The sequence below is a fragment of the Arachis hypogaea genome, chromosome 19 (assembly GCF_003086295.3).
Source record: "Arachis hypogaea cultivar Tifrunner chromosome 19, arahy.Tifrunner.gnm2.J5K5, whole genome shotgun sequence".
NCBI lineage: Eukaryota > Viridiplantae > Streptophyta > Magnoliopsida > Fabales > Fabaceae > Arachis > Arachis hypogaea.
The window spans coordinates 109,123,335-109,195,423 of NC_092054.1; the positions used below are offsets into that span (position 1 = coordinate 109,123,335).

General features: G+C 38.1%; 1 protein-coding gene and 2 non-coding genes across 3 annotated transcripts; 2 read left to right on the forward strand and 1 right to left on the reverse strand.

Moving 5' to 3' along the window:
• Window positions 1-2,174: 2,174 nt before the first annotated feature.
• Window positions 2,175-2,282, reverse strand: LOC112780481 (small nucleolar RNA R71). Its single transcript, XR_003191315.1, has one exon. It is a non-coding gene; the product is annotated as a small nucleolar RNA R71 (small nucleolar RNA).
• A 38,024-nt stretch (window positions 2,283-40,306) lies between these two features.
• LOC112780413 (small nucleolar RNA R71) lies at window positions 40,307-40,414 on the forward strand. The gene has a single exon (XR_003191253.1). It is a non-coding gene; the product is annotated as a small nucleolar RNA R71 (small nucleolar RNA).
• Window positions 40,415-47,322: 6,908 nt separating this feature from the next.
• LOC112778594 (uncharacterized) lies at window positions 47,323-47,933 on the forward strand. Its single transcript, XM_025822899.1, has 2 exons — window positions 47,323-47,326; window positions 47,452-47,933. The coding sequence occupies exons 1-2, from the start codon at window positions 47,323-47,325 to the stop codon at window positions 47,931-47,933; spliced, it is 486 nt and encodes a 161-aa protein (XP_025678684.1).
• The last annotated feature ends 24,156 nt before the right edge of the window (window positions 47,934-72,089 follow it).

Here is a 72,089-nt window from a genome sequence, read left to right on the forward strand (position 1 = left end):
TTTTTTCAGAATTTTTAAGAATGAATTCTAGTGTTTCATAAAGCATGTTGAAGCCTGGTTGGCTATAAAGCCACGACTGTAGGGCATGTTAGACGTGTCATGTCTGAGTACATACTAAAGCTTAGCTGGCTATTAACCCATGCCTGACCCTTTGATTGGAGCTTTAGACTAAAGAGCATAAGATTCCTGGAATTCATATTAAAAATTTTGGAATCCTTATTTTTCTTTTTCAAAATGATTTTCAAAAAAATTAAAAGAAAATACAAAAAAATTCATAAAATCATAAAAATAAAAAATATTTCATGTTTCTTGTCTGAGTCTTGAGTCAAGTTGAAAGTTTGGTGTCAATTGCATCTTCATATTGCATTTTTTCGAAAATTTTCTTGCATTCATAGTGTTCTTCATGATCTTCAAGTTGTTCTTGGTAAGTCTTCTTGTTTGATCTTTGCACTTGCATGTTTTGTGTCTTTTCTTGTTTTTCATATGCATTCTTGAATTCTTAGTGTCTAAGCATTAAAGAATTCTAAGTTTGGTGTCTTGCATGTTTTCGTTGCATTAAAAATTTTTCAAAAAAATGTGTTCTTAATGTTCATCATGATCTTCATAGTGTTCTTGGTGTTCATCTTGACATTCATAGCATTCTTGCATGCATTCATTGTTTTGATCCATAACTATTCATGCATTGCATCATTTTTCTTGTTTTCTCTCTCATCATAAAAATTCAAAAATAAAAAAAATATCTTCACCTTTTTCTCTTAAAATTTCGAAAATTAGATTTGACTTTTTCAAAAAAATTTTCAAGTTGTTTTCATGAGTCAAATCAAATTTTCAATTTAAAAATCTTATCTTTTTCAAAATCTTTTTCAAAAATCAAATATTTTTCATTTTTCTTAGTTATTTTCAAAAATTTCAAAAACATTTTTCAAAAATCTTTTTCCTAATTTTAAATCATATTTTCGAAAATAACAATAACAATTAATGTTTTGATTCAAAAATTTCAAGTTTGTTACTTACTTGTGAAGAAAGATTCAAACTTTAAGTTCTAGAATCATATCTTATGATTTCTTGTGAATCAAGTCATTAATTGTAATTTTAAAATTCAAATCTTTTTCAAAAACTAATTTCTATCATATCTTTTAAAAAATATCTTCTTATCTTATCTTTTTCAAAAATTTGATTTCAAAATATCTTTTCTAACTTCCTAACTTCTTATCTTTTCAAAATTTGTTTCAACTAACTAACTAACTTTTGTTTGTTTCTTATCTTTTTCAAAACTACCTAACTAACTCTCTCTCTCTCCAATTTTCGAAAATATCTCCCTCTTTTTCAAAATTTCTTTTTAATTAACTAATTATTTCAATTTTTAAATCTTAATTTTTGAAAACTACTAACCTTTTTCAAAAACTATTTTCGAAAATCACTAACTCTATTTCAAAAATTATTTTCGAAAATTCTCCTTCTCTCTCATATCCTTCTATTTATTTATTCATCTACTAACACTTCATCTCACCCAAATTCGAACCCTCTCTTCCATCTGTGTTCGAATTTCTTCTTCTTCTTTTCTTCTACTCACACTGGGACCTCTATACTGTGGTAAAAAGGACCCCTATTATTATTATTTTCCTGTTCTCTCTTTTTCATATGAGTAAGAGCAAAGACAAGAATATTCTTGTTGAAGCAGATCCAGAACCTGAAAGGACTCTGAAAAGGAAACTAAGAGAAGCTAAAATACAACAATCCAGAGATAACCTTTTAGAAATTTTTGAACAAGAAGAGGAGATGGCAGCCAAAAATAATAATAATGCAAGGAGAATGCTTGGTGACTTTATTGCACCTAATTCCAATTTACATGGAAGAAGCATCTCCATTCCTACCATTAGAGCAAACAACTTTGAGCTGAAACCTCACTAGTTTCTCTGATGCAGCAGAACTGCAAGTTTCATGGACTTCCATCTGAAGATCCTTTTCAGTTCTTAACTGAATTTTTGCAGATCTGTGATACTGTTAAGACTAATAGAGTAGATCCTGAAGTCTACAGGCTCATGCTTTTCCCTTTTGCTGTAAGAGACAGAGCTAGAGTGTGGTTGGACTCTCAACCCAAAGACAGCCTGAACTCTTGGGATAAGCTGGTCACGGCTTTCTTAGCCAATTTTTTTCCTCCTCAAAAGCTGAGCAAGCTTAGAGTGGATGTTCAAACCTTCAAACAAAAAGATGGTGAATCCCTCTATGAAGCTTGGGAAAGATACAAACAGTTGACCAAAAAGTGTCCTTCTGACATGCTTTCAGAATGGACCATCCTGGATATATTCTATGATGGTTTATCTGAGTCATCAAAGATGTCATTGGATAATTCTGTAGGTGGATCCATTCACCTAAAGAAAACGCCTGCAGAAGCTCAAGAACTCATTGACATGGTTGCTAATAACCAGTTCATGTACACTTCTGAGAGGAATCTTGTGAGTAATGGGACGCCTATGAAGAAGGGAGTTCTTGAAGTTGATACTCTGAATGCCATATTGGCTCAAAACAAAATATTAACTCAGCAAGTCAATATGATTTCTCAGAGTCTGATTGGAATGCAAGCTACATCCAATAGTACTCAAGAGGCTTCTTATGTAGAAGAAGCTTATGATCCTGAAAACCCTGCAATAACAGAGGTGAATTACTTAGGTGAACCTTATGGAAACACCTATAATCCATCATGGAGAAATCATCCAAATCTCTCATGAAAGGATCAAAGGCCTCAACAAGGCTTTAATAATGGTGGAAGAAACAGGTTTAACAATAATAAACCTTTTCCATCATCCACTCAGCAACAGACAGAGAATTCTGAACAAAATACCTCTAATTTGGCAAACTTAGTCTCTGATCTGTCCAAGGCCACTGTAAGTTTCATGAATGAAACAAGGTCTTCCATTAGAAATTTGGAAGCACAAGTGGGCCAGCTGAGTAAAAGGATCACTGAAATCCCTCCTAGTACTCTCCCAAGCAATACAGAAGAGAATCCAAAAGGAGAGTGCAAGGCCATTGACATAAGCACCATGGCCGAACCTGTAAGGGAAGGAGAGGACGTGAATCCCAAGGAGAAAGACCTCCTGGGACGTCCAATGATCAATAAGGAGTTTCCCTCTGAAGAACCAAAGGAATCTGAGACTCATCTAGAGACCATAGAGATTCCATTGAACCTCCTTATGCCATTCATGAGCTCTGATGAGTATTCCTCTTCTGAAGAGAATGAGGATGTTACTGAAGAGCAAACTACCAAGTTTCTTGGTGCAATCATGAAGCTGAATGCCAAATTATTTGGTATTGAAACTTGGGAAGATGAACCTCCCTTGTTCACCAATGAACTAAGTGATCTGGATCAACTGACATTGCCTCAGAAGAGATAGGATCCTGGAAAGTTCATAATACCTTGTACTATAGGCACCATGATCTTTAAGGCTCTGTGTGACCTTGGTTCAGGGATAAACCTCATGCCCCTCTCTGTAATAGAGAAACTGGGAATCTATGGGGTGTAAGCTGCTAAAATCTCATTAGAGATGGCAGACAATTCAAGAAAACATGCTTATGGACAAGTAGAGGATGTGTTAGTAAAGGTTGAAGGCCTTTACATCCCTGCTGATTTTATAGTCCTGCACACTGGAAAGGAAGAGGATGAATCCATCATCCTAGGAAGACCTTTCCTAGCCACAGCAAGAGCTGTGATTGATGTGGACAGAGGAGAATTGATCCTTCAATTGAATGAGGACAACCTTGTATTTACAACTCAAGGATCTCTCTCTGCATCCATGGAGAGGAAGCATAAAAAGCTTCTCTCAAAGCAGAGTCAACCAAAGCCCCCACAATCAAACTCTAAGTTTGGTGTTGGGAGGCCACAACCAAACTCTAAGTTTGGTGTCAAACCCCCATATCCAAACTCTAAGTTTGGTGTTGGGAGGTCTCAACAAAGCTCTGCAAATCTGTGAGGCTCCATGAGAGCCCACTGTCAAGCTATTGACATTAAAGAAGCGCTTGTTGGGAGGCAACCCAATTTTTATTTATCTAACTATATTTTTCTTAGTTATATGTCTTTATAGGTTCATGATCATGTTGAGTCACAAAATAAATATAAAAATTGAAAACGGAATCAAAAACAGCAGAAGAAAAATCACACCCTGGAGGAAGCATCTGCCTGGCGTTCAACGCCAGAACAGAGCATGGTTCTGGCGCTGAACACCCAAAATGGGCATCATCTGGGCGCTGAACGCCAGAATTGCACCTTGGAGAGGAGCTGGCACTGAACGCCCAGAACAAGCATGGTTCTGGCGTTCAACGCCAGAAATGGGCAACAAATGGGCGTTGAACGCCCAAAATGGGCACCAACCTAGCGCTGAACGCCCAGAGTTGTGTGCAAGGGCATTTTATATGCCTAATTTGGTACAAGGATGTAAATCCTTGAACACCTAAGGATCTGTGGACCCCACAGGATCACCTCAGGATCAGTGGACCCCACAGGATCCCCACCTACCTCCACTCACTTCTTCTCACCCCTCTTTCACATAATCCCATAAACACTCTTCCCCAAAACCCTTCACCAATCACCTCAATCTCTCTTCCCCATCACCTCGTCACCACTCACATCCATCCACTCTTCCCCATAAACCTACCTCATAAACTCTACCTACCTTCAAAATTCAAAATCAATTTCCCATCCAAACCCACCCTAAATGGCCGAACCTTCACCCCCCTCCCTTCCCTATATATAGCCCTCCATTCTTCCTCATTTTCACACAACACAACCCTCTCTTCTCTTCTTGGCCGAAATACAACCCCTTCTTCCTCTCCTCCATTTCTTCTTCTTCTTCATCTATTCTTTCTTCTCTTGCTCGAGGGCGAGAAAAATTTTAAGTTTGGTGTGGTAAAAGCATAAGCTTTTTGTTTTTCCATTACCATTGATGACACCTAAGACCGGAGAATCATCTAGAAAAGGAAAAGGGAAGACAAAAGCTTCCACCTCTGAGTCAGGGGAGATGGAAAGGTTCATCTCCAAAGCCCATCAAGACCACTTCTATGATGTTGTGGCCAAGAAGAAGGTGATCCCCGAGGTCCCTTTCAAACTCAAAAGAAATGAGTATTCGGAGATCCGACATGAAATTCAAAGAAGAGGTTGGGAAGTTCTAACAAATCCCATCCAACAAGTCGGCATCCTAATGGTTCAAGAGTTCTATGCCAATGCATGGATCACCAAGAACCATGATCAAAGTAAGAACCCGGATCCAAAGAACTATGTTACAATGGTTCGGGGGAAATACTTAGATTTTAGTCCGGAAAATGCGAGGTTGGCGTTCAACTTGCCAAACATGGAAGAGAACGCACGCCCCTACACAAGGAGAGTCAACTTTGATCAAAGGTTGGACCAAGTCCTTATGGACATATGTGTAGAAGGAGCCCAATGGAAAATTGACTCAAAAGGCAATCCGGTTCAACTAAGAAGACTGGACCTTAAGCCTATAGCTAGAGGATGGTTGGAGTTCATTCAATGCTCAATCATTCCCACTAGCAACCGGTCTGAAGTTACTATAGACTGGGCCATCATGATCCATAGCATCATGATTGGAGAAGAGGTGGAAGTTCATGAGATTATACCTCAAGAACTCTACAAGGTGGCTGACAAGTCCTCCACTATGGCAAGGTTAGCCTTTCCTCACCTCATTTGCCACCTATGCAATTCGGTTGGGATTGACATAGATGGAGATATCCTCATTAAAGAGGACAAGCCCATCACTAAGAAAAAGATGGAGCAAGCAAGAGAGCCCATTCATGGAGCTCAAGAGGCGTATGAAGCTCATCACCATGAGATCCCGGAGATGCCTCAAATGCATTTTCCTCCACAAAACTATTGGGAGCAAATCAACACCTCCCTAGGAGAATTGAGTTCCAATATGGGACAACTAAGGGTGGAACATCAAGAGCACTCCATCATCCTTCATGAAATAAGAGAAGATCAAAAAGCAATGAGGGAGGAGCAACAAAGACAAGGAAGAGACATAGAAGAGCTCAAGGACATCATTGGTTCCTCAAGAAGGAAACGCCACCATCACTAAGGTGGATTCATTCCTTGTTCTTATTTCTTCTGTTTTTCGTTTTCTATGTTATGTGCTTATCTATGTTTGTGTCTTCATTACATGATCATTAGTAGTTAGTAACTTTGTCTTAAAGTTATGAATATCCTATGAATCCATCACCTCTCTTAAATAAAAAATGTTTTAATTCAAAAGAACAAGAAGTACATGAATTTTGAATTTATCCTTGAACTTAGTTTAATTGATGTGTTGACAATGCTTCTTGTTTTCTGAATGTATGCTTGAACAGTGCATATGTCTTTTGAAGTTGTTGTTCATGAATGTTAAATATGTTGGCTCTTGAAAGAATGATGACTAGGAGACATGTTATTTGATAATCTGAAAAATCATAAAAATGATTCTTGAAGTAAGAAAAAGCAGCAAAGAACCAAGCTTGCAGAAAAAAAAAATTAGCAAAAAGAAAATTTAGAAAGAAAAAGAAAAAGCAAGCAGAAAAAGCCAAAGCTCTTAAAACCAAGAGGCAAGAGCAAAAAGCCAATAACCCCTAAAACCAAAAGGCAAGGGCAAATAAAAAGGATCCCAAGGCTTTGAGCATCAGTGGATAGGAGGGCCTAAAGGAATAAAATCCTGGCCTAAGCGGCTAAACCAAGCTGTCCCTAACCATGTGCTTGTGGCGTGAAGGTGTCAAGTGAAAACTTGAGACTGAGCGGTTAAAGTCAAGGTCCAAAGCAAAAAAAAAGAGTGTGCTTAAGAACCCTGGACACCTCTAATTGGGGACTTTAGCAAAGCTAAGTCACAATCTGAAAAGGTTCACCCAATTATGTGTCTGTGGCATTTATGTATCCGGTGGTAATACTGGAAAACAAAGTGCTTAGGGCCACGGCCAAGACTCATAAAATAGCTGTGTTCAAGAATCATCAAACTGAACTAGGAGAATCAATAACACTATCTGAACTCTGAGTTCCTATAGATGCCAATCATTCTGAACCTCAATGGATAAAGTGAGATGCCAAAACTATTCAAGAGGCAAAAAGCTATAAGTCCCGCTCATATGATTGAAGCTATGTTTCATTGATAGTTTGGAATTTATAGTATATTCTCTTCTTTTTATCCTATTTGATTTTCAGTTGCTTGGGGGCAAGCAACAATTTAAGTTTGGTGTTGTGATGAGCGGATAATTTATACGCTTTTTGGCATTGTTTTTAGTATGATTTTAGTAGAATCTAGTTACTTTTAGGGATGTTTTCATTAGTTTTTATGTTAAATTCACATTTCTGGACTTTACTATCAGTTTGTGTGTTTTTCTGTGATTTCAGGTATTTTCTGGATGAAATTGAGGGACTTGAGCAAAAATCAGATTAAGAGGTTGAAGAAGGACTGCTGATGCTGTTGGATTCTAACCTCCCTGCGCTCAAAGTGGATTTTCTGGAGCTACAGACCTCGAAATGACGCGCTTCCAATTGCGTTGGAAAGTAGACATCCAGGGCTTTCCAGAAATGTATAATAGTCCATACTTTGCTCAAGTTTAAAAGACGCAAACTGGCGTTCAACGCCAGCTCTCTGCCCAATTCTGGCGTCCAGCGCCAGAAACAAGTTGCAAAGTGGAGTTCAACGCCCAATCTGGCACCAAAACTGGCGTTCAACTCCAGGAATGACCTCTACACGTGTAACACTCAAGCTCAGTCCAAGCACACACCAAGTGGGCCCCGAAAGTGGATTTATGCATCAATTACTTACTTCTGTAAACCCTAGTAGCTAGTTTATTATAAATAGGACTTTTTACTATTGTATTAGATATCTTTTGATCATTTTTAGATCTTTAGACCTCCATGGAAGGCTGGCCATTTGGCCATGCTTACCCTCTATTCACTTATGTATTTTTAACGGTAGAGTTTCTACACTCCATAGATTAAGGTGTGGAGCTCTGCTGTTCCTCAAAGATTAATGCAAAGTACTACTATTTTCTATTCAATTCATCTCATTTCGCTTCTAAGATATTCATTCGCACTTCAATCTGAATGTGATGAACGTGACAATCATCATCATTCCCTATGAATGCGTGCCTGACAACCACTTCCGTTCTACATTAGATTGAATGAGTATCTCTTAGATCTCTTAATCGGAATCTTCGTGGTGTAAGCTAGAATGATGGCGGCATTCAAGAGAATCCGGAAAGTCTAAACCTTATCTGTGGTATTCTGAGTAGGATTCAATGATTGAATGACTGTGACGAGCTTCAAACTCGCGATTGCTGGGCATAGTGACAGATGCAAAAGGATAGTAAATCCTATTCCAGCATGATCGAGAACTGACAGATGAATAGCCGTGCCGTGACAGGATGCGTTGACCACTTTCACCGAGAGGATAGGATGTAACCATTGATAAGGGTGATGCCTCCAGACAATTAGTCGTACCGTGACAGGGCATTTGGATCATTTTCCCGAGAGAAGACCGAAAGTAGCCATTGACAATGGTGATGCATTACATAAAGCCAGCCATGGAAAGGAGTAAGACTGATTGGTTGAAGATAGCAGGAAAGCAGAGGTTCAGAGGAACAAAAGCATCTCTATTCGCTTATCTGAAATTCTCACCAATGATTTACATAAGTATTTCTATCACTATTTTATTAATTAATTTCGAAAACCCCACTACTATTTTATATCTGCCTGACTGAGATTTACAAGGTGACCATAGCTTGCTTCATGCCAACAATCTCCGTGGGATTCGACCCTTACTCACGTAAGGTATTACTTGGACGACCTAGTGCACTTGCTGGTTAGTTGTGCGAAGTTGTGAACCATGGTATTGGCATCATGTTTTTGGCGCCATTACCAGGGAAAGAAAGAGCGATGAATTTTACATAATCAAAGTGAAATCACAATTTCTGCGCACCAGGAAGACAAAAGCTTCCACCTCTGAGTCTTGGGAGATGGAGAGATTTATCTCAAGGGTCCATAGCTCAGTAGTAGAGCATTTGACTACACAACAAGAGAGCCCACTCATGGACCTCAACAAGAGCATGAGGAATTCCCTCACCAAGAAATCCTTGAGATGCCTCAAGGGATGCACTTCCCTCCACAAAACTATTGGGAGCAAATCAACACTTCCCTAGGAGAATTAAGCTCCAACATGGGACAACTAAGAATGGAGTACCAAGAGCACTCCATCATCCTCCATGAGATTAGAGAAGATCAAAGAGCTATGAGGGAGGAGCAACAAAGACAAGGAAGAGACATAGAGGAGCTCAAGAGCACCATTGGTTCTTCAAGAAGAGGAAGGCACCACCCTCACTAAAGTGGACCCGTTCCTTAATCTCCTTGTTCTTATTTTCCTGTTTTTCATTTACTATGCTTCATGTTTATTTATGTTTGTGTCTTTATTACATGATCATTAGTGTTTAAGTGTCTATGTCTTAAAGCTATGAATGTCCTATGAATCCATCACCTCTCTTAATTAAAAACTGTTCTAAAAACAAAAGAACAAGAAGTACATGGTTTCGAATTCATCCTTGAAACTAGTTTAATTATTTTGATGTGGTGACAATACTTTTTGTTTTCTGAATGAATGCTTGAACAATGCATATGTCTTTTGATATTGTTTTCTATGAATGTTAAATATGTTGGCTCTTGAAAGAATAATGAAAAAGGAGAAATGTTATTGATAATTTGAAAAATAAAAAAAATTGATTCTTGAAGCAAGAAAAAGCAGTGAATACAAAAGCTTGCAGAAAAAAAAGAAAAGAAAAATGGAAAAAAAAGAGAAAGAAAAAGAAAAATCAAGTAGAAAAAGCCAAAAGTTCTTTAAACCAAAAGGCAAGAGCAAAAAGCCAATAGCCCCTTAAAACCAAAAGGCAAGGGTAATAAAAAGGATCCAAGGCTTTGAGCATCAGTGGATAGGAGAGCCTAAAGGAATAAAATCCTGGCCTAAGCGGCTAAACCAAGCTGTCCCTAACCATGTGCTAGTGGCATGAAGGCGTCAAGTGAAAACTTGAGACTGAGCAGTTAAAGTCAAAGTCCAAAGCAAAAAAGAAGAGTGTGCTTAAGAACCCTGGACACCTCTAATTGGGGACTCTAGCAAAGCTGAGTTACAATCTGAGAAGGTTCACCCAGTCATGTGTCTGTGGCATTTATGCATCCGGTGGTAATACTGGAAAACAAAGTGCTTAGGGCCACGGCCAAGACTCATAAAGTATCTGTGTTCAAGAATCAACATACTGAACTAGGAGAATCAATAACACTATCTAAAATCTAAGTTCCTATAGATGCCAATCATTCTGAACTTCAATGGATAAAGTGAGATGCCAAAACTATTCAAGAGGCAAAAAGCTACTAGTCCCGCTCATCTGATTGGAGCTAAGTTTCATTGATATTTTGGAATTTATAGTATATTCTCTTCTTTTTATCCTATTTGATTTTCAGTTGCTTGGGGATAAGCAACAATTTAAGTTTGGTGTTGTGATGAGCGGATAATTTATACGCTTTTTGGCAGTATTTTTACATAGTTTTTGGTATGATTTAGTTAGTTTTTAGTATATTTTTATTAGTTTTTAAAAAAAAATTCACATTTCTGGACTTTACTATGAGTTTGTGTGTTTTCTGTGATTTCAGATATTTTCTGGCTGAAATTGAGGGACTTGAGCAAAAATCAGATTCAGAGGCTGAAGAAGGACTGCAGATGCTGTTGGATTCTGACCTCCCTGCACTCAAAGTGGATTTTCTAGAGCTACAGAAGTCCAAATGATGCGCTCTTAATTGCGTTGGAAATTAGACATCCAGGGCTTTCCAACAATATATAATAGTCCATACTTTGCCCGCGTTTAGATGACGCAAACTGGCGTTCAATGCCAGCTTTCTACCCTATTCTGGAGTTAAATGTCAGAAACAGGTTACAAACTGGCGTTTAACTCCAAGGAAGACCTCTACACATGAAAGCTTCAATGCTCAGCCCAGGCACACACCAAGTGGGCCCCGGAAGTGGATTTTTCCATCATTTACTTATCTCTGTAAACCCTAGTAACTAGTTTAGTATAAATATGACCTTTTACTATTGTACTAGACAATCTTTGACCAGTCTTATGCTATCTTAGACCTTTATGGAGGCTAGCCATTCGGCCATGCCTGGACCCTCATCACTTATGTATTTTCAACGATAGAGTTTCTACACACCATAGATTAAGGTGTGGAACTCTGCTATTCCTCATGAATTAATGCAAAGTACTATTGTTTTTCTATTCAATTCAAGCCTATTTCTTCTCTAAGATATTCATTCGCACACAAGAACATGATGAATGTGATGATTATGTGACGCTCATCATCATTCTCACTTATGAACGCATGCCTAACAAACACTTCCGTTCTACATGAAAGCAAGCTTGAATGCATATCTCTTAGCCTCCTGATCGTAAGATCAGAGTCTTTGTGGTATAGGCTAGAATTATTGGCGGCCATTCTTGAGATCTGGAAAGTCTAAACCATGTCTGTGGTATTTCGAGTAGGATCTGGGAAGGGATGGTTGTGACGAGCTTCAAACTCACGAGTTTTGGGCGTAGTGACAGATGCAAAAGGATTACTGAATCCTATTCCAGTATAACAGCGCATCTTGGACCATTTTCACTGAGAGGACGGGAAGTAGCCATTGACAACGGTGATGCCCTACATAAAGCTTGCCATGAAAAGGAGTATGAAAGATTGGATGAAAGCAGTAGGAAAGCAGAGGTTCAGAAGGAACAAAAGCATCTCCATACGCTTATCTGAAATTTTCACCAATGAATTACATAAGTATCTCTATCTTTATTTTACGTGTTAATTATATTTTAATTATTAAAACTTTATAACCATTTGAATGCGCCTGATTGAGACTTACAAGGTGACCATAGCTTGCTTCAAGCCGACAATCTCCGTGGGATCGACCCTTACTCACGTAAGGTTTATTACTTGGACGACCCATTGCACTTGCTGGTTAGTTGTGCGAAGTTGTGACAAAGAATTAAGATTATGAACGTGCGTATTAAGTTTTTAGTGCCGTTACCAAGGAATGAACGATCACGATTTTGCATACCAAGCTACCATGTAACTGAGACTCTCATTATTTGGCATTAACTGACCCATATTATATTTGCTTTCTTATCTTTTTTTCTGGGTTACTTTTCTTTCCTTTTCTTTTCTTTCAGGATGGCCACCGGAAAAAGAAAAGGAAAAGAACTTCTAAAAGGGGCGACAGACAAGTCCATCTGTACATTCTTTGGAAAAGCATCAGTTGTAGAAACCCGTCCACTTCCACATCTCAGCATGCACCGAGGACGGTACAATCTTTAAGTGTGGGAAGGTCGATACCGACTTCCGTGGGTTAGTTATTTCCTTCTTAACACCAATGTTTAATTTTCTATGTTAATTTAATTGTTGCATTTGCATGTTTGGTTGCATATTTGTTTGATTTTGTGCATGTTCTTTTACCACTGCTTGGTTAAAGTAATGAGTTTCTTTTCAAGACTCTATTTTATAGTATTTCACTAATTTAAATTGAAAAATTTGTGTTAAACTTGTTTGAAGATTGTAAATTGGAACATGAATTATAGCTAAGAACACACAACCTGTGAGATTTTGAGCTTATTTATATGGTTACATTATTTAACCAAAAATTTTTATTCTTGTGTGTTTTCTTCCCTATGATTGCAATCTTTGCTTTGTTCCATTCTATATGTCCACTATTTAGTGTATTTACATGCTCGCATATGATTGAGGCCATTACTTGTTTTAGCTCACTTCTCCCAAATAAGCCTACCCTTTTATGTCACCCTTGTTAGCCACTTTGAGCCTTTTAATCCCCTTCTGTTCTATAACCACATCACTAGCCTTAAACAGAAAAACAAATTAAATACCCCAAAATGAATCTTTGGTTAGCTTAAGTTAGAGATTGTGTATAAATTAAGTGTGAGAAACTGTGGGAACTTGGGTTGAAGAAAGTGTATAGTGTTTCATTGACAAAATACTATGAATTTGGGTACCTACTCATGTGAAACCAGAAAAATCAAATATCCATGTGCATTGATATGTTATGTTTACTTTTATATAAAAAAAAGAAAAAAAATTAATAATAATAAATAAAAATTTATAGTTTAAATAAATAAATAAGGGGACAAAATTACCCCAATGTTAAGTTTAATAAAAGATCAATGCATATGGGATAAAATTAAAGAAAAATTTGGTACATGAGTATGTGATGCAAAAGTGGGAATTATGGGTAGCTAGGCATGAATTAGAATTACATAGAATGTGTGTGTGTTAGGTGAGAGCTTAGGTTAGTCAAATATTCATATTTTAGCTCACTTGGCCATACATATATCCTCACCCTTACCTTAGCCCCATTACAACCTTGAAAAGACCTCATGATGTTTGCATTGGTACACTAAATTTTTGTTGATTGGTTAGATGAAGAACAAAGTTTAGAAAGCATGACTAGGGAAGAGTAGAGTGATTAACCCTAGACACTTGAGAGATTAGAGTGATATACACTACAAGTAAGGGTTCAATGCTTGATTCTATGTTTCCTGCTTTTATGAGCTATCTTCTTACAAGTTTGCTTGTCTTCTATTGTATGATTTAAATTAGTGGAATCTGATTTTTGTTTGTCTTGAAGAGCTTATTTACTTTTAACCAAGTAGGTAGAAACATTTTGCATGTAGTTGCATTCACATAGATAGGTTGCATTTCATATTCTCTACCATTCCTCTTCACTCTTTTAGTTCTCTTGAGCTTAGCATGAGGACATGCTAATGTTTAAGTGTGGGGAGGTTGATAAACCCCATTTTTAGGGTTTATCCTGTGCTTAATCTAGTGAATTTTATCCATTATTCTCACACTTATTCATACAATTCGCATCTTTTACGTTTTCCTTCCTGATTTTGTGCTATGATTGAAAATATGCTTCTTTGGCTTTATATTTGCTAATATTAATCCTCTCTTATTACCATTTGATGTCGTGATATGTGCGTTAAGTGATTTCAGAGATTACATGGCAGGAATGGCTCAGAGGATGGAAAGGAAGCAAGCAAAAGTGGAAGGAATACAAGAAGTTGAAGAAATTGCTAAGCTGTCCACCCTTACCACTTCGCACTCAAACGGTCATAACTTGAGCTACAGAGGTCTAAATGAGGCGGTTTCAGTTGCGTTGGAAAGCTAACATCAGGGGCTTCAAAATGATATATAATTTTCCATAGTGGCCATATAGCTAGGTGACGCGCACGCGTGCTTCACGCGCACGTGTCGCATGTACGAAAATTCAGCGTGGCAGATTTTGTCCCCAGCGATTTCTGGGCTGTTTCTGGCCTAGTTCTCGGCCCAGAAAATACATATTAGAGGCTATAAAGTGAAGGAATGAATCCATTCATTAACACAACTTTTATATACATAATTTTAGGTTTTAGATGTATTTTTTTAAGAGAGAGAGGTTCTCTCCTCTCTCTTAGGTTTTAGGATTAGGATTTCTTCGTCTTCTTTATATCAGGTTCAATGTTCCTTTACTTTATGTTCTCTTCTACTTTTATTTATTCTATTATTTTAATTGATTACTTGATGTTGCCAATTCGATTTATGAATTCCTATGTTTAATTTGATTTTCTATTTAATATAATTTGAGGTATTTCAGAATTATGATTGCTTTCTTTTTATGATATAAATAATTTGGATTTTTCCCCTTTTGGCTTTGGTTGAGTAATTAGTGACACTTGAGTTGTCAAACTCAGCTGTTGATTAATGTTTGAAGCTTGCTGATTGATTTGGATCCCTCTAAAGCTAGTCTTTCCTTAGGAGTTGACTAGGACTTGAGGAATCAAATTGTTTAGTCCACTTGACTTTCCTTTATTTAGTAAGGGTTAACTAAGTGGGAGCAACGGACAATTCTCATCACACCTGATAAGGATAACTGGGATGGGATTTTCAGTTCTCATACCTTGCCAAGAGATTTTCTAATTATTAATTTATTTTTCTTTCCATTTAAATTACTTGTTCCCTATTTCAAAACCCAAAAATATACCTTTTTGCATAACCAATAATAAATACACCTCCCTGCAATTTCTTGAGAGACGACCCGAGGTTTGAATACTTCGGTTATAAATTTTATTGGATTTTGTTGTGACAAATAAATTTTTGTACGAAAGGATTTTCTATTAGTTTAGAAACTATACCTACACCGTGACTATTTTTATAAAATTCTTTACTAGAAAATTATATATATAATTGAGTAAATACTTATTTAGAAATTTACTTCTCATACAATTAGAAGCCAACTCTTATTGAGATTCATAGTTGAAAAAGTTCTTTCAATTAATGCAGTTGTTACAAAAAAATTAAAACTAATATAAAAAAAACATAAGAGTTATGCTATGTGTACACCAAAATTAGCCACCAAAGTCAGCCACCAGTATAAAATACATGCTGGAATAAAAATGTGTATTGAAAATAAATTAAACTACACATATATTTATATATAAATACATTGGTGGTTGATTTTTGTGGCTGATTTTAGTTTACAAATAGCATTTTTGTAATGATAAATAATACTCTTTCGAGTCGATTTCTAAAAAAAACATAAATTTCTTTTAAATTGAGAATTGTTCATTCTAATGACATCTAATATGAAATTTTTAAATTGATTATGAAGTACCAAAAATTGAATAAAAAATTATTGTGGGTAATTTAATAATTTAGTGGGGGAAAATAAATATTATTATCATATACTACTCAAAAAAATTTCAAATTGTAGTGGGGCGCTTGCCCCCACAAGCACAAACATACATCCGTCCCTGCTCGTGGGATCAACCCTCACTCACCTAAGGTATTACTTGGACGACCCGGTGCACTTGCCGGTTCAGTTGTGCGAATTTTATTTTCGCACACCAGTAGGCATCATGCCACTCTTAGTCTATGATAGGTTGAATCTTTCTTTGTTGAGGCGGTCAGCTGCTCGGTTTATATTAGCCGATAAGAGCATAATTTCTGTTGTGCCTATTGTTGAGGATGTTTTGGTAAGTATCAAGGTTTGGTCTTCCCAGTAGACTTCTATATCCTTGAAATGCTGTCAAATGATTCAGGGAGGCCATCTTCCATCTTTTTAGGGAGGCAATTCTCAAAGATATCAAGATTCAGGCTTGATGTATTTTCTGTTACCTACTCTTTAGAAATTGATAGAAGGGTAGTGAGGTTCAATAAAAAAGAAGCCATGAGACACCCGTTGGAAGAGCATTCTATTCTCTAGTGTGATATCATTGAAGAAGTTGTAGCCGAGGTCTAGCATGAAACTTTTGAAGAGATGACCTTGGGCAAATGCTTAAGTGTGGGAAAATATGATAAATATGATGAAGATGCCCTTCTATTGTATCAAGAGGACAAATTACCACATCAAGATTTAAGTGAGGAGTTGAAATTTCTTCCTCTTCACTTGAAATATGCATTGCTAGAAGAAGACAACAAACTCCCAGTGATTATTACAAGGGAGCTTTCTTCCATAGAGGAGGAAAAGTTGCTTGAGGTGTTACGAAAGTACAAGAAAGCAATAGGGTGGAGCTTGAATGATATTGTGAGAATAAGCCCACAGACATGCCTACATCGCATTGTCTTGGAAGATGGCGCCAAGCCAGTCTGACAATCTCAGTGGCATTTGAACCCAACAATCCTTGATGTAGTAAAAAAGAAGGTTGCTCGACTCTTGAAGGCGGACATTATCTATCCCATTTCTAATAGTGAATGGGTAAGTATGGTTCAAGTAGTATCTAAAACATATGGGGTGACCATGGATAGTGGAGAACTAGTAGAAACCAGAGTCTAGAATGCATGGAGGGCCTGTATTGATTACCAGATACTCAATCTAGCCACAAGAAAAGATCATTATTCTTTACCCTTTATTGATCAGATATTGAATCGTTTGTCTGGTAAACCTCATTAATGTTTTTTTGATGGTTTACTGGGTACTTTTAGATTCATATTACTCTAAAAGATTAGAAATAAAAACTACATTCACATGTCCCTTTTGAACTTATGCTTATAAGAAAATACCGTTTGGCTTGTGCAATGTACCGACAACGTTCCAAAGGTGTCTAATGAGTATTTTCTCCGATTTTATAGAATTGCATGGAGGTCTTTATGGATAATTTTATTATTTATGGAAATTCCTTTAATGTGTGCTTTGAGAACTTAACTAGGATGGTAGAGAAATATGTCAGTACTAACCTTATGTTGAATTTTGAAAAGTATCATTTCATGGTCAAACAAAGCATAATATTGGGCCATATTGTCTCTAATGACAGAATTTTAGTCAACCCAGCTAAGATTGAGGTTATTTCTTGCTCGCCTTACCCCTCCTCAGTGAGGGAAATATGTTCTTTTCTTGGCTCTGCAGGATTCTACAGGAGGTTAATCAAAGACTTTAGCAAAATTTTTTTACCACTTGCTAGATTGCTTCAAAAGGATGTGGATTTTGACTTTAATGATACTTGCAAAGAAGCTTTTGATAGGCTAAAAGGGGCTTTGACCATAGCTTCTATAGTGCGAGGCCCGAATTAGACCCTTCCATTCGAGCCTCTAACTATGCTGTAGGTGTGGCCCTTGCACAGCGTGAGGATAAGATTCCTTATGCTACAGCCTATGCTTTTAAGACTTTGGATGCTGCAAATCCAATTACACCATCACTGAAAAAGAACCCCTTGCCATTGTTTTTACATTAGACAAATTTAGAGCTTACTTGCTACGATATAAGATGGTGGTGTATTCAGATCACGCAGCTCTAAATTAACTTTTGGCAAAGAAAGAATCCAAACCTAGATTGATTATGTGGATATTGCTTCTCCAAGATTTGATTTAGAAATCAGAGATAGGAGTGGATCGTAAAACTTAGTGGTGGACCACTTGAGCCGACTTGAAAACCCCACATGGAATCTCACTCCTATTGATAATTCATCTCCTTTGGATGCCTTAGAAGCAATTACCCCTAACACTCCTTGGTTTGCACCAATAGAAAATTACATGGTAGCTCACACCTTCCCTCCAAATTTTTTTAAACATCAAAGGGATAAGTTGAAGAGTGATTCTAAATATTATATTTGTGATGACCCTTACTTGTGGAGATGTGGAGCTGACCAAGTAATCAGAAGATGTGTGCTGGAATCCAAATTCCAATCTATTCTCCAACCTTTCCACTAATTGGAGAGTGGAGGATATTTTGGCCATCAAAGAACTTCTCAAAAAGTTTTGGATTGAGAATTTGGTTGCAAATATTTTTTAAAGATGCAAATCAAGTTTGCCAAAGTTACCATCAATGCCAAAAGTCTGAAAATACATCCCAAAGGGATGAAATGCCCTAACAACGAATCTTGTTTTGCAAATTCAATCATACCAGAAAGACCCTTCCTAGCTACTGCTAGAACTCTTGTTGATGTTGAGAAGGGTGAACTAGTACCCAGGCTACATGATGATCAAATGGTTCTCAATGTCTTCAAGGCTATGCAATACACAGAGGAGATAGAAAATTGCATGAGGATTGATGAAGTAGACACCTTGTTTGAAGAGGTTCTTGAGGCTAGCAATTGTGAAGAATATGAGAAAGAAGTTTAAATCAGCCAAATGGAAGAGGAAGGAAAAACACAATCCAATGAAAAGCCACATAAATGCCAGGATAAGAGACCACCAAAACAAGAGCTAAAACCTCTACCTTCAAGCGTAAAATATGCTTTTCTTGGTGACGGGAAAATATTCCCAGTGATCATCAACTCTGTTCTCAATGCACAAGAGGAGGAAGAATTGCTTGAAGTGCTAAAAAACACAAGAGTGCAATAGGATGGACTATAGGGGACTTGAAGGGCATAAGCCCTACACTGTGCATGTACAAAATACTTCTGGAAGAGGACTCCAAACCTGTGGTGCAACTCCAAAGAAGACTTAACACCACCATGAAGGAGGTAGTCCAAAAGGAGGTCATGAAGCTATGGGATGCAGGGATCATATACCCCATCTCAGACAGCTCCTAAATTAGTCCAGTCTAAGTAGTGTCAAAGAAGGAGGGAATCACAGTTATCTCCAATGACAAGGATGAACTCATCCCCACAAGAACAGTGACTGGGTGGAGGATGTGTATTCACTATAGGAGGTTAAATAATGCCACGAGGAAGGATCATTTCCCTCTCCCTTTTAATGATTAAATGCTGGAAAGGTTGGTTGGCCATGCTTTCTATTGCTTTCTTGATGGCTATTCTGGCTACAATCAAATAGTTGTAAACCCCAAGGATCAAGAGAAGACCTCCTTCACTTGTCCCTTTGGATTTTTTCAATACAGAAGAATGCCTTTTGGACTCTGTAATACCCCAGCCACCTTCCAAAGATGCATGCTCTCCGTTTTTTCAGACATGGTGGAAAGGTTTATTGAAGTTTTCATAGATGATTTCTCTGTATTTGGTGACTCATTCAACACTTGCTTTCACCATTGATGACTCCACATTTGAGATAAATTTTGGTTAGAATTGAGTAGATTTCATCATATAAACCCACATTTATTCTCTAAAATAGCATGCTTTTGTGTTTTCCCCCTAAATTGCACCTAATTGTGAAAACATGCTCTTTTGTGCTTAATTTAATTAATTTTATTCCATTTGTATCCCATTCGATGCTTGATGTTTTTGATAAGTGATTTCAGGTGTAATAGGTAGGAATGGATTGATAAGAATGGAAGAGAAGCATGCTAGTGGGAGGAAACATAAAGAAACAAAGGAGAAGAGTATTTCAGAGTGTGCATATGCACAAGTACCAGCGCATGACTTCATTAAAAAGTCACATGGATCACGAATTGAAGGCTTTAGAGGCTCAAATCTGATGGCCTAGAGCTCATATGAAGGGGCAAACTTGAAGGAACCATAGCATATCATTAGTAGTAGTATTAGATAGTTTTAAGAAGCTTTAGTCTTAGGTTTTCTCAAGTTTTTCTCTCAACTTTCTTAGGGTTTTTATTAGGGTTTATATTACAAATGCATTGATATGGAATTTATAGAACAATAATTCCACTAGCTAGTATATCGGGTCATAGTCAAGTAATAACTCACTTTAAGTGAGATCGATCCCACGGAGATTGATTGATCAAACAACTTTAGTTAAGTGGATATTCTAGTTAAACAAACATTTAATGATTTTTGTGTATTCAATGAGTAAAATAACAAGAAAACTAAAGTGCATAAGAATAAAGAACAATGGGATTAAATGATTGAAAGAAAGAACTAAAGGTAAATAGCTGGAAAGGTAAAGAGCAGAAACTTAAATTGCAAGAAATTAAATGTGGAAAGATAAATGATGAGGAATTGTAAATTGCAAGAATATAAAGAGATCTGGGGTATTGGGTATCAAATTAAATTGACAATTTAAAAGAATTAAAGTGAAGAATGATAGTGGGTAAGATCATCAAGGATTAAAGGTGTTCAATCCTTCCTGAATCAATGGGTTTCAACTCCTTCTCAATCATGTGAAGTAGATCTATGGCAGATTGTAAGTAATTAAATCCCAATCTCTTGGTGATTCAATTTTTCTCAACACAAACAATTGTCAATCTCTTGATCTATTGTTCATGAGAAGAGATGAAGTGCATTTGCTAATCTTAAGCCACACAACTCTCAGGATATCAATTCAAAGTGGTTACATGTCACATACCGGACTAAGAATTATCAATCAAGAAAGTTATGAGAGACAAGCCTCAATCTGAATTACATAACTCCTTTCTTAAGTTCATCATGAAATTCAAGTAGATCCAATCCCTCTCTCGATAGTAATTGGATCTATGAAGCACAAAAACTTTCTCTTAGATAAACAACACTTGAATTGAGGAGAAGAATTATAGCATTAATTCATTGAAATTAAAACAGAGCTCCTCCCCCTAATGAATGAGGGGTTTAGTGAATCATTGCTCTCATTACAAAGGGAATTCAAAATTACAAAGTTGGAAAATAAACTAAGAACTTAGTACAAGTAAAGTATGGAAAGTGATCCCCCCACTATAGAGTCCCCTCCTTTTTATACTAGTCCTCTAGCTTCTCAAGTGTTCCTTCAAGTCTCTGGAAGTGGGCTTCTTAGATCTTAAGTTGGAGATATTTTTGGGGCACTTGGCATTGGTGAAGCAGAGTTGGCATTGCCAACGCCCAAAAAATTGCTTCCAAGCCCCTTCCTAGCGTTGTCATCCAAAGGTGGCGTTGGTGTCATTCTTCATCCGTGCATACGCATTTTCACACATGCGTACACACCATTACAGAATTTTCCTCTGTGCATACGCATGCCTGTGATATTTCCCATCATGCGTACGCACACTGGAGCGTGCGTACGCACAACTGATGCCAGGGAATTTTGGCCAGTTTCACTGACCTTTTCTTTATGGTTTTAGGGAAGTTTCATGCATTTTATTAGGAAATAAGCAAGTTTTGGGTAGAATTTCATTTACATCTTGATTCAAGCAAACATTGTGCACTTTACATAATTTCATGAGAATTATGCAAGAATTGAAAGACAAATTGGATGATGCATGTCTCATGATTTGGATTAGAACTTTGATGCACTCTATTGCTTGATTTCAGGACAAAGGAAGCAAGGAAGAACCACGTTAGCAGCCACGTTAGTCTAACTAACGTAACCACTAACGTGGGATGGGAGCTAGCTTGCAACATTAATGAGAAAAGTAATCACCAATAACGTCCTCGAAGCCATCATAGCCCATGTTAAGAGTCACGTTAACTAAGTTAACGTGAACTCTAACGTGGAAGAAGAAAATAAAGCCAACGTTAGTGACACTCACCTTTGTCACTAACGTTGGACCAAGCTCATATTGGCCACGTTACATGCCATGTTAACTCAGTTAACGTGGACTTTAACATGGGGAAGCAAAAGAATGGCCAACGATAGTGACACTCACCTTTGTCACTAATGTTGGACTAAGACACTTTGAGCAACGTTAACTCCCAAGTTAACTTAGTTAACGTGGAAGCTAATGTGGAGGGAGCAAGAATCACCAACGTTAGTGACATTCACCTTTGTCACTAACGTTGGAATGAGCCACTATGAGCAACTTTAACTCCCATGTTAACTTAGTTAACGTGGAAGCTAACGTGGATGAAAGAATGATGAGCCAACGTTAGTGACACTCACCTTTGTCACTAACGTTGGAGATGGCTATCACCACCACGTTAGAAGTTACGTTAACCTAGTTAACGTGAAATCTAACGTGGGAAGTAGGGGCGTTTTGAAAAGTTAGTGACAAAGTTAAGTGTCACTAACGTTTTCGAAGATTTGGCAAGCCTACGTTAAAGGTTACGTTAGCCACACTAACGTGAACTCTAACGTAGGGAAGGGGGATTCTCAACGTTATTGGAAAAGGTAAGTCCCAATAACGTGTGCGAAGGATCAAGAGGCAACGTTAGTGATCACGTCAGTGCCACTAACGTTGAAGTTAACGTGGATCATCCTTGGGTTAGGAACATTAGTGAAAAAGGTGACTGCCACTAACGTTCTCGAACCCACACTTTCACTTAACGTTAACGCCAATAACGTCCTAAGCCAAAAGTCCCTGCCTACTTCACACTTTCTCTCTGCAAGTAAAGCTAAGCCCACTGAAGAGGATAACTGCTTCAAACTCAAGATCCAAAGGCCCATATCCAAGATTTGAAGAACCAACTAGAAGATCAGGAGAGTAGTATATATAGGGGTAGTTTTGAATCAGAAAAGGGGTTGGAAAATTTGAGAACTACTCTCTGTATAATTTTACTTTTTCTGCACTTCTAGTTTACTTTTCATAATGTATTCTCCATCTATGCTTTTCATTCCCAGAGCTATGAACAACTAAACCCCTTTCATTGGGTTAGGGAGCTCTGTTGTAATTTGATGGATCAATATTAGTTTTCATTATTCTTCTTCTAACTTTTCTCTTGATTTTACTAGAAAGCTTTCAATCTTCATTCAATTGGGTAGTTATCTTGGAAAAGAAGCTATTCATACTTGGATCTCTTCGAAACTTTGGAAGAGAAATGAAGAGATCATGCTAGAAATGCTTTCTCATGTTGGACCAAATTGGGGTTTGGATGGATATAGTGACATATAATCCTACCAACACTTTGATTTAGAAATACATGTGGTATAATCAGTCACCATACTTCATCTCTTCTCATGAGCAATTGACCAAGGAATTGGCTTCTGATCATGATTTGAGAGATTGAATTAGCAAGAAATTGGAATTCGATCACTTAAGATTGCCAAGGAGATCAATGAATGCATTGATTGAGGAAGAGATGAAAATGAACTTGATCCGGAGAATGCAACATCTCCTAAGCCCAATGAATTCCCCATTTCTGATCTTACCCATTCTCTTTAAATTCTGCAATCTACTTTTATGAGCATCTTCCCTATTCCTATTTAAGATTCTGCAATTTACTTTCCGCTAACGGTGTTCATCCTGACACCTATAGACTACTCTTATTTCCCTTCTCACTCAAGGACAAGGCATCTAAATGACTGGAGTCCTTCTTGAAGGAGAGCTTAACAACCTAGGAAGATGTGGTGAACAAATTCTTGGCAAGATTCTATCCTCCTCAAAAAATCAATAGGTTGAGAGCTGAGGTTCAAACTTTCAGGCAACAAGATGGTGAGACTCTCTACGAAGCATGGGAGAGGTTTAAGGACCTGACAAGAAGGTGTCCACCAGATATGTTCAATGAATGGGTGCAGCTACACATTTTCTATGAAGGCCTCTCCTATGAATCAAAGAAGGCAGTAGACCACTCATCCGGGGGATCTCTAAAAAAAAAGAAGACCATTGAGGAGGTCATAGATGTCATTGAGACTGTAGCAGAGAATGACTACTTCTATGTTTCTGAAAGAGGCAACACTAGAGGAGTGATGAAGCTAAATAATGTGGATGTACTGCTGGCCCAAAACAAGCTTATTACCAAGCAACTGGCTGACCTCACCAAGAAGATGGAGAGGAACCAAGTAGCAGCAATTACCACCTCATCAACAACCTAAGAGGGGGTGAATGCAGAGGCAGAAGGTGAGCATGAACAAGCCAACTACATTGGAAACTCACCCAGGCAGACCCATGATCCATACTCCAAGACCTACAACCCTGGTTGGAGGAATCACCCAAACTTTGGGTGGAGAAATCAACAAGATCAAGGCCAAGATCAGAGACGTCACGACCCCAACAACCATGCAGCTCACCAATATTCCACACAGAGATCATACCAACACCACCCTAACAACACCTCTCCACATCCATACCAAAACCAAAATAACCCTTCTCATCCATCCAATCCCAACCCACCATCATCTGATGACAGACTCTCAAGGATTGAAACTCTACTTGAAGGCATATGTAAGGAGATTCAAGATAACAAGGTGTTCAAGGAGGACGTGCGAGCCAATATCAAGAATCAGGGAGACACCATCAAGAGGCTGGAATTTCAAGTGGGATACCTCTCCGAGCAGATTCCCAAACCTACAGACAGCTTCCCAAGTGACACAGAGAAAAACCTGAGAGGTAAAGCAAAGAAAGTAAGATGGGAAGATTGCAAGATGGTCACTATAAGTGATAAGGAGACCGAGAACGAACCGAACAAACCATTAGAACAACCTGGAGATACATCAGCAGAGAAACAGGAAGAGGAGCACCAAGCACCCAAAATATCACAGAAGGAGCTGATAAGACTCTATGCACCTTTTCCCCAATTACTCAATGGTAGTGTAGAGAAGAGAATATACTCAAGGTTTCTTGACACATTTACATCTCTCCATGTAAACATACCATTCATCAAGGCCCCTCCAATAAATGCCCTCATACATTAAGTACATGAAGGAGCTGCTGACCAGGAAAAGCTCACTCAAGGGAGGACAAACCATAGTGATGAATAAGGAGTGCAATACTCTCATTCAACCAGAGCTGCCTATAAAAAGGAAGGACCCAGGGAGTTTTCACATCCCCTGTGCCATAGGAGAAACAATGTTTGACAAAGGACTCTGTGATCTGGGAGCAAGCATCAACTTAATGCCTTTATCCCTTATGAAAAAGCTACAAATCAATGAGCTTATGCCCACAGACGTAGTCATCAGGTTGGCGGACAAAACTCAAAAACAAGCAATTGGAGTGGTTGAAAACATGCTGGTGAAGGTTGGAAAATACTTCCTGCCCACAGACTTTGTCATATTGGACAAGGAAGAGAGTCACCTCCACCCAATCATATTGGGAAGACCATTCCTAGCTACAGCCAGAGCACTTATAGATATGGAGCGAGGGGAGCTAATTTTGAGGATCCATGATGAACAACTCACTTTCAATGTTTTCAAGCCCTCACAAGAAACAGATCAAGAGAACAAAGAACCAAGGAAAGATCAAAGTGAGATACTGAAGGAAGAAATAAGCACTGAAGCACAACCAGCACATCTGGGAATCCCCCTGGTTGATGAACAAGGCAATCAGCAACTGTCACAGTTCAAGAAAAATCAGGAGGAACCTAATCTACCAGAGTTATATGAGACCAGCAACAAAATCTCCTTGGAAGAGGAGGTCACAAAGAGTAAGGCAACATTAAAAGGAACAAAGAAGAAGGTACCTAGGAGGTGGAGGAACAAGAAGATCCCTACAGAGGACTTTTCTCCAGGGGATAAAGTGATCTCAGCTTACTTCCCAGCTATCCCCCCGATCTTCCCACCATCCCATCTCAGCTACCTAAAGTTTTTACCATCAACAGAGTTCTCTCCTTAGAACATGTGGAGATCCTTGATGAAGCCAATGGAGATAGATTTACTGCAAGGGGGGAGGACTTGAAGCACTACCAACCACCCTGACAAAGGAGAAACGTCAAGCTAGTGACGCTAAAAGAGCACTTCATGGGAGGCAACCCATGTTTTATATGCTTTTAGAATAGTGCATAATGCAAGAGTTCATGAAATCAAAATCAAACTTTGACATACACTTAAATGTATCCGTGTATGCAGCACATAGTAAAGAACAAGTTTGGTGTTCAAGGCATACTAAGAGAACATAAATGTAACCCATATTATGTCACTCTTAAGGCCTTGAACAAATCCTTTACACCACATGACACCAAACTAAGTTTGGTGTCACCAATGTTGCATACATGGACATTCAGTTAGTCAGTTGGTTTGTGCTCATGAATAAGCAAAATTGTTTATTTTTGCCACCACTATCACACACATTTAATAATCACATTTTTGTTATTTTGTAGGAAAATTGATGGGACAATTGAAAGGAGAAGTCTCGGCCACTTCATGAAGGGGGAGTAGACACTTGTCTTCAAGGGGAATACATTGGAAAATGTGGCCATGCAACATTGGAAGAATGATACCTTGGAGATCGAACCAATTCCTTCATAAAGTTGATGATCCTTGTGCTCATTCCATGAAAAACCCCAACCGTCCATCAAACAACCACTCCATCAATCCACACCTTTTATTCACTCACCACTTCCCTATCTAAGTGATTTTAGTCCCCACCCCTTCCACATCCGAAATTCCCATCCTTTGTGTTTCACATTCCAACAACCAGTTCTCCAAACTTCTCATTCTCAAATCCCCACACTCCTTCTTTTCACTACACCCTATCCTAACCAACCGAATTCCTCATCTAACCATACCTTCCACCTCCTTCACACATCAACTCCTACTCATGGCATCATCAAGCTCCAAGAGGCAAAAGAGGAAGGAACTGGTGGAAAGCATTCCTTTCGATGAGAAGAGATTCAAAACTACATTCCATGAACTCGAATTTGAACGGATAAAGCTCAAGAAGATACTACCTGAGTTAACATTCCAAATTGACGAGGATGAGTGTCCACAGATTCGAGAGAAGATTGAACAAAGGGGTTGGCAAAGGCTTACGAACCCAGAGGGGAAGATAAATGCAAACCTCATCAAAGAGTTCTATGTAAATGTGGTCAGAGAAGACAAAACCAAGGCCCCCACCTTCAAAAGTTACGTAAGAGGGAGAGAGGTGGATTTTCAGCCCCAATGCTATAACAAGGACTCTTCAGTTGAAATCACTACATTTTGATGAGCCTAGTTATCATGCAAGAATAAGCAAGAGCCCTGACAATGATGACCTCACCGAAATCGTGACCGACATATGTGTTATAGCAGTTGACTTGGAGAGGTATGCAGACCGGAGACCCCAATTCATCAAGAGAGGAGACCTCAGCCCGGAAGCCAAGGGATGGTTTGAACTCGTGAGGAGGTCTATCCTCCAAGCCGTAAACAATTCTGAGGTCAACGTTACTCGAGCCACCATGGTACATTGCTTAGTACAGGGTGGAGATATCAATGTGCATGAACTTATAGCTGAGGAGATTCAAGTGTCAGTTGAGAAGATTGATTCGGGTGCCAGGCTTTGGTACCCCAGCACCATCCTCAGACTGTGTATGAAAGCCAAAGTAGTCTTCGAGGACAGCAATCCAGACTGGGTAAACCCTGGGAGGCTAATTACGCTTCAACGTGTAACTTATACGACACCTGCTCAACAACAAAGAAGACCTCAAATAGGGAAGCGAAAGCTAAAAGAATGACCTCACTAAGAAGAGTCTCATCAGGAAGAACACCAACAAAGAGAATATTATGACCCAACCAACATAAACCTGAATCACATTCACGGAGCCATTGAGGAGCTAGCAAGGAGTTATATGGAGGGACAAGAACAACAACTGCACATTCAGGCTCAAAGGATGGATCGTCAAGAAGAGCTCCTTTCTAATTGGATGAATCAACAACGAGAATGGCAAAATCAGCAAATAGAACACTATTCCCAGCTTACTCAAGCCATAAATCAAGTGACTGAAAGACAAGAGCGACAAGACAAGCGACTTCAAGAACTCAATCAACGACAGCTAGCTCAGGCGAAGGCATTCAATGAGTTCAGCGTACTGAATGAAGGACGGCAACTACATAGGGAGGAGTTCTACATAAACACTCAAGCCAAGTTGAACTATATGTCTAGTCATATGCATAATCTGCACTCTGCAATTCCAAGGTATGATGAAGTCCAAAAAGAGCTAACAGAACAAGAGGAAGGGAAGGTGAAACAGCAGAAGGAAACACTGAAGAAGAAGATGGAAGACGCTGGCTTCTGGAAGAAGTTGATTGGAAAAAGCAAGGGAAGTGGGAGTGCAAGCACTCAAGAAAAACACAAAGAGGACAAACAAGAAGGAGAACAGGAGCAACCCCATGAGTAAAAGGTGGTGGAGTTCCCTCATTGTCCCATCTTTTTCAAGTTTTAAATAAGGAAAATCATGTATGAAATAGAACATGCTTCCATGGTAGTTTAGAATTTTTAATTCTGTTTTTAGTATTCTCCTTGCTTAGGTCTATGATTGCTAGTCAAATTGCCTGTTTTCAATTCCATCTTGCTTATTGTATGCTTGTCCTTTTTAAGCCAAATAAAAAGAGAATGTTTGTTATAAAAGACCAGAGTGGAATCCATATTGTGGAGTAAGTTCCTAATTTTGTGGTGTGGTAATAGATTAGCTAAGTTGGTTCACCAATAAGGTAGGAAGGTAACTATCTGTCCTGAATCATATGCTTGAAACACATCCCATGAGACTAGCTAAATAACAAGATCCTAATAAGAAAAAGGGGAAAAGAAAAATGAAAGTTGAAAAATAAAAGAAAAAGAGTAAGAAATAAGGCTAGGCACCAAGGGTTTGAATCTTGAGGCAAGTGTCTGTGGTGTTCCTGTGTAAGGGATTTACTTAGATGAATAAGCTCTTAGGGGTACCTTATCACTTGATAACTTGGGTTAACTAACCTGGGATTATCAGCTGAAAGTCCACTATCAAGAGTAACCTTTGCTACAGAACACTTAGTAACCCAAAGAGGTGATGGACACCAAGGTCTCAAGAAAAGAAAATAACAAACCATGTGCCTGTGGTGTGTATGTATGGGGGAAAGAGACTTGAGGGAGTAAGTCCTTAGGGGTGTCTTAACACCTAGCACCTTGAACCAACTGGTTCGGGAGTGCTGGCTGAAAGCTTATCTTAAAGAGTCGTCCCCTCACAGAGCACTTAGCTTAACAGCACAATCAAAACCTGAAAACAACAAAAGGATCAATGAATAAAAGTCTCATAGGGTGCAATCAAGTGAGTATTCAAGGACATGATAAAGGTCTGAAAGCCAGTGAAGGAATGAACCTAAGTTGCTATGCATGAAATCCCATAAAACCAAGAACATGACTTCCACAATAATGATTCATTCATCTTGTCATTTCATTCATCATTCTCTTATTCCAGTACTTGCTTAGGGACAAGCAAGCTTTAAGTTTGGTATTGTGATGCCAGGGCATTTTGGCCAGTTTCACTGACCTTTTCTTTATGGTTTTAGGGTAGTTTCATGCATTTTATTAGGAAATAAGCAAGTTTTGGGTAGAATTTCATTTACATCTTGATTCAAGCAAACATTGTGCACTTTACATGATTTCATGAGAATTATGCAAGAATTGAATGAAAAATTGGATGATGCATGTCTCATGATTTGGAAGAACTTTGATGCACTCTATTGCTTGATTTCAGGACAAAGGAAGCAAGGAAGAACCACGTTAGCAGCCACGTTAGTCTAACTAACATAACCACTAACGTGGGATAGGAGCTAGCTTACAACGTTAATGAGAAAAGTAATCACCAATAACGTCCTCAAAGCCATCATAGCCCACGTTAAGAGTCACGTTAACTAAGTTAACATGAACTCTAACGTGGAAGAAGAAAATGAAGCCAACATTAGTGACATTCACCTTTGTCACTAACATTGGACCAAGCTCATATTGGCCATGTTACAAGCCACGTTAACTCAGTTAACGTGGACTCTAACGTGGGGAAGCAAAAGAATGGCCAACGTTAGTGACACTCACCTTTGTCACTATCGTTGGACTAAGCCACTTTGAGCAACGTTAAACTCCCACGTTAACTTAGTTAACGTGGAAGCTAATGTGGAGGGAGCAAGAATCGCCAACGTTAGTGACACTCACCTTTGTCACTAACATTGGAATGAGCCACTATGAGCAACATTAACTCCCACGTTAACTTAGTTAACGTGGAAGCTAACGTGGGTGAAAGAATGATGAGCCAACGTTAGTGACACTCTCCTTTGTCACTAACGTTGGAGATGGCTATCACTACCACGTTAGAAGCCACGTTAACCTAGTTAACGTGAACTCTAACGTGGGAAGTAGGGGCGTTTTGAAACGTTAGTCACAAAGGTAAGTGTCACTAATGTTTTCGAAGATTTGGCAAGCCTACGTTAAAGGTCACGTTAGCCACACTAACGTGAACTCTAACGTAGGGAAGGAGGGATTCTCAACGTTATTGGAAAAGGTAAGTCCCAATAACGTGTGCGAAGGATCAAGAGGCAACGTTAGTGATCACGTTGGTGCCACTAACGTTGAAGTTAACGTGGATCATCCTTGGGTTAGGAACGTTAGTGAAAAAGGTGACTGCCACTAACTTTCTCGAACCCACACTTTCACTTAACGTTAACGCCACTAACGTCCTAAGCTAAAAGTCCCTGCCTACTTCACACTTTCTCTCTGCAAGTAAAGCTAAGCCTACTGAAGAGGATAACTGCTTCAAACTCAAGATCCAAAGGCCCATATCCAAGATTTGCAGAACCAACTAGAAGATCAGAAGAGTAGTATATATAGGGGTAGTTTTGAATCAGAAAAGGGGTTGGAAAATTTGAGAACTACTCTCTGTATAATTTTCTTTCTCTGCACTTCTAGTTTACTTTTTATAATGTATTCTCCATCTATGCTTTTCATTCCCAGAGCTATGAACAACTAAACCCCTTTCATTGGGTTAGGGAGCTCTGTTGTAATTTGATGGATCAATATTAGTTTTTATTATTCTTCTTCTATCTTTTCTCTTGATTTTACTAGAAAGCTTTCAATCTTCATTCAATTGGATAGTTATCTTAGAAAAGAAGCTATTCATACTTGGATCTCTTCGGAACTTTGGAAGAGGAATGAAGAAATCATGCTAGAAATGCTTTCTCATGTTGGACCAAATTGGGGTTGGGATGGATATAGTGACATATAATCTTACCAACACTTTGATTTGGAAATACATGTGGTATAATCAGTGACCATACTTCATCTCTTCTCATGAGAAATTGACCAAGGAATTGGCTATTGATCAAGATTTGAGAGATTGAATTACCAAGAAATTGGAATTCGATCACTTAAGATTGCCAAGGAGATTAATGAATGCATTGATTGAGGAAGAGATGAAAATGAACTTGATCCGGAGAATGCAACATCTCCTAAGCCCAATGAATTCCCCATTTCTGATCTTACCCATTCTCTTTAAATTCTGCAATCTACTTTTATGATCATCTTCCCCATTCCCATTTAAGATTCTGCAATTTACTTTCCGCTATTTACATTCAGCTCTTTATTTCCAGCATTTACGTTTTCTGCTATTTACTTTCCCGCCATTTAATTTTCTATAAATCTCAAATCCAATTCTGCTTAGTTCAACTAGAACATTCCTCTAATTAAAGTTGCTTGACCAATCAATCCCTGTGGGATTCGACCTCACTCTATTGTGAGTTTTACTTGACGACAATTCGGTATACTTGCCGAAGGAAAATTGTTGAGAGACAAGTTTCCGTGCATCAACAACTGCAAAATTTTCCAAACTCAACTATCACAACTATCGCAGGCATTGTTGGGAGTAAAGGTAGTGTTGCCAACACTGGGATCTGCTACCAGGGCTAAGTTTTAGCATTGGTGGCCAAAGGTGGCATTGCCAAAGCCTTCTTCTTCATCTCTTCTTGTGTGAAGGGACAAGACACCACCAAAGTTTGTGGTGCACGAAATCGTGATTGTTCATTCCCTGATAACGGCGCCAAAAACTTGGTACGCAAGTTCATAATCCCAATTCTTTTTCACAACTTCGCACAACTAACCAGCAAGTGCACTGGAATATAATTAAAATATAAAATAGGATAGAAATACTTATGTAATTCAGTGGTGAGAATTTCAAATAAGCGTATGGAGATGCTTTTGTTCCTTCTGAACCTCTGCTTTCCTACTGCTTTCATCTAATCATTCATACTCCTTTCGATGGCAAGCTGTATGTTGGGCATCACCGTTGTCAATGGCTACTTCCCATCCTCTTAGTGAAAATGGTCCAAATGCGCTGTCACCGCACAGCTAATCATCTGTCGGTTTTTGATCATGTTGGAATAGGATCCAGTGATCCTTTTGCGTCTGTCACTATGCCCAACATTCGCGAGTTTGAAGCTCGTCACAGTCATCCCTTCCCAGATCCTACTCGAAATACCACAGACAAGGTTTAGACTTTTCGGATCTCAAGAATGGCCACCAATAATTCTAGCTTATACCACGAAGACTCCGATCTTTTGGAATGGAGGCTAAGAGATAAACGCTCAATCCAAGGTAGAACGGAAGCGGTTGTCAGGCACGCGTTCATAGGTTGAGAATAGTGATGAGTGTCATGGATCATCATATTCATCATGTTGAAGTACAAGCGAATATCTTAGAATAGGAATAAGCTTGAATTGAATAAGAAAACAATAGTACTTTGCATTAATTCATGAGGAACAGCAGAGCTCCACACCTTAGTCTATGGTGTGTAGAAACTCTACCGTTGAAAATACATAAGTGATGAAGGTCTAGGCATGGCCGAATGGCCAGCCCCCTAAACGTGATCTCCGAACATAAATTTATTCAAAGACTAACCAGAGATCTAAAATAAATCACTAAAAGTAGTTTTTATACTAAACTAGTAGCTAGGGTTACAGAAAATGAGTAATTGGTGAAGAAATCTACTTCCAGGCCCACTTGGTGTGTGCTTGGGCTGAGCATTGAGCTTTCATGTGTAGAAACTCTTTTTGGAGTTAAACGCCAGGTTGTACCCTATTTCTGGCGTTTAACTCTGGTTTGCAACCTGTTTATGGCGTTTAACTTCAGAATAGGGCAGGAAGTTGGCATTTGAATGCCAGTTTGCATTGTCAAAACTCGGACAAAGTATAGACTATTATATATTTCTGGAAATCCCTGGATGTCTACTTTCCAACGCAATTGAGAGCGCGCCAATTGGGTTTCTGTAGCTCTAGAAAATCCATTTCGAGTGCAGGGAGGTCAGAATCCAACAGCATCTGCAGTCCTTCTTCAGCCTCTGCATCAGATTTTTGCTCAAGTTCTTCAATTTCAGCCAGAAATTACCTGAAATCACAGAAAAACACACAAACTCATAGTAAAGTCCAAAAATGTGATTTTTATTTAAAAACTAATAAAAATATCCAAAAACTAACTAAATCATACTAAAAACTACTTAAAAACAATGCCAAAAAGCGTATAAATTATCCGCTCATCACAACACCAAACTTAAATTGTTGCTTGTCCCCAAGCAACTGAAAATCAAATAGGATAAAAAGAAGAGAACATACTATAAATTCCAAAATATCAATGAAACTTAGCTCCAATTAGATGAACGGGACTAGTAGCTTTTTGCCTCTGAACAGTTTTGGCGTCTCACTTTATCCTTTGAAGATCAGAATGATTGGCATCTATAGGAACTCAGAATTTAGATAGTGTCATTGATTCTCCTAGTTCAGTATGTTGATTCTTGAACACAGCTACTTTATGAGTCTTGGCCGTGGCCCTAAGCACTTTGTTTTCCAGTATTACCACCGGATACATAAATGCCACAGACACATAACTGGGTGAACCTTTTCAGATTGTGACTCAGCTTTGCTAGAGTCCTCAATTATAGGTGTCCAGGGTTCTTAAGCACACGCTTTTTGCTTTAGATCACGACTTTAACCACTCAGTCTCAAGCTTTTCACTTGACACCTTCACGCCACAAGCACATGGTTAGGGACAGCTTGGTTTAGCCGCTTAGGCCAGAATTTTATTCCTTTGGGCCCTCCTATCCACTGATGCTCAAAGCCTTGGACTCTTTTACCCTTGCCTTTTGGTCTAAAGAGCTTTTGGCTTTTTCTGCTTGCTTTTTCTTTTTCTTTCTATTTTTTTCCTTTTATTTTTGGCATTTTTTCTGCAAGCTTTTATATTCACTGCTTTTTCTTGCTTCAAGTATTAATTTTATGATTTTTCAGATTATCAATAACATTTCTCCTTTTTCATCATTCTTACAAGAGCCAACAATTTTAACATTCATGAACAAAAAAATAAAAAATATGCACTGTTCAAGCATTCATTCAAAAAATAAAAAGTATTGCCACCACATCAAAATAATTAAACTAATTTCAAGGATGAATTCGAAATCATGTACTTCTTGTTCTTTTGCTTTTAGAACATTTTTCAATTAAGAAAGGTGATGGATTCATAGGACATTCATAGCTTTAAGGCATAGACACTAAACACTAATGATCATGTAATAAGACACAAACATAATAAAAATAAAGCATAGATAATGAAAACAGAAAAATTAAATAGACAAGGAGATTAAGGAACGGGTCCACCTTAGTGAGGGTAGCGTCTTCTTTCTCTTGAAGAACCAATGGTGTTCTTGAGCTCCTCTATGTCTCTTCCTTGCCTTTGTTGCTCCTCCCTCATAGCTCTTTGATCTTCTCTAATTTCATGGAGAATGATGGAGTGCTCTTGGTGCTCCACCCTTAGTTGTCCCATGTTGGAACTTAATTCTCCTAGGGAGGTGTTAATTTGCTTGATGACAAGTCATCTTAGCCTAGTTTCACTAGTCTTTTTCTTTTGTTTTCATTTAGTTTTATGCACTTTCTTGCATTATAAATTAGCCATTTGAATTGGAATTGCTTGGTTTCCTTAAATCAATCAACCACCTTTTAATTGATACAAAATCATGAGGTTCAAGCTAACTTTAGTTGATAATTAATTGATTTATAAACCTTGTGAATTTTGTGATACTTTGATCGGTTGTTTTGATTATTTGTAGGTGAAGAAAGGAAACAAAAGGTGTGCCAACATTATGGAAGAAGGTTGCAAGAGTGGGTTTGAGAAAATGGAATCCACGTTTGAGCTAACGTTTGCCTCAAACGTCAACTCAAACGTGAGTAGCAGTTGAAGAACACCCTGAGGAAAAGCCAACGTTTGCGCCAACGTTTGCCTCAAACGTTGAAGTCAAACGTTGGCTGAAGAATGAAGCCCCTGGAAAGCAACGTTTGAGCCAACGTTTGCCTCAAACGTGAGGTCAAACGTTGGCTCCAAAAGAGAAGGGAATTGAAGCTCCTGGGAAGACAACGTTTGCGCCAACGTTTGCCTCAAATGTGAGGTCAAACGTTGGCGCCAAAGAGAAGAGAAATGGCATCCCTGGAGGCAGCAACGTTTGAGCCAACGTTTGACTCAAACGTGAGGTCAAACGTTGGCACCAAACAACATGAAGGGGGCATACTTCAAACAAGAATAACTTGAGTTGTAGATGTCCAATTGAGGTGATTCCAAGTGGGTTAGAAAGTTGACATTCAGAGCTTTCCAACCATAAATAATAGTCTCTATTGGGCACAAAATTGGCAACACAACAAGAGGACAAAGTAGCCCCAAGAAGCATGCAAGAAGGGAGGTCCACGTTTGAGCTCACGTTTGACCTCAAACGTTGAGCCAAACGTGGATGATAGCATCTTGGCCTAGCTGCATAATCTTACTCAAGTAACGTTTGAGTCAACGTTTGCCTCAAACGTTGGCTCAAACGTGAATGGTTCATGGCCTGGTTCACTAATGGATTTCCTCCCAACACCAAGAGCAATCAACAGAGGCCACTATCAACCCAATTCCATCAAGGCTAAAGGCCCATTTCAAGGCTTAGTGATGATTTGAAGAAGTGTATAAATAGCTTAGGATTTGAAGTTTTAGAGAGAGTTTTTCCTTTTAGTTTGGCATAATAGCTTTCTTTTCAGTTTTGCTCAGAGCTCACCTTTATTTTTCTCAGCATTGTTGTTTAATTCAAGAGAATTTGGGAGGAGAATTGATCTCTCTTCTTCCTTGTTCTTGCCCAGCACTCTTTACTTTTCTTGTCTTAGATTTTGGGTGAAGAATTGAAGAAATTCTGTTTCAATCTCACCTTGGGATCTTGCTTGATTTTCTGCTTAATTGAATTTCAGTTTCGGTTCATTGCTTTTCATCTACTTTCTTTGCAATTTACAATTTCCTTTGCAATTGTTCTTGTTGGATCTAGGAAGGCATTGAGATCTAGACTTGGTTTTCTAGTCTCTTAGGTCCTGAGGTCCGAATTTCCCATTTCCCATTCCCTGCTTTGCTCATTTACAATTCTGTTTCTAGATCTGTTTCAATCCAAGTGTTCTTCTATTCCTCTGCTTGTTGCAATTTTACATTTCCTTGTTTTATTTTCTGCAAATCCAATTCCCATTCCCCTTTATAATTCAAGCCATTTACATTCCTTGCACTTTAAGATTCTGCAGTTTACATTTCTAGCGTTCTAAGTTTCTGCCAATTTAATTCCTTGTTCTTTAAGATTCAGCACTTTTATTTTCCGTTCTCTTTAATTTTCTGAAATCTACCCCTCTCCCTTTACTTTTCATGCAATTAAATTTCTGTTAATCACAAATCACTCAACCAATACTTGATTCGCTTGACTAAATCAACCACTAAACTAAAATTGCTCAATCCATCAAATCCCTGTGGGATCGACCTCACTCACGTGAGTTATTATTACTTGATGCGACCCGGTGCACTTGCCGGTGAGTTTTGTGTCGGATCGTTTTCCGCACATCATTGCTCTCAATAGTTTTGTGGAGGAAAGTACATCCCTTGAGGCATCTCAGGGATTTCATGATAAGGAATTTCCTCATGCTCTTGTTGAGGTCCATAAGTGGGCTCTCTTGTTTGCTCCATCCTTTTATTAGTGATGGACTTGTCCTCTTCAATGAGGATGTCTTCCTCTATGTCAATCCTAGCCGAATTGCAGAGGTGGAAAATGAGGTGAGGAAAGGATAACCTTGCTAAAGTGGATGACTTGTCAGCCACCTTGTAGACTTCTTGAGGTATAATCTCATGAACTTCCACTTCCTCCCCAATCATGATACTATGGATCATGACGGCCCGATCCACAGTTACTTCGGATCGGTTGCTAGTAGGAATGATAGAGCATTGGATGAACTCCAACCATCCTCTAGCCACAGGCTTAAGGTCTGGTCTTCTCAATTGAACCAGCTTGCCTCTTGAGTAAACCTTTCATTGAGCTCCTTCCACACATATGTCCATGAGGACTTGGTCCAACCTTTGATCAAAGTTGACCCTTCTAGTGTAGGGGCGTGCATTTTCTTGCATCATTGGCAAGTTAAACGCCAACCTTACATTTTCTGGACTAAAATATAAGCATTTCCCCCGAACCATTGTAAGCCAATTCTTTGGATTTGGGTTCATACTTTGATCATGGTTCCTAGTGATCCATGCGTTTGCATAGAACTCTTGAACCATTAGGATTCTGACTTGTTGAATAGGCTTGGAGAGTACTTCCCATCCTTTTCTTCTAATCTCTTGTCGGATCTCCGGATATTCGCCCTTTTTGAGCTTAAAAGGGACCTCAGGGATCACCTTTTTCTTGGCCACTACTTTATAGAAGTGGTCTTGATGGACCTTTGAGATGAATCTCTCCATCTCCCATGACTCAGAGGTGGAAGCAATTGCCTTCTCTTTCCTCTTTCTTGAGGTTTTTCTGGCCTTAGGTGCCATTAATGGTTATGGAAAAATAAAAAGTAACGCTTTTACCACACCAAACTTAAAATGTTTGCTCGTCCTCGAGCAAAAGAAGAGAGAAAGTGGTAGAGAAAGAAGAAAATGGAGGAGATGGAGGGAGAAGTGTGTATTCGGCCAAGGGGGAGAAGAAGTGTTAGTAATGTGTGAAAATGAGGTAGTGTTGAGGGCTTTATATAGGGGTGGGGGAGGGGTTAGGTTTCGTGTATTAGGGTGAGGGGTATTTGAGGAAGAGATATGGAGGTGATTGGTGAAGGGTATGTGGGGAAGAGTGTTATAAAAAGGTGTGAAGAGGAGAGAAGAAGAAGTGGGGTAGGTGGAGATCCTGTGGGGTCCACAGATCCTGAGGGGTCAAGGACTTAGTATCCCTACTCTAATTAGGCGTGCAAAAACGCCCTTATAGTGCACTTCTGGCATTAAACGCCAGGTTGATGCTTGTTTCTGCCGCTTAACGCCAGCTTTTCTCCTATTCTTGGCGTTAAACGCCAGCTTTTCTCCTATTCTTGGCGTTAAACGCCAAGTGTATGCTCTGTTCTGGCGTTAAACGCCAGTCTGGTGCTTGTTTCTAGCGTTTAATGCCAACTTGATGCTTCTTTCTGGCGTTAAACGCCAGTTTGATGCTTCTTATTGGCGTTTAAACGCCAGTAAGCTCTTCCTCCAGGGTGAGCTATTTTTAATGCTATTTTTCATTCTGTTTTTGATTTTTCAGTTATTTTTGTGACTTCACATGATCATCAACCTAAAGAAAACATAAAATAGCAATAGAAAATAAATAGATATAATTAAATAGCATTGGGTTGCCTCCCAAAAAGCACTTCTTTAATGTCAATAGCTTGACAGTGAGCTCTCATGGAGCCTCACAGATAATCAGAACAAGGTTGGGGTCTCTCAACACCAAACTTAGAGTTTGGTTGTGGCCTCCCAACACCAAACTTAGAGTTTGAATGTGGGGGTTTTGTTTGACTCTGTATTAAGAGAAGCTTTTCATGCTTCCTCTCCATGGTTACAGAAGGAGACCCTTGAGTCTTAAATACAAGGTAGTCCTCATTCAACTGAAGGACCAACTCTCCTCTGTCAATATCAATTACAGCGTTTGCTGTGGCTAGGAAGGGTCTGCCAAGGATGATGGATTCATCCTCATCCTTCTCAGTGTCTAGGATTATGAAATCACCAGGGATGTAAAGGCCTTCAACCTTCACTAGCACGTCCTCTACTAGTCCATAAGCCTGTTTCATTGATTTATCTGCCATCTCTAGTGAGATTCTTGCAGCTTGCACCTCAAAGATTCCCAATTTCTCCATTACGGAGAGTGGCATAAGGTTTATCCCTGACCCCAGGTCACACAGAGCCTTCTCAGAGGTCATGGTGCCTATGGTACAAGGTATGAAGAATTTTCTGGGATCCGGTTTCTTCTGAGGTAATGTCTGCCCCATCAATTCACTCAGTTCACTGGTGAACAAGGGGGGTTCATCCTCCCAAGTCTCATTACCAAACAACTTGGCATTCAGCTTCATGATTGCTCCTAGATACTTAGCAACTTGCTCTTCAATGGTGTCTTCATCCTCTTCAGAGGAAGAATAGTCATCAAAGCTCATGAATGGCAGAAGGATATTCAATGAAATTTCTATGGTCTCTGTATGAGCCTCAGATTCCCTTGGGTCCTTAAAGGGAAACTCCTTTCTGTCCAGAGAACGTCCCATGAGGCTTTTCTCACTGGGATTCACGTCCTCCTCACTTTCTCCAGGTTCGGTCATGTTGGTCATGGTTATGGCTTTGCACTCTCTCTTGGGATTTTCTTCTGTATTGCTTGGGAGAGTACTGGGAGGAGTTTCAGTAATCTTCTTACTCAGCTGACCCACCTGTGCCTCCAAATTTCTAATGGAGGACCTTGTTTCATTCATGAAACTTAGTGTGGTCTTAGATAGATCAGAGACTATGGTAGCCAGGCCAGAATGGCTCTGTTCAGAGTTCTCTGTCTATTGCTAAGAAGATGATAGAAAAGGCTTGCTATTGCTAAACCTATTTCTTCCACCATTATTATTATTAAAGTCTTGATTAGGCTTTTGTTGATCCTTCCATGAGAAATTTGGATGATTTCTCCATGAAGGGTTATAGGTGTTTCCATAGGGTTCTCCCATGTAATTCACCTCTGCCATTGCAGGGTTCTCAGGATCATAAGCTTCTTCTTCAGAAGACGCTTCTTTAGTACTGTTGGATGCAGCTTGCAATCCATTCAGACTCTGAGAAATCATATTGACTTGCTGAGTCAATATTTTGTTCTGAGCCAATATAGCAGTATCAATTTTAAGAACTCCCTTCTTCTGAGGCGTCCCATTGTTCACTGGATTCCTCTCAGAGGTGTACATGAACTGGTTATTTGCAACCATTTCAATGAGTTCCTGAGCTTCTGCAGGGGTTTTCACGTGAAGAGATCCTCCTACAGAATGATCCAATGACATTTTTGGCAACTCAGACAGACCATCATAGAATATACTTATGATGCTCCATTCTAGAAGCATGTCAGTAGGACATCTTTTGATCAGTTGCTTGTATCTTTCCCAAGCTTCATAGAGGGATTCTCCTTCCTTCTGTCTAAAGGTTTGGATTTCCACTCTAAGCTTGCTCATCTTTTGAGGTTAAAAGAATTTGGCCAGGAAAGTACTGACCAACTTATCCCAAGAGTTCAGGCTATCCTTAGGTTGTGAATCCAACCATGTTTTAGCTCTGTCTCTTACAGCAAAAGGGAAAAGCAAAAGCCTGTAGACCTCAGGATCAACTCCATTGGTCTTGACAGTGTCACAGATCTACAAGAATTCAGCTAAAAACTGATGAGGATCTTCCATTGGAAGTCCATGAAACTTGCAGTTTTGCTGCATTAGAGAAACTAATTGAGGCTTAAGCTCAAAGTTGTTTGCTCTAATTACAGGAATTGAGATGCTTATTCCATAGAAGTTGGAAGAGGGTGCAATGAAGTTCGGCCATATCTCCTTCTTTTTCGAAAATTTCTGTCAGGTCCTCTCCAAAGAGTTGTGCCTTAGCTTCCCTTAGCTTCCTCTTCAGAGTCCTTTCAGGTTCAGGGTCAGCTTCAACAAGAATATTCTTATCCTTGTTCCTGCTCATATGAAAAAGAAGAGAACAGAAAAGAAAATATGGAATCCTCTATGTCACAGTATAGAGATTCCTTATGTGAGTATAAGAAGAGAAGAATAGAAGAAGGAGAAGAGAAGAACTCGAACACAGAGGAGAAGAGTGGGTTCGAATTATGAGTGGGAGAGGAGTGTTAGTAGATTAATAAATAGAAGGACATGAGAGAGGGAAGAATTCGAATTTAATTAAAAAAAATTAAAAATATTTTTGTTTTTATTTTAATTATTAGTTAGAATTCAAAATTTAAAAAGATAGATAAAATTAAAATTAAAATTTGAAACAATTAGTTAATTAAAAAGAATTTTGAAAAAAAGGGTAAGGAGTTTTCAAAAATTAGAGAGAGAAAATTAGTTAGGTAGTTTTGAAAAAGATAAGAATCAAACAAAAAGATAAGATTAATTGAAAAATATTTGAAAATCAATTTTGAAAAGATAAGAAGTTAGAAAAGATTTTGAAATTGATTTTGAAAAAGATGTGATTTGAAATTTATTTTGAAAAAGATTTGAAAAAGAAATTTAAAAAGATTTGATTTTAAAAATTGAAATTGGTTACTTGACTAACAAGAAACTAAAAGATATGATTCTAAAATTTAAAAATTAAACCTTTCTTAATAGGCAAGTAACAAACTTTAAAATTTTTGAATCAATCACATTAATTGTTAGTAAAGATTTTGAAATTATGAAATAAAATTAAGAAAAAGATTTTGAAAATCATTTTAAAAGTTTTCGAAAATCATAAAAGAAAAAATGAAAAAGATTTGATTTTTGAAAAAGATTTTGAAAAAGATAGGATTTTTAAATTGAAAATTTGGTTTGACTCATAAGAAACAAGTAGATTTTTTTTTAAAAAGATTTTGAAAAAGTCAACTCAAATTTTCGAAATTTATGAGAAGAAAAAGGGAAAGATATTTTTTTATTTTTGAATTTTTAATGATGAAAGAGAAAAACAATGAAAAGACTCAAAATATGAAAATTATGAATAAAAACACACAATGCATGCAAGAACACTTTGAATGTCAAGATGAACACTAAGAACACTTTGAAGATCAAGATGAACATCAAGAACTTATTTTTGAAAATTTTTAAGAAAAGACACACATGCAAGACACCAAACTTAGAAATTTTCAAACTTTAGACACTAACAAATTGAAAATGCATATGAAAAACAACAAAAAGACACAAAACATGAAAATGCAAAGATCAAACAAAGAAGATCATCAAGAACAACTTTGAAGATCATGAAGACATAATGCATGAGTTTTCGAAAAATGCACAATTTTAGAAACATGCAATTGACACCAAACTTAAAAATTGACACTAGACTCAAACAAAAAATACAAAATTATTTTTGGTTTTTATTATTTTATAAATTTTTTGTATTTTTTCGAAAATTAATTGGAAAAAGAAAATTAAGGATTTCAAAATTTTTTAATAAGAATTCCAGGAATCATGCAATGTTAGTCTAAAGCTCCAGTCTAGGAATTAGACACAGCTTACTAGCCAGCCAAGCTTTCAGTGAAAGCTCCAGTCCAAAACACTAGACATGGCCAATGGCCAGCTAAGCTTTAGCAGATCATTACATAGAACAGCTAAATTGATGAGAAAGACAAAGAAGCTCTTCTAAGGATAAGTGAACCTCAGTCCAAAAAAAAAATTAGACATGGCTTAACAGCCAGCCAGGATTCAACATATCTCATGAAACTCTAGAATTCATTCTTAAAAATTTTGAAGAACATTTTTTTGGATTTTTCGAAAATAATAGAAAATAAAAAGCTTAAAAATAAAATAAAATTACCTAATCTGAGCAATAAGATGAACCGTCAGTTGTCCAAACACGAACATTCCCCGGCAACGGTGCCAAAAACTTGGTGCACGAAATCGTGATTGTTCATTCCTTGGTAACGGTGCCAAAAACTTGGTATGCACGTTCATAATCCTAATTCTTTTTCACAACTTCGCACAACTAACCAGCAAGTGCACTGGGTCGTCCAAGTAATAAACCTTACGTGAGTAAGGGTCGATCCCACAGAGACTGTCAGATTGAAGCAAGCTATGGTCACCTTGTAAATCTCAGTCAGGCGGATTCAAATGGTTATGGAGATTTGATAATTAAAATATAATTAAAATATAAAATAGGATAGAAATACTTATGTAATTCGTTGGTGAGAATTTCAGATAAGCGTATGGAGATGCTTTTGTTCCTTCTGAACCTCTGCTTTCCTACTGCTTTCATCCAATCATTCATACTCCTTTCCATTGCAAACTGTATGTTGGGCATCACCGTTGTCAATGGCTACTTCCCGTCCTCTCAGTGAAAATGGTCCAAATGCGCTATCACCCCACGGCTAATCATCTGTCGGTTCTCGATCATGTTGGAATAGGAACCATTGATCCTTTTGCGTCTGTCACTACGCCCAACACTCGCGAGTTTGAAGCTCGTCACAGTCATCCCTTCCCAGATCCTACTCGGAATACCGCAAACAAGGTTTAGACTTTTCGGATCTCAAGAATGGCCGCCAATAATTCTAGCTTATACCACGAAGACTCCGATCTTTCGGAATGGAGGCTAAGAGATAAACGCTCAATCCAAGGTAGAACGGAAGCGGTTGTCAGACACGCGTTCATATGTTGAGAATAGTGATGAGTGTCACGGATCATCATATTCATTATGTTGAGGTACAAGCGAATATCTTAGAATATGAATAAGCTTGAATTGAATAAGAAAACAATAGTACTTTGCATTAATTCATGAGGAACAGCAGAGCTCCACACCTTAGTCTATGGTGTGTAGAAACTCTACCGTTGAAAATACATAAGTGATGAAGGTCCAGGCATGGCCGAATGGCCAGCCCCCTAAACATAAGCTCCGAACATAAAATTATTCAAAGACTAACCAGAGATCTAAAATAAATCACTAAAAGTAATTTTTATACTAAACTAGTAGCTAGGGTTACAGAAAATGAGTAATTGGTGAAGAAATCCACTTCTGGGTCCACTTGGTGTGTGCTTGGGTTGAGCATTGAGATTTCATGTGTAGAGACTCTTTTTGGAGTTAAACGTTAGGTTGTAGCTTGTTTCTGGCGTTTAACTCTGGTTTGCAACCTGTTTCTGGCGTTAAACTTCAGAATAGGGCAGGAAGTTGGCGTTTGAACGCCAGTTTGCGTCATCAAAACTCGGACAAAGTATGGACTATTATATATTGCTAGAAAGCCCTGGATGTCTACTTTCCAAATCAATTGAGATCGCGACAATTGGATTTCTGTAGCTCTAGAAAATTCATTTCGAGTGCAGGGAGGTCAGAATCCAACAGCATCTGCAGTCCTTCTTCTGCCTTCGAATCAGATTTTTGCTCAAGTCCCTCAATTTCAGCCAGAAATTACCTGAAATCACAGAAAAATACACAAACTCATAGTAAAGTCCAGTAATGTGATTTTTATTTAAAAACTAATAAAAATATACTAAAAACTAACTAAATCATACTAAAAACTACTTAAAAACAATGCCAAAAAGCGTATAAATTATCCGCTTATCAGTTGTTGTCACCAACGCCTTCATTATCTCAGGATGGCGTTGGTGAGCCCAAGTTAGCATTGCCAACGCTTTCAATGTCTCAGGATGGTGTTGATGCACCAAAGTTGGCGTTGCTAACTCCCTCTTCTTCATGCTTAGCATTGTTGAGCCAAGTTGGTGTTGCCAATGCCTTCAATGCCTCATGCCTGGCATTGTTGGCCAAAGGTGGAGTTGCCAACTCCATTTCAAAGGTAGCAACTCCAACTTCAAGTTGCCAACTCCAACACCCTATGTCCTACTCCAAGACTCTGCTTCTTCTTTGCTTCACCTATCATCAATCACAATATTTTCATCAAAGCTTTGCCATTCCATGAATTATTATAAGACATTTCATTCATTTAAAAGCAATATAATCTTTTTAATACATTTTCCTTTGTCAATACTTATTGCATCTCATAACTTCTTGTATTTTCATGAAATAATCACAATTTCAACTAATACTTGATGAACTAATGTATGCAGAGACATTTCATAAATTCACTTGTTTATTGACTACAATTGTATAAAACTAAACTAGAAACTACTAAAATAATAAGTAAAAACTACTAATAATGCACATGCATCATGCAATTTCCTTTTTTATCTTGGATTCTAGCTTGCTTCCATTGTAAGTATTTCTTGATTTTATCTTCATTTACTACACTTGTGCTACACTTTCTTATAGTAAAAGATATTTTATCAACATATACATATTTTTGTAATTGTGATTTCTAGTTGATGAACTTGATGATTTTTGGTTATTATATGTTTGTTTGAGTTACTATTGTTGATTTTGATCATTTATTGCTCATAGTTTTAAGCATTTTTTCTAATTTTGCCATGTTTTATGATTATGCCCACCAAGTGTTTGTGAAAATGTCAATTTTGAAAATGAGGTAAATTTCCACTTCTTGACTTGGAAAGAATGAGCATATAGGATACTAGAGTTGTAATGTTCAACATTTAGTGATAATTCTTGGATATTTAGTTATTCTTATTTCCACTAATGCTAGCTTTTTACTTAGGCAATTAGTAAGTTAGCTAGGATTTGTGGATTAAGAATAACTATGCTCACTTGACTTACTCTTCGATGTTAAGGGTTGACTAGGTGAGATTAATCCATCATAGTTATCATAGTTGTGGTTATGACAAGTAAAGAATTTCCAAACTCACCCCAAGCCAAGGTTCCATTTATGCTTAGAGTCATATTTCACTCATTTTAAAACATTACTTGTCCATATTACATGATAGTTCTTTAATTCATTTATTCGTTTATTAATTGCAAGTTTGATTGTTCTTTTATTTCTTAATTATTTGCTTCATTATTGAAAACCCCATTGATTTTGCAACCAAAATTGTATGCTCGGGGTCACTAGTTCCTTGGGAAGACGGCCCGGGATTCTACTAATGGATAATTTGGTTTGAATTGTGACATCGTTACTCTAAACTTTGGTCGCAGGTCACCTTGTCGGTTGGGACTATACGTGCAACGTCGATCCCATTTCTTGAAGAGAATTCCTAACCGACGATCCAGGCCATACCAACCATCTTACCCTAGTTTTGAAAAGATGACAAGAAACAAACTTAGTTTTAAACTAGAAAAAATACCCTTTTATAGTACTTAAAGGAATTATTCTTGGCCATAAAATCTCAAATAAGGGTATAGAGGTAGCCAAGGCAAAGGTTAAGGTCATTGAAAAACTTCTTGTACCCACAAATGTAAAAGTTATTAGAAGCTTATTAGGAGATGTTGGGTTCTATAGAAAGTTCATCAAAGATTTTTCAAAATTTGCCAAACCATTAAGCAATTTGCTGGTGGTTGACACACCATTAATCTTTTATAATGATTGCAAGAATACCTTCGAGGTTTTTAAAGCCAAGCTAACTACAACACCAATAATCCACCCCCTGATTGGGAACTTCTATTTGAACTTATGTGTGATGCAAGTGACCTTGCAATTGGTGCTGTTCAGGGACAAAGAAAGGATAAGTTATACCATGTGATCTATTATGCAAGTAAGGTGTTGAATGAAGCTCAAAGAAACTACACTGCAAAAGAGAAAGAGTTGCTATCAGTAATTTATGCCTTTGATAAGTTTAGACCTTACTTGATTAGATCTAAAATAATTGTTTACACTGACCATACTGCCCTCAAGTATCTTATGTCAAAGCAGGATGCTAAGCCCAGACTCATTCGATAGGTATTACTTTTAAAGGAACTTGATATAGAGATAAGAGACAGGAAGGGAAGTGAAAATTAAGTGGTGGATCACTTATCAAGGCTCCCTCAAAAAATCAATCAAGACCACCCTTCATTTTCTGTGAATGAAAAGTTCCCTGATAAACACCTATTGATGATTCAATAAGCACCTTGGTTTGTAGACATTGCAAACTACAAGGTAAGAAGAAGGATTCCACAAGAATACACAAAGCAACAAGTAAAATAAATTCTAAATGATGCCAAATAATTCTTATGGCATGAGCCCTTCTTATTCAAAAGGTGTTTGGATTGAATGATTAGAAGATGTATAGCTGATGAAAAAATCAAGAATATTCTATGGCATTGCCATGGATCAAGCTATGGTACTGAGAGAACAGCTGCAAAAGTTCTTTAAAGTGGGTTCTACTGACCATCAATTTTCAAGAATGCTCGAGAATTTGTGAACAAGTGCAATGAATGTCAAAGAGTCGGCAACTTAACAAAAAAAATGAGATGTCCCAAAAATATATCCTGGAGGTGAAATTGTTTGATGTGTGGGGATAGATTTCATGGGTCCATTTCTCCCATCATATTCATACAAATACATACTTGTGGCAGTGGATTATATGTCAAAATGGGTAGAAACAATTGCCACTACCACTAATGATGCTAATGTAGTTCTCTAATTCTTGAGAAAGAACATTTTCACCGGGTTTGGAGTGCCCAAGAGCTTAATAAGTGATGTGGGTATGGTAACAAATAGAGAACTTAAGAGAACTTAAGAGAATCTTGGAGAAGACAGTTGGAACTACTAGGAAGGACTGGGCACGGAAGCAAGATGTTGCATTGTGGGCTTATAGAACAGCATTCAAGACCTCCATTGGAAGATCACCCAACCAACTGGTGTATGAAAAGGCATGCTATCTTCTTGTGGAACTCGAAAAAAAGGCATTTTGGGCTACTAAATTCCTTAATCTTGATGCTCAAGAAGTAGGGGAGAAGAGGTTATTGCAAATCAATGAGATGGAGGAATTCAGATTGGAAGCTTATGAGAATGCTTGGATCTATAAGGAAAGGACCGAGAAATGGCATGACAAAAGAATTGCAAACAGAGTATTTGAGCCAGGGCAAAAGGTTCTCTTGTTCAACTCCAAGCTAAAGATATTCCCTGAAAAGTTGAGATCAAAATGGGTTGGTTCCTACTTGGTGACTAGGGTCTCCCCACATGGCTATGTTGAGCTCTAAGATGATAGTTTGAAGGAAACATTCATAGTGACTGGTGATAGGGTGAAGTATTATTTGGGTGGAAATTGGGACAAGCAGGAAAGCATTCATGAGCTAACTTGAGCAGTAAACACAGTGGCAACATCAAGCTAATGACAATAAAAGAGCGTTCGATGGGAGGCACCTGATGACTGCGCATCATGTTATGTTTTTCTATGCTTTTTCATAACAAAATTTAATTCATTATGCTTAATTATTGAGTATTTTATGCTCAAGTTGTATATTGTTTTGATTTCTTTGATTTCATAAATTTTGTAGAAAATGGTGGAAAAAGAAGCAAAAAGTACAAAATAAGCACAAAAGAAGAAACGATGAAGTTTTGGGCGTGTCACTTGGTGCTTGGGCGTGGCACATCAAGCTTATGAAACAAAAAGGGTGCTGAACACTACACAATAGACGTGGTACGCCAAGCATGGGCATGGCACGCCAGTTATATTTTTCAGAGAATTGAGTAAGTTGCATCACTATGGGCGTGCCACTCTGGGCGTGGCATGCCAAGCTTGTGAAGCCAACTCTCATCAATGGGCGTGCACTTGGTGCTCTGGGCATGGCATGCCAAGCTTGTGAAGTCAAGATCTCAAAGAGAGCACGCCACTTGGTGTTTTGGGTGTGGCACGCCAGGCCAACATTCCAACAAAGAAGATTGAAGAATTTTACATGGGCGTGGCATGCTGGGGCATATGCCAGCCCAACCTCCTCCCATTCAAATGAAGATATCTTGAGCTACACAACTTCAAATGAGATGATTCTAGTGCCATTAGAAAGTAGACATCTAGAGCTTTCCAACCATATATAACACTTTATAATGGACACTGGAATTGAGGAAGATATTAACCCCGAAAACACAAGGAGCAAAACACGTCCCTATAGAGATACCAGCCTAACCTTTTCATCTTCAAAGGACCATAACTTGAGTTGTAGAGGTCTAAATGATGCACGTTTTGTGGAGTAGGAGAGCTGACAACTAGAGCTTTCCAACGAATATAGTACTCTATAGTGGACTAATGACAAGTCATCTTAGGCTAGTTTCACAAGCCTTTTTCATTAGTTTTTACTTAGTTTTCATGCATTTCTTAGGCAATAAGTAAGTGCTTGGATGAGAAATTCATGCTTGTCTTGATTTAATCAAACATTATTAATTTTATGCATTTTTATGAGATTTTCTGCAAGATTTAGTTGATGATTTAAAAGATACAAAATCGTGTGATTATGCCAAGGCTTTGATGAGTTTGTTTGTTTGATGATAGGTAAAAAGAAGCAGAGGAAGAGCAAGGAAAAAAAGAAGGAGAGGCCAACGTTGGAGCCAACGTTGGCCCATCAATGTTAGAGCCAACGTTGGCCCATCAACGTTGAAGGCAACGTCCTAGAAGAAGAAAATATGGGTGCCAACGTTGGAGGGAATGTTGGTGAACCAACGCTACCTCCAACGTCCTCGAAAATGTTCATTTCTGGAGCTGAAAGAATTTTGGGCGACGCGTACGCGTCAATGACGCGTACCCGCGAAAGTGAAAAATTTATTAATCCACGTGCAAGCGTGAGTCACGCGCACGCGTGAAATGGCAAAATTTTACCATTCACGCGTACGCGTGACTAAGCCAACGTTGGAGGGAACGTTGTTGATCAAACGCTGCCTCCAACGTCTGCGATGAGAAGCCCAGAATTTGGAATTGAGAAACTTGAATCGACGCACACGCATCCATTACGTGTACGCGGGGAATGGAAAATTGGCGTTGCATGCGTAAGCGTGGTGTACGCGCACGCGTGGATGCGCAAACATTGGTATGCCAACGTTGAGTCAAATATTGAGTCAAATGTTCATTTCTGCAACTTTCCTTTCTGCAACTTTACATCTCAGTTTGCTATTGAGTTCAATTTAATTTCACACAATTAAATTTTCTGCACTTCTGTTCTTTGCAATTCTACATTTCTGTTTTACTTTCCTGTTTAGAGCAATGACCCATTGAATCCCAACTCATTAGGGGGAGGAGCTCTATTGTGATTCATATGAATTGAATTAAATTCTTCTTCCTCTCAATTCATCTGGATAGCTAAGAAATAACTTCTGTTTTGATTGAGATCCATTCACTCTGGAAGGGAATTTGAATATGTGAATTCCCATGTGAGCCTCAGAAGGGGAATCATGAAAATTAAAATTAAAGCTCTGTTTCTCACAAATCTCTTGATCAACACCATTCGAGAGGAATTGAGATCTTGAGAGTCTGTGTGGCTTATGGATGAGAGAAAATGCTTAACCTCTTCTCATGATAATTGGATCAAGGAATTGGCGAGATTGATTGTGATTAGAGAGATTGGATTGCCAAGAAATTGGGATCCAATGAATTTCAATCCGCCATAGATCTATTCATATGATTGAGAAAGAAGTTGAGATCTATTTGATTCATTGTGGATTATGATATCTCTAATCCCTGATGAATCTTTCTCTCTTTTGTTTCTGTTCCATTTAATTTCCCAACACCCAGCCCCTTTATATTTGACGCCATTTAAGTTTCTTGCTCTTTAAGTTTCTGTTAATTTACTTTATACTATTTATATTCTCTGTAATTTACATTCTGTTGATCAAATTCCACTCAATTCACCATTGTTAGCTTGACTAGACTAATCACCTCACTAAATTTTCTTGATCCATCAATCCTCGTGGGATCGATCTCACTCACGTGAGTTTTACTACTTGATGCGACCCGGTTATTCTTGCCGGTTAGTTTATGTGGAAATCTAATTTTCACTGATCAAGTTTTTGGCGCCGTTGCTGGGATTGATTTAGATCAACAATGATTAAGTGGGTAATAAGTCTAGATTAAGCATTTTCTTTGTTTTTGTCATTTAAGTTCTTTAAATTTTCTGTTATCTGCTGATACTTAGGTGTTTGTGTTATTGCCTCACTAAGAGATTCTCATCTGTAACATGAATTTTAATTTTCATTGGTGATTGTGTTTTACAAAGTTCAAATGGAGTTTAACTCATCTTTTGATCAAATAAATTTCATGGGACATTGTCCAACACCACAAAATGATTCATGTCATTATGCTAATGGTGGATGGGAGTATTAACAAGAAATGATAGAGTATGAACACCTCCCAGAGACATAAAATGAGTCCTATTTTGATGAATCTAACAACTATTCATATTGTGACTGGGAGGGTCAAAACCAAAAAGATTTTAATGCTCCATATTCTATTCAGCAAGAGACATCATCTCTTGATTATGCTTTCAATAAATTCATGCAAGATTGCTCCCCAGAACAACAAAATGACCCATATTGTGATGAAGTCGATGATTACTCGAGTTGTGGGTGGGAGGATCAAAACCAGAGAGCATTTGACAGTTCATACTCCACTTATCAAGAGGCATCATCACTTGAGCGCACCTTCAATTCATTTATGCAAAATTATCCAACCTCACCTCTCAGTTTCTCACTTGAAAATCCTTCATCACTTGATTTTGCCTCAGCACAAAATTCCCTCCAAGATCCATACAACTCCTTTCACCAACCACAACATTCCTTACACTACACAGAAGACTCATCTCAACATTCACAAAATTCATTCCATAACTCACAAGACTCATTCCATACCCCTCAAAACAACTTTACCACAACACATCCATATCCACAAAATTTCTCTCAACCTTCATCTTTTGAGCTAGTATCTGAGGATCTCCTTCAAAAGTCCAGAGAATTATTGGAAAGGCAAGAACAATCCTGGAGAGAACAAGAAATCCTCTTCCAGAAGATGGATGGGCACTTAGATAAAATAAGAAAACACTCAGGATTGGCAAGCATTGAAGATGAAAACCAATCTGTGAGTGAGGAAGTGGAAGAAGAGGCCCCCTGTATCAAGTAAAATTTCAATGAAGAATGAGGTGGTAGAGGTATATGAGCCAAGAATTTTATATCCGCAGAGGCCACTTGAGATGTCAAAGGAACATGAAAACTTACAACCCCCACAAACTTTCCTGAACCAAAGACTCTCAACACTTGAATCCATGATTGAAATATATGAAGAGGAGATGAAGAAATCTTGGGAAGAACAACAAACCTCCTCCATAAAAGTGCTATGAAATCAAATGTTGAGTGCAAAGGAGGAAGTGGAAATATTTGAGCCTATGATTTCATATCCACAGAGGCTAATTGAGGTTGTAGAAGAACATGAAAACTTCCCCCCAAAGGATTTAATGGAAAATCATGAAGAAGAAAAGGAGGAAGTTAATCAAGAGATTTCACACTCAAGAGAAGTAGAGAGCTGCATAGAGGAATGGCTCATTGAACCACCAATTCAAGAGGCTTTTGATGAAGAGAACACTCCAACAATCACACAGCAACCATGTCTTGATATCCAAGAAGTGAAGGCAACCAACAACAACAACGAAGAAAGGATTGTGACCAAGCTACAATTGATCATATCAAGGAAGAAGAAGAGGTCAACCACAAGCAATCCAACCCCTAAACCACCAGCAAGCAAGTTCAATCAAGCAAATAACAAAAGGGATCTTGCTGATAGGAGACCAAGAAAGGGGGCACTGACTGGCTCTTCTCTCCCCTTGAGGTCATTCCTCTTAACAAACTGGAAGAAGAGGAAGAAATTTTAGAGCAACATGTCAAGCTAATGACACTAAAAGAGCGCTTGTTGGGAGGCAACCCAACCAAAGGTAGTTTTCTTTTCCTGTTTCAATAAGTTTAGTACGATTCTCTGCATTGCAAGGAGCTAAGTTTGGTGTTGCACACCAAAGAGATTTAAGGGTGAATGTGCAATTTTAAGTTTGGTGTTCCACCACAGATTTCATTAAGAACACATTGCACCCTCAGCATAACTAGTTATCAGCTCCAAACAATCAGAGAAACTACCCAACAGTTGTTTGTTTTCTAGTTCCTAGTTTGTTATCTAGTTCATAGTTATTTTCTAGTTCGTAGTTTACTTTCTTAATAAAAGTACTTGATATTTCATGCATGTATTTACTCTGCTACAAATAGAAGTAGGCAAGGAACTAAGTTTGGTGTTCCCACACCAACTTAAGTTCTGAAAATCACAAGCATACATGCATGTTAACCATCTCTTAAGTGCTTGGGGGACAAGCAACTTTCAATAATTTTGTAGGAATTCAATCAATCTCTTGGAAGAACTATGCATTATCATCAAAGGACAAAAAGAAGGATACAAAAGCAATGGATGATGATGACAAAGGGAGAGCTAGAAGGCACCACCAAGAGGTTGTATTGTTACTTGATTCCATCTGCTTTGAAATGCTCTAAATTGGAAGTCTAATTGTACCTCTGCTAATTAGTTTAAGTTATTTGCATTCTGGTTGTTTACTGTCTTTTTAGTGTAAAATAACTGTTCTAGCCTAAGTGTCTGCTTCATTTTCATCTACCTAAATGTATGCTTTGTCTCCTTTACTTTCTATTGCATAAGAGAAAATGTTGAAACAGAAAGTGAAAGTGTCCAATATGGTAGGAACTAGAATTAGAATCAGTGGTGGAATATTCTTGATTAGTTAGCATGCTCAATAATAAAGCTGAAGGGTAGAATGCCTCTTTTTAGTATAAACTTAGTTGTTGTTATGGACCTTTATTGAATAAATATCCTTAGAAGAAAAGAAAGAGTAAGAAAGAAGGAAGAAAAGCCAAAAGATGGCAACAAAACTGAAAGAAACAAAGAATAAAGCTAGACACCAATAGCTTGGACCTTAAGAACACATGCTTGTGGTGTCTTTGTAATAGGATCTTCTTGGATGATTAGGTTTTTTGAAGAGTGTTTCAACACTTGGTAACTTGGGTTAACTAACTCGGGATTATCAACCAAAAGTCCACTATCAAGAGCAACCTAGCTACAAAGCATTTAGTGACCCAAAGAGGTGCTGGGCACCAATGTTCTTAAGAAGAATTGTGAGGCAAGTGTCTGTATTGAATATGTGTTGATTGAAAATTAAGCTAAAAAGCTGCTGCAACACATGACACTGAGCTACAATTGAGAAATAAGTTTCTGAAGCAAAAGAAAGAAAGAAAAATCTAACAAAGATCAATAAAGAATAAGGTTTCACATCAGTAACTCTGTTACCACTTAGAGGGACATTTCACACCTGGAACCTAATAAGAATTGAGCTGCATTCTTGTCTGCATGAAACCCCATGATTCAAATTCAATTATCTGCTAATAAGGACATATATACTTATATGTTTTCATTTCTTTTTCTCATGTTTTGCTGCTTGCTTGGGGACAAGCAAGATTTAAGTTTGGTGTTGTGATGACAAGTTATCTTAGGCTAGTTTCACAAGCCTTTTTTCATTAGTTTTTACTTAGTTTTCATGCATTTCTTAGGCAATAAGTAAGTGCTTGGATGAGAAATTCATGCTTGTCTTGATTCAATCAAACATTGTTAATTTTATGCATTTTCATGAGATTTTCTGCAAGATTTAGTTGATGATTTGAAAGATGCAAAATATTGTGATTATGCCAAGGCTTTGATGAGTTTGTTTGGTTGATGATAGGTAAAAAGAAGCAGAGAAAGAGCAAGGAAGAAAAGAAGGAGAGGCCAACGTTGGAGCCAACGTTGGCCCATCAACGTTGAAGGCAACATCCTGGAAGAAGAAAACATGGGTTCCAACGTTGGAGGGTGATAAACCCCATTTTTAGGGTTTATCATGCGCTTAATCTAGTGGATTTTATCCATTATTCTCTCATTTATTCATACAATTTGCATGTTTTACGTTTTCCTTCCTGATTTTGTGCTATGATTGAAAACATGCTTCTTTGGCCTTATATTTGCTAATATTAATCCTCTCTTATTACCATTTGATGCCGTGATATGTGCGTTAAGTGATTTCAGATATTACAGGGTAGGAATGGCTCAGAGGTTGGAAAGGAAGCATGCAAAAGTGGAAGGAATACAAGAAGTTGAAGAAATTGCTAAGCTGTCCAGCCTGACCTGTTCGCACTCAAATGGGCATAACTTGAGCTATAAAGGTCCAAATGAGATGGTTCTAGTTGCATTAGAAATCTAACATCCGAGGCTTCGAAATAATATATAATTTGCCATAGTGGTCGTATAGCTAGGTGACGCACACGCGTGCTTCACGCGCATGCGTCGCATGTACGAAAATTCAGCGTGGCAGATTTTGTCCCCAGCAATTTTTGGGCTGTTTCTGGCCCAGTTCTCGACCCAGAAAACACATATTAGCGGATATAAAGTGGGAGAATGCATCCATTCATTAACACAACTTTCATATACATAATTTTAGGTTTTATATGTAGTTTTTTTAGAGAGAGAGGTTTTCTCCTCTCTCTTAGGTTTTAGGATTAGGATTTCTTCGTCTTCTTCATATCAGGTTCAATGTTTCTTTACTTTATGTTCTCTTCTACTTTTATTTATTTTAATATTTTAGTTGATTACTTGATGTTGCCAATTTGGTTTATGGATTCCTATGTTTAATTTGATTTTCTATTTAATATAATTTGAGGTATTTCAGAATTATGATTGCTTTCTTTTTATGATATAAATAATTTGGATTTTTCCTCTTTTGGCTTTGGTTGATTGATTGGTGACACTTGAGTTTTCAAACTCAGCTGTTGATTAATATTTGAAGCTTGCTGATTGATTTGGATCCCTCTAAAGCTAGTCTTTCCTTAGGAGTTGACTAGGACTTGAGGAATCAAATTGATTAGTCCACTTGACTTTCCTTTATTTAGTAAGGGTTAACTAAGTGGGAGCAACAGACAATGCTCATCACAACTGATAAGGATAACTGGGATGGGATTTCCAGTTCTCATACCTTGCCAAGAGATTTTCTAATTATTAATTTATTTTTCTTGCCATTTAAATTACTTGTTCCCTATTTCAAAAACCCAAAAATATACCTTTTTCCATAACCAATAATAAATACACCTCCCTGCAATTCCTTGAGAAACGACCCGAGGTTTGAATACTTCGGTTATAATTTTTATTGGGTTTTGTTACTTGTGACAAACAAATTTTTGTACGAAAGGATTTTCTGTTAGTTTAGAAACTATACCTACAACGTGACTATTTTTATAAAATTCTTTACTAGCAATTATATATATATATATATATATAAAAGAGTAATACTACACATTCAAGTCTTTTTATGAATTAAGTCTAAGTAAGTTGAACAATAAGACATAGAATAATGCTAGTCAAAACTAATTTTTGTTATCTTAGATTAATTTTGTTGGGCTTGTTTAACAAAAAAAACTTGAATATGTAACATTATTCTATATAAAAATAGAGATATTTCGATTGTATTGTTAAGCAAAAAGATTACTCAATTTTTTTAAAATATAAAACCTAAATAATAAAATTTTAAATTATGTGTTTTTATTTAAATTATTATTTTAGTTTTTTAATTTGCAAATTAGATATTTTAAAGACTAATTATGTTATATGTACATAAAAAATAACTACTTGTATACATATTGAAATAAAAAAAACATATTAAAAATAAATTAAGCAATACCTATATTTATATATAAATATATAATAATTAATGAAGATTTTGATAGCTTATTTTTATGTACACATAATATTTTTATTATAAAAATTATTATTATATTATATATATTTTGCCCCCAATATCAAAATTTTCTGGATCCGTCACTGCCCATGAAGATTATCGGATTGAGCAAGCTGTGGATATTCTGCAGATCTTATTTAGGCGAATAGAAAAGATAGTGGTTGTTGTAGGCACATAAAACAGAATAATAAAGAAAGCAACAATGAATTAACGTAGAAATAATAATAAGAAATCAGATAAGGTCTCGGAGATGCTTATTCATCCGGAGTAATACTTCCTACTGACTACTTTAACAATAAGTGATTCATTTAATGGGAAGGCTGTAAGTGATTAAGCCAGGGGTAGTGGTCACTAATCTCCTCTGATCCAAACCAAACACCAGCTATGATAGTTCAAACTAGATGAGGGTGAAGCTCACACAATTCAATCTCTGGTGATCCTACTCAAAATGCCACAGACAAGGTTAGATCTTCCAGATCGGAGAATGATGCTCAGTACTCTAGCCTTAACGCTATAGAGACGTCAATTACCCATGGCTAATGAGATTATATGTCACATATCCCAATTAGCCCAGATATTGTTGAAACCTGTGATGTATTCTCAAGCAGTAGCTCAATACTATCCTGTTAAGGCTTCGCAAGAGCTCATATACAATAAGGGATCATACTCTCATTCCACGCCATATTCATAAATATGAAGAATAACAATACATCATAGAATGGAATCAAACATGATTTAAAGTAGAAAAGTAACAATATTAATCCATGGGAATGAGCAGAACTCCTATCCTTAACCTAGGAGGTTCAACCGCTCATAATGTACACAGAATAGTGTATGATAAGTTGGAAGAAGATGAAGCCCTCTAACAAGAGTGATATTCCTTCTATTTATACTAATAACTAGACCTAAAAACATATTAATAATAATTAAAAATTACAAAAATGAAATAGACTAAGCTAAAAGTGCGAAAATCCACTTCTGGGCCCACTTGGTGAGTGTTGGGTTGAGCTTGGCGTCCAACTTGAGTGAGTGGGAGTTGAACGCCCACTGGGGAGGGGGGTTGAATGCACTACCTTGTCCTCCCTTAGTGGCATTGAATGCAAGTTTTAGGCGTTCAACGCTGGCCTTGATCCTTCTTGGGCATTGAACGCCTGAAAGGGGGTAAGTTGGGCGTTCAATGCCCGTTTTGGGCAATGGTCTCCAATGAAAAGTATAAATCATTATATATTGTTGAAAAGTCCTGGAAGTTAGCTTTCCAATTCCGTTGAGAACGCGTCAATTGGACCTCTCTAGCTCTAGAAATGCTGGTTGAATGCATAGAGGTCAGGATTTGACAGCATCTGCAATTCTTTCTTTACCTCTGAATCAGACTTTGCCAAAACTTACCAGATTCACCAAAAAATCACCTAAAATCATAATAAAAATAAAAAAAGTCAAAGTAGCATCCAAAATGTGAATTTTTCACTAAAACCTACTAAAACATAATAAAACTTAACAAAATATAACTTAAAGCACTAAGAAAATAGTTCCCAAAAGGGTATAAAATATCTGCTCATTAAAACACCAAACTTAAACTGTTGCTTGTCCTCAAGCAACCAAAAATAAAGTAGGACTAAAGAGAAGAGAAAGATACAATAAGTCTTAGAGTTTTCTATGAAACCCAGTTCCAGATAATTGAATGGGGCTATTAGCTCTTTACTTCTGAACAGTTTTGGCATCTCACTTTCCCTTGAAGCTCAGAAATATTGACATCTCTTGGAACTAGAACCCGGATGATATTATTAATTCTCTTCTTTTAGGTTTTCTTGATTCTTGAACACAGCTTCTTTTGGTACTTTGCACCTTCTTGAGCCTAGTTGTGACTCTAAGCATTTTGTTTTCCCGTATTACCACCGGATACATAAATGCCACAGGCACTTAACTGGGGGAACCCTCTGGAATCGAATTTAGCTTTGCTTAATTTCCCAGACAGTGGTGCCCATAGTTCTTAAGCGTACTCTTTAGCTTTGGATTATGACTTTAACTGCTTAGTCTCATGCTTTTTACTTGACACCTTCACAGCACAAGCAGTTAGGGATAGCAACTCATTTGAGCTTTTTAGGCCAATTTCTGACCCTCCTAACCATTGATGCACAAAGTCTTGGATCCTTGCTCTTTTTTCTTTTTGAGCTTTTCTTTTTCTTTTTCTTTTTCTTTTTATTTTTCTTTTTCTACTGCTTTTTCTTGCTTCAAGAATCAATTTTTTTTTATTTTTCAGAGAATCAATAATACTTCTCTAAATTCACTATTCTTTAAGAGTCAATACACTCAACTTCAATATCAATCATGCAATGTTAATTCATACATTCAGAAGATAAATGCAAGGCCACCACACCTTAAATAATTGGTATAACTCATGATAAATTTGAAACTTATGTATCTCACTATTTCTTTTTCAAATAAAATTTTTCTTTTAAGCATGGTGAGGGATACACAGGATATTTTATAACCAAATCAAAACAAGAAAATAAAACTAGAAAAGAAAGAAATACTAAACGTGATCATGAACTTAGAAGAGAAAATAAACAATAAATTAAAGTACAATGAAAACAGAAATAAAACATATAGAGCAACAATGGAACTCAACAACCTCAGTGATGGCGGCTGTTGCTCCCTCTGGAAAATCTAATGGAGCGTTTGAGCTCCTCTATCTCCCGCCCCTGTCTCAACTGTTCCTCCATCAATCTTCTCTGATCTTCTCGCATCTCATGGAGGATAGTGGCATGCTCCTTGTGCTCCACTCTCAACTAATTCACGCTTGAACTTAGCTCCCATATAGAGGAATTCAGTTGATCTCAATAGTCTCGAGGAGGAAAATACATCCCTTGAGGCATCTCAGGGATTTCTGGTGGAGGCAGCTACACAAGTTCTTCCCGTGAGTCATGTGCAAGCTCGCTCACATGCTCTATCTTCCTCTTTGTGATGGGCTTGTCCATCTCTATAAGGGTATCTGCAACTATGCCAATTTTAGCTGAACTGCATAGGCAATGTATGAAGTGTGGGAACACTAACTTTTCTTGAGTGGAGGTCTTTTCAGCCACCTTGTACAATTTTTGAGGTATCACCTCATGTACTTCTACCTCATTCCCAAGCACAATGTAATGAATCATTATCGCTCGGTCAATGGTAACCTCAGATCGGTTACTTGTGGGGATGATGGAGCTTTGGGTAAACTCCAACCATCCTCTGGCCACAGGCTTGCCTTGTGTATCCCTCCTCCACTGTGCTCCTTCCACACAGATGTTCGCAAGGACTTGATCCAGTTTTTAGTCGAAGTTGATCCTTCTAGTGTAAGAATGTGGATAACCTAGAATCTGTGGCAATTGTAGCACAACTCTCACACTTCCGGGCTAAAATCCAAGAGTTGCTCTCTCACCATGGTGCACTAGTTTTTAGGCTTTGGGTTCTGATGAGCGGATAATTTATACGCTTTTTGGCATTGTTTTTAGTATGTTTTTAGTAGGATCTAGTTACTTTTAGGGATGTTTTTATTAGTTTTTATGTTAAATTCACATTTTTGGACTTTACTATGAGTTTGTGTGTTTTTCTGTGATTTCAGGTATTTTCTGGCTGAAATTGAGGGACTTGAGCAGAAATCAGATTCAGAGGTTGAAAAAGGACTGCTGATGCTGTTGGATTCTGACCTCCCTGCACTCAAAGTGGATTTTCTGGAGCTACAGAACTCGAAATGGCGCGCTTCCAATTGCGTTGGAAAGTAGACATCCAGGGCTTTCCAGAAATATATAATAGTCTATACTTTGGCCAAGAATTGATGACGTAAACTGGCGTTCAACGCCAGCCTTCTGCCCAAATCTGGCGTCCAGCGCTAGAAAAGGATCCAAAACCAGAGTTGAACGCCCAAACTGGCACAGAAACTGGCGTTCAACTCCACAAATGGCCTCTGCACGTGCAACACTTAAGCTCAGCCCAAACACACACCAAGTGGGCCCCGGAAGTGGATTTATACATCAAATACTTACTCATGTAAACCCTAGTAGCTAGTTTATTATAAATAGGACCTCTTACTATTGTATTGGTTGTCTTTTTGACCATCTTTGGACGCCTGGTTCTTAGATCAGAGGGGCTGGCCATCTCGGCCATGCCTGGACCTTCACTTATGTATTTTTAACGGTAGAGTTTCTACACTCCATAGATTAAGGTGTGGAGCTCTGCTGTTCCTCAAAGATTAATGCAAAGTACTACTATTTTCTATTCAATTCTTCTTATTTCGCTTCTAAGATATCCATTCGCACCCAAGAACGTGATGAAGGTGATGATTATGTGTGACGCTCATCATCCTTCCCCTTATGAACGCGTGCCTGACAAACACTTCCGTTCTACATGAATTAAGCTAGAATGAGTATCTCTTAGATCTCCTAACCAGAATCTTCGTGGTGTACGCTAGAATGATGGCGGCATTCAAGAGAATCCGGAAGGTCTAAACCTTGTCTGTGGTATTCTGAGTAGGATTCAATGATTGAATGACTGTGACGAGCTTCAAACTCGCGATTGTTGGGCGTTAGTGACAGACGCAAAAGGAGGGTGAATCCTATTCCAACATGATCGAGAACCGACAGATGAATAGCCGTGCCGTGACAGGGTGCGTGAGCATATGATTCACTGAGAGGAGGGGATGTAGCCACTGACAACGGTGATGCCCTTGCATACAGCCAGCCATGGAAATGAGTAAGACTGATTGGATGAAGATAGCAGGAAAGCCGAGGTTCAGAGGAACGAAAAGCATCTCCATTCGCTTATCTGAAATTCCTGCCAATGAATCTACATAACTTGCTTCATACCAACAATCTCCGTGGGATTCGACCCTTACTCACGTAAGGTATTACTTGGACGACCCAGTGCACTTGCTGGTTAGTTGTATCGAAGTTGTGACAATTATGAATTAAGATCAAAGCACCAAGCTTTGGAGCCATTACCAGGGATTGTTCGAGCCTGGACATCACAATTTCGTGCACCAAGTTTTTGGCGCCGTTGCCGGGGATTGTTCGTGTTTGGACAACTGACGGTTCATCTTGTTGCTCAGATTGGGTAACTTTCTTTTCGTTTTCTTTTTAAAAATTTTTCAAAAATATTTCAAAACTTTTCTCATCTGTTTTCGAAAAAAAAATAAAAAAAAATGTTTTCAAAAATAAATTATTCTATGGCTTCAAAATTTTTAAGAATGAATTCTAGTGTTTCATGAAATATGTTGAATCATATCTGGCTGTAAAGCCATACCCAAACTACTTTGGGATTGGTATTCAACTAATCACTCCAGCCCATGTAATTATATGTTGCAGCCTGGCTGGCTGTAAAGCCATGTCTAAATTCATTTGGACTGAGGCTTGCAATTTGTTATCAAGAGCAATTTAGTTGTTGCTCATCTACCTGCTGTTGATCCATGATCACCTGCTGAAGCTTGGCTGGCCATTGGCCATGTCTAGTGTTTTGGACTGGAGCTTTCATTGAAAGCTTGGCTGGCTAGTGAGCCATGTCTAATTCCTGGACTGAAGCTTTAGACTAACATGGCAAGATTCCTGGAATTCATATTAAAAATTTTGGAATCCTTATTTTTCCTTTTAATTTTCGAAAAATAAAATAAAAATCCAAAAAAATTAGAAAATCATAAAAATCAAAAATATTTTCTGTTCTTGTTTGAGTCTTGAGTCATATCATAAGTTTGGTGTCAATTGCATGTGCATCTTGCATTTTTCGAAAATTTCATGCATTCATGGTATTCTTCATGATCTTCAAGTTGCTCTTGGTAAGTCTTCTTGTTTGATCTTGATGATTTTTTGTTTTGTGTTGTATGTTGTTTTTCATATGCATTCTTGAATTCTTAGTGCGTAAGCATTAAAGAATTCTAAGTTTGGTGTCTTGCATGTTTTCTTTGCATTAAAATTTTTTTCAAAAATATGTTCTTGATGTTCATCATGACATTCAAAGTGTTCTTGGTGTTCATCCTGACATTCATAGCATTCTTGCATGCATCACATGTTTTGATCTAAAAATTTCATGCATTGCATTTTTTTTTGTGTTTTTCTCTCTCATCATAAAAATTTCAAAAATCAAAAAAATATCCTTCCCTTTTTCTCTCATCAAATTCGAAAATTTGAGTTGACTTTTTCAAAAAAATTTTAAAATCAAATTGTTTCTTATGAGTCAAATCAAATTTTCAATTTGAAAATCTTATCTTTTTCAAAATCTTTTTCAAAAATCAAATCTTTTTCAAAATTCTTAGTTATTTTCGAAAATTCCAAAAATATTTTTCAAAAATCTTTTTATTATTTTTATATTAAATTTTCGAAAATAACATAATCAATTAATGTTTTGATTCAAAAATTTGAAGTTTGTTACTTGCTTGTTAAGAAAGATTCAAACTTTAAGTTCTAGAATCATATCTTGTGATTTCTTATGAATCAAGTCATTAATTGTGATTTTAAAAATCAAATCTTTTTCAAAACTAATTCCTATCATATCTTTTCAAAAATATCTTCTTATCTTATCTTTTTCAAAAATATCTTTTCAAAATATCTTTTCTAACTTCCTAACTTCTTATCTTTTCAAAATTTGTTTCAACTAACTAACTAACTTTTTGTTTGTTTCTTAACTTTTTCAAAACCACCTAACTAACTCTCCCTCTCAATTTTCGAAAATATCCTCCCCTTTTTCAAAAATTTCTTTTTAATTAACTAATTATTTTTATTTTTTTATTTCAAAAAAAAAATTTCGAAAAATACTAACTAATTTTTCAAAAACCATTTTCAAAAATCACTAACCCTTTTTCAAAAATGATTTTCGAAAATTCCCTCCTTCTCTTTCATCCTATTCTATTTATTCATTCATTAACTAACATCTCTTCCTCACATCATCACCAAATTCGAACCCCCTCTTCTATCTGTGTTCGAATTTCTTCCTCTTTTCTTCTACTCACATAAGGGATCCCTATACTGTGGTATAAAGGATCTCTATTATTATTATTATCATTTTTCTGTCCATTCTTCCTTGTATTATGAGCAGGAGCAAGGATAAGAACATTCTTGTGGAAGCAGATCCAGAACCTGAAAGGACTCTGAAGAGAAAATTAAAGAGAAGCTAAAATACAACAATCCAGAGAAAACCTTTCAGAAATTTTCGAACAGGAAGAGGAGATGGCAGCCGAAAATAATAATAATGCAAGGAGGATGCTTGGTGACTTTACTGCACCTAATTCCAATTTACATGGAAGAAGCATCTCCATTCCTGCCATTGGAGCAAACAACTTTGAGCTGAAACCTCAATTAGTTTCTCTGATGCAGCAGAACTGCAAGTTTCATGGACTTCCATCTGAAGATCCTTTTCAGTTCTTAACTGAATTCTTGCAGATATGTGATTCTGTTAAGACTAATGGAATAGATCCTGAAGTCTACAGGCCCATGCTTTTCCCTTTTGCTGTAAGAGACAGAGCTAGATTATCGTTGGATTCTCAACCTAAAGACAGCCTGAACTCTTGGGATAAGCTGGTCACAGCTTTCTTAGCCAAGTACTTTCCTCCTCAAAAGCTGAGCAAGCTTAGAGCTGATGTTCAAACCTTCAGACAGAAAGAAGGTGAATCTCTCTATGAAGCTTGGGAAAGATACAAACAGTTGACCAAAAAGTGTCCTTCTGACATACTTTCAGAATGGACCATCCTGGATATATTCTATGATGGTTTATCTGAGCTATCAGAGATGTCACTGGACACTTCTGCAGGTGGATCCATTCACCTAAAGAAAACGCCTGCAGAAGCTCAAGAACTCATTGACATGGTTGCTAATAACCAGTTCATGTACACTTCTGAAAGGAATCCTGTAATCAATGGGACGCCTATGAAGAAGGGAGTTCTTGAGGTTGATACTCTGAATGCCATATTGGCTCAGAACAAAATATTGACTCAGCAAGTCAATATGATCTCTCAGAGTCTGCATGGAATGCAAGCTGCATCCAACAGTACTCAAGAGGCATCTTCTGAAGAAGAAGCCTATGATCCTGAGAACCCTGCAATAGCAGAGGTAAATTACTTAGGTGAACCTTATGGAAACACCTATAACTCAACATGGAGAAATCATCCAAATTTCTCAAGGAAGGATCAAAAGCCCCAACAAGGCTTTAATAATGGTGGAAGAAACAGGTTTAGCAATAGAAAACCTTTTCCATCATCAACTCAGCAACAGACAGAGAACTCTGAACAAAATGCTTCTAATTTAGCAAATCTAGTCTCTGATCTATCTAAGGCCACTGTAAGTTTCATGAATGAAACAAGATCTTCCATTAGAAATTTGGAAGCACAAGTGGGCCAGCTGAGTAAAAGGATCACTAAAATCCCTCCTAGTACTCTCCCAAGCAATACAGAAGAGAACCCAAAAGGAGAGTGCAAGGCCATTGACATAAGCGCCATGGCCGAACCTGTGAGGAGAGGAGAGGACGTGAATCCCAAGGAGGAAGACCTCCTGGGACGTCCAGTGATCAATAAGGAGCTTCCCTCTGGGGAATCAAAGGACTCTGAGGCCCATCTAGAGACCATAGAGATCCCATTGAACCTTCTTATGCCCTTCACGAGCTCTGATGAGTATTCCTCTTCTGAAGAGAATGAGGATGTTACTGAAGAGAAAACTGCCAAGTTTCTTGGTGCAATCATGAAGCTAAATGCCAAATTATTTGGCATTGATACTTGGGAAGTTGAACCTCCCTTGTTCATCAATGAACTAAGTGATCTGGATCAACTGACATTGCCTCAGAAGAGACAGGATCCTGGAAAGTTCATAATCCCTTGTACCATAGGCACCATGATCTTTAAGGCTCTGTGTGACCTTGGTTCAGGGATAAACCTCATGCCCCTCTCTGTAATAGAGAAACTGGGAATCTATGGGGTGCAAGCTGCTAAAATCTCACTAGAGATGGCAGACAGCTCAAGAAAACAGGCTTATGGACAAGTAGAAGATGTATTAGTAAAGGTTGAGGGCCTTTACATACCTACTGATTTCATAGTCCTGGATACTGGAAAGGAAGAGGATGAATCCATCATCCTAGGAAGACCTTTCCTGGCCACAGCAAGAGCTGTGATTGATGTTGACAGAGGTGAAATAGTCCTTCAATGGAATGAGAACTCCCTTGAATTCAAAACTCAAGGATCTCCCTCTGCAACCATGGAGAGGAAGCAGAAAAAGCTTCTCTCCAAGCAGAGTCAACCAGAGCCCCCACAGTCAAACTCTAAGTTTGGTGTTGGGAGGCCACAACCAAACTCTAAGTTTGGTGTTGAACTCCCATATCCAAACTCTAAGTTTGGTGTTGGAGAGTCTCAACAAAGCTCTGCACATCTGTGAGGCTCCATGAGAGCCCACTGTCAAGCTATTGACATTAAAGAAGCGCTTGTTGGGAGGCAACCCAATGTTTATCTAATTCTTATTTTTATTGTTTTTCATGTTTTCTTAGGTTCATGATCATGTGGAGTCACAAAATAAATAGAAAAATTGAAAACGGAATCAAAAACAGCAGAAGAAAAATCACACCCTGGAGGAGCATCTGTTTGGCGTTCAAACGCCAGAACAGAGCATAGTTCTGGCGCTGAACGCCCAGAATGGGAGCATCCTGGCGCTGAACGCCCAGAACAAGCATGGTTCTGGCGTTCAACGCCAGAAATGGCAGCAAAGGGGCGTTGAACGCCCAAAATGGGCACCAACCTGGCGCTGAACGCCCAGAGTTGTGTGCAAGGGCATTTTACATGCCTAAATTGGTGCGGGGATGTAAATGCCTTGACACCTCAGGATCTGTGGACCCCACAGGATCATCTCAGGATCTGTGGACCCCACATGATCCCCACCTACCTCCACTCACTTCTTCTCACCACTCTCTTTCACACAACCCCATAAACACTCTTCCCTAAAAGCCCTTCACCAATCACCTCAATCTCTCTTCCCCATTAAACCTTCACCACTCACATCCACCCACTCTTCCCAATAAACTTCCCTCATAAACTCCACCTACCTTCAAAATTCAAAACCAATTTCCCACCCAATCCCACCCATATGGCCGAATACACACCTCCATCCATCTCCTCCATATCCTCTTCTTCTTCTTCTATTCTTTCTTCTTTTGCTCGAGGGCGAGCAACATTCTAAGTTTGGTGTGGTAAAAGCATAGCTTTTTTGTTTTTTTCCATAACCATTAATGGCACCTAAGGCCAGAGAAACCTCTAGAAAGAGGAAAGAGAAGACAAAAGCTTCCATCAAAGGGTCTATAGCTCAGTGGTAGAACATTTGACTGCAAATCAAGAGATCCCTGAGATACCTCAGGGGATACATTTTCTTCCACACAATTATTCGAAGCAACTAAGGGTGGAACATCAAGAGCACTCCATCATCTTTCATGAAATCAGAGAAGATCTAAAAGCAATGAAGGAGGAGCAGGAAAGACAAGGAAGAGACATAGAAGAGCTTAAGGACATCATTGGTTCCTCAAGAAGGAAATGCCACCATCACTAAGGTGGATTCATTCCTTGTCTTATTTCTCTGTTTTTCGTTTTCTCTATGTTATGTGCTTATCTGTGTTTGTGTCTTCATTACATGATCATTAGTAGTTAGTAACTTTGTCTTAAAGTTATAAATGTCCTATGAATCCATCACCTCTCTTAAATGAAAAATGTTTTAATTCAAAAGAACAAGAAGTACATGAGTTTCGAATTTATCCTTGAACTTAGTTTAATTATATTGATGTGGTGACAATGCTTCTTGTTTTCTGAATGTATGCTTGAACAGTGCATATGTCTTTTGAAGTTGTTGTTTAAGAATGTTAAATATGTTAGCTCTTGAAAGAATGATGACTAGGAGACATGTTATTTGATAATCTGAAAAATCATAAAAATGATTCTTGAAGCAAGAAAAAGCAGCAAAAAAAAAAAAACAAAGCTTGCAGAAAAAAAAAAAGAAAAAAATAGAAAAAAAATAGAAAGAAAAAGAAAAAGCAAGCAGAAAAAGCCAATAATCCTTAAAACCAAAAGGCAAGGGCAAATAAAAAGGATCCCAAGGCTTTGAGCATCAGTGGATAGGAGGGCCTAAAGGAATAAAATCCTGGTCTAAGCGGCTAAACCAAGCTGTCCCTAACCATGTGCTTGTGGCGTGTAGGTGTCAAGTGAAAACTTGTGACTGAGCGGTTAAAGTCAAGGTCCAAAGCAAAAGAAGAGTGTTCTTAAGAACCCTGGACACCTCTAATTGGGGACTTTAGCAAAGCTGAGTCACAATCTGAAAAGGTTCACCCAATTATGTGTCTGTGGCATTTATGTATTCGGTGGTAATACTGGAAAACAAAGTGCTTAGGGCCAGGGCCAAGACTCATAAAGAAGCTGTGTTCAAGAATCATCATACTGAACTAGGAGAGTCAATAACACTATTCGAAATCTGAAGTTCCTATAGATGCCAATCATTCTAAACTTCAATGGATAAAGTGAGATGCCAAAACTATTCAAGAGGCAAAAAGCTATAAGTCCCGCTCATATGATTGAAACTATGTTTCATTGATAGTTTGGAATTTATAGTATATTCTCTTCTTTTTATCCTATTTGATTTTCAGTTGCTTGGGGACAAGCAACAATTTAAGTTTGGTGTTGTGATGAGCGGATAATTTATACGCTTTTTGGCATTGTTTTTAGTATGTTTTTAGTAGGATCTAGTTACTTTTAGGGATGTTTTTATTAGTTTTTATGTTAAATTCACATTTCTGGACTTTACTATGAGTTTGTGTGTTTTTCTGTGATTTCAGGTATTTTCTGGCTGAAATTGAGGGACTTGAGCAGAAATCAGATTCAGAGGTTGAAAAAGGACTGCTGATGCTGTTGGATTCTGACCTCCCTGCACTCAAAGTGGATTTTATGGAGCTACAGAACTCGAAATGGCGCGCTTCCAATTGCGTTGGAAAGTAGACATCCAGGGCTTTCCAGAAATATATAATAGTCTATACTTTGGCCAAGAATTGATGACGTAAACTGGCGTTCCACGCCAGCCTTCTGCCCAAATCTGGCGTCCAGCGCCAGAAAAGGATCCAAAACCAGAGTTGAACGCCCAAACTGGCACAGAAACTGGCGTTCAACTCCACAAATGGCCTCTGCACGTGCAACACTTAAGCTCAGCCCAAACACACACCAAGTGGGCCCCGGAAGTGGATTTATACATCAAATACTTACTCATGTAAACCCTAGTAGCTAGTTTATTATAAATAGGACCTCTTACTATTGTATTGGTTGTCTTTTTGACCATCTTTGGACGCCTGGTTCTTAGATCAGAGGGGCTGGCCATCTCGGCCATGCCTGGACCTTCACTTATGTATTTTTAACGGTAGAGTTTCTACACTCCATAGATTAAGGTGTGGAGCTCTGCTGTTCCTCAAAGATTAATGCAAAGTACTACTATTTTCTATTCAATTCTTCTTATTTCGCTTCTAAGATATCCATTCACACCCAAGAACGTGATGAAGGTGATGATTATGTGTGACGCTCATCATCCTTCCCCCTTATGAACGCGTGCCTGACAAACACTTCCGTTCTACATGAATTAAGCTAGAATGAGTATCTCTTAGATCTCCTAACCAGAATCTTCGTGGTGTACGCTAGAATGATGGCGGCATTCAAGAGAATCCGGAAGGTCTAAACCTTGTCTGTGGTATTCTGAGTAGGATTCAATGATTGAATGACTGTGACGAGCTTCAAACTCGCGATTGTTGGGCGTTCGTGACAGATGCAAAAGGAGGGTGAATCCTATTCCAACATGATCGAGAACCGACAGATGAATAGCCGTGCCGTGACAGGGTGCGTGAGCATATGATTCACTGAGAGGAGGGGATGTAGCCACTGACAACGGTGATGCCCTTGCATAAAGCCAGCCATGGAAAGGAGTAAGACTGATTGGATGAAGATAGCAGGAAAGCCGAGGTTCAGAGGAACGAAAAGCATCTCCATTCGCTTATCTGAAATTCCTGCCAATGAATCTACATAACTTGCTTCATACCAACAATCTCCGTGGGATTCGACCCTTACTCACGTAAGGTATTACTTGGACGACCCAGTGCACTTGCTGGTTAGTTGTATCGAAGTTGTGACAATTATGAATTAAGATCAAAGCACCAAGCTTTGGAGCCATTACCAGGGATTGTTCGAGCCTGGACATCACAATTTCGTGCACCAGGTTCACGCTCGTTTCATGATTTTTGGTGATCCAAGCAGTGGCAAAAAATTCTTGCACTATTAGTGTTCTGACCTCTGAAATAGGGTTGGTCAGAATTTCCCAATCCATTCTCCAGATTTCTTGTTGGATCTCCGGATACTCCCCTATTTTAAGCTTAAAGGGGATCTTAGGAATCACGTTTTTGTGCCTTACCACATCATAAAAGTGATCATGGTAAATCTTGGTGAGGAATCTCTATGATTCCTAAGGTCCGGAAGTGGAAGCGGGGCTTTCCCTTCCTTTTTCTTGAGGCTTCGCCGACCTTTGGTGCCATAGGAAGAGTAGAAGGAAAAAAAAAGCAGAGATTTTGCAAAACCAAACTTAAGACAAGGGGGGTAGTAGAAGAAAGAAGACAAGAGAAAGGAGAATGAGAAGAAGGCTTCAGCCAAGTGGGGGAATGTGGAAGAAGAAGAGTGTGTAAAGTGTATAGGGTAAGAGGGAGAGAATGTTTAGGAGGTGTGTGTATGAAGGGTTGTATGAGGGGGTATTTATAGGGTTGGTGGGGTTTAGGGTTTGGCTATAAGGAGGGAAGATGGGTGGAAAAGGTTTGAATTTGAAGTGGGTGGGTGATGTGCGGAAAACGATCCGACACAAAACTCACCGGCAAGTGCACCGGGTCACATCAAGTAATAATAACTCACGGGAGTGAGGTCGATCCCACAGGGATTGAAGGATTGAGCAATTTTAGTTTAGTGGTTGATTTAGTCAAGCGAATCAAGATTTGGTTGAGAGATTTGTGATTTGCAGAATTTAAATTGCATGGAAAATAAAGGGAATGGGTAATTTGCATGAAATTAAAGAGAACTGAAATTTAAAGTGCTAAATCTTAGAGAGCAAGAAATTAAATGGCAGAAACTTAGAACGCAAGAAATGTAAATTGCAGAATCTTAAAGTGCAAGAAATGTAAATGGCTTAAATTGTAAAGGAAATTGGGAGTTGGAATTGCAGAAATTAAACAAGGAAAAGTAAAATTCAACAAACAGAAGAGTAAAAGATGGCTTGGATTGAACCGGATCTAAAACGGAAATGTAAATGAACATGAAAAGCGTTAAACAGAGAAAGTAAAATGATAATTCAGATCTCAGGACCCAAGAGACTAGATAACCAAGTCTAGATCTCAATGCCTTCCTAGATCCAACAAGAGAAATTGCAAAGGAAATGAAGAAATGTAAATTGCAGAGAAAGTAGAAGAAGAAGCAATTAACAGAAACTGAAATTCAATGATGCGGAAAATTAAACAAGATCCCAAGGTGAGATTGAAACAGAATTTCTTCAATTCTCCACCCAAGATCCGAAGCAAGAAAAGTAAAGAGTATTCAAGCAAGAACAAGGAAGAAGAGAGATCAATTCTCCTCCCCAAATTCTCTTGAATTAAAACAACAATGCCAAAATGTAAAGGTGAGCTCTCTACAAAACTACCTAATCAAAACCGAAAAGAAAAGCTCTCGAAAAACATAAATCCTATGCTATTTATACACTTTCTTCAAATGGTCTTCAAGCCTTGAATTGGGCCTTTGCTCTTGATGGAATTGGGTTGATAGAGGCCTTGGTTGATTGCTCTTGGAGTTGGAAAGAGAACCGAAGTGAACCGGGTTGGGAATTATAAAAGCTTGAGTAAAAGTTTGAGTAAAAGTTTGAGGCAAACTTTTACTCAAACTTTTTACATCAGCAACCCCATTCTTGCTGCTACCAACGTTTGAGCTAAAGTTTGGGGTCAAACTTTTGCTCAAACGTTGGCCCCCTTATGCACACTCATGGCGCCAACGTTTGCCAAAAAGTTTGAGGCAAACGTTGGCGCAAACTTTTGCTCTCCAGGGTGTGTTGTTCATGGCGCCAACGTTTGCCAAAAAGTTTGAGGCAAATGTTGGCGCAAACTTTTGCTCTCCAGGGTGTTGATTTGTGATGCCAACGTTTGCCAAAAAGTTTGAGGCAAACGTTGGCTCAAGCTTTTCTCCCAAAAGTTTGCCAAAAAGTTTGAGGCAAACTTTTGCTCAAGCTTTTTGCCCAAAAGTTTGCGCAAAAGTTTGAGGCAAACTTTTGGTCAAGCTTTTTGCTCCTTGGTTCGTTTTCACTTATCCAAAAGTTTGAGCTAAAGTTTGAGGCAAACTTTTGCTCAAACTTTTTGTTCTCTTTTGCTCCTAGCCATTCCTTCTTGCTTCAACCTTTCTCCAAGCTTTCTTCACCTATCATTAATCAACCAAACACATCAAAGCTATGCTCAAAATCATGAGTTGGTCATTCTTTCATAATATGTGGCAATTATAGCATAAATCCTCATGAAATTGCATTAATTCATCTATGGTTGATTAAA